Below are 51,937 nucleotides of genomic sequence, written 5' to 3' on the forward strand. Positions count from 1 at the left end.
TGTCCCCCATTGCCCCCATTGCCCCCCCATTGCCCCCATTGCCCCCCATTGCCCCCCATTGTCCCCATTGCCCCCATTGTCCCCATTGCCCCCATTGCCCCCATTGCCCCCATTGCCCCCCATTGTCCCCATTGCCCCCCATTGTCCCCATTGCCCCCATTGCCCCCCATTGTCCCCATTGCCCCCCATTGCCCCCATTGCCCCCATTGCCCCCCATTGTCCCCATTGCCCCCCATTGTCCCCATTGCCCCATTGCCCCCCCATTGTCCCCATTGCCCCCATTGCCCCCATTGCCCCCCATTGCCCCCACTGCCCCCCGTGTCCCCATTGCCCCCATTGCCCCCATTGTCCCCATTGCCCCCATTGCCCCCCATTGCCCCCATTGTCCCCATTGCCCCCATTGCCCCCATTGCCCCCATTGTCCCCCATTGTCCCCATTGCCCCCATTGCCCCCCATTGCCCCCCGTGTCCCCATTGCCCCCCGTGTCCCCATTGCCCCCCGTGTCCCCATTGCCCCCATTGCCCCCCAGCCCCGTCTCTCCCCCCGTCCCCATGGGTGTCCCTGTCCCCTTGTCCCTGTGACCCAGGTGGGGCCATGCTGGGGCCGGGGGCACCCTCAGGGCAGCAGCGCTGGGGCACAAAAGGGACATGGACCCAACGGTCACCCCCACACCCACACCCTATACCCCCCACCCCCCACCCCATACCCCACCCCCACACCCCACACCCCACACCCTATATCCCACATCCCACACCCCACACCCCATACCCCATATCCCTCACCCCATATCCCACACCCCACACCCCACACCCCCCCTCCCCCCGCTCCCCTCCCCCCCCACTTCCCTCTGTCCCCATTCATGTCCCGGGGGTGGCTCCGGTGCCAGCGGGAAGGGCCCCCCCCCCCCCCCCCCCCATCGCACCCAGCCGGGGGGGCGGGGTCCCCCCACAGCCAACGGGGGAGCCCAAGGGGACCCCCCCCCCACTGCCCCCCCTTAAACCCCCCTGTGCCCCCCCACTGCCCCCCTTAACCCCCCAGGTGCCCCCCCAGCGCCTCCGGACTCCTCCTCCGCGGCCTCCAGCCGCCAGGGGGCGCTGACGCCGCCGACGCCACCGCCCAGGGTCAAGATGGCGGCGCCCGCGGTTGTCCGGGCCTTGAGGGTAGGGACGGGAACGGGAACGGGAACGGGGCTCCAGAGACATGGGGGGCACGGGGTACTCGCTATGGGGGCACGGGATATGGGGGGCACCCGCTATGGGGGACAGTGGGGATGGGGGGCAGCCGCTATGGGGACATGGGGAGCACTCGCTATGGGGCACACGGGATATGGGGGCACCCGCTATGGCGGACAGTGGGGATGGGGGGGCAGCCGCTATGGGGGGCACGGGATGTGGGGGATATGGGGGGCACCCGCTATGGGGGACAGTGGGGATTGGGGGGCAGCCCCTATGGGGGATGCGGGACATGGGGGTCACCCGCTATGGGGGACAGTGGGGATAGGGGAGCACTCACTATGGGGGACACAGGATATGGGGGGCACTCGCTATGGGGGACATGGGGGGCACTCGCTATGGGGGACATAGGGAGCACTCGCTATGGGGGGACACGGGATATGGGGGGCACCAGGTACGGGAGGAACCAGGGGCAATGGGTAATGGGGGCCATGGGATGGGGAGGGCATTGTGGGCAGTGGGGTGCAGGCATGGGAGCTATGGGGGGCACCGGGGACGCAGAGGGGACCCAGGGATGGGGGCAATGGGGGGCAATGGGGACAATGGGGGCAATGGGGGGCAATGGGGACCCCTCACCCATTGTCACCCCACAGGCTCTGCCCCACATCCGCCCTGTCCCCGATGGCACCCGGCACCTGCACAGCACCCCCCCTGCCTCAAGGTAAAGCGGGTCCCCCCTGCCCCCCAGCTCTCTGTGCCCCCCTCCCCCAGCTCTCTATGGGGCACCCCATAGCGCTGCCCTCCCCCAGGCTCGTGCCGGGCGGGTGCGCGTGGGGGAAGGGGGACAAGGCAGTGACGTACGAGCAGGCCCATGGGCCCCACCACATCGGGCACCGCAAGGGGTGGCTCTCGCTGCACACCGGTGGGTCCCACACCGCGACGTGTGGGGCGCGGGGGGGTCACAGGCCTTGGGGTGCTGTGGGGACGGGTGGGGCGCGTGGGGACGGGACACTCGGGCACGGTGGGGATGGAGACGTGTGGGGCAGGAGGGTGCTGTGGAGATGGGCATGGGGCACCGTTGGGATGTGTGGGGCAGTGGGAATGGTGGGGAATGGGACGTGTGGGGCACGTGGGTACTTTGGGGACTCAGGTGTGGGGCTCAGGGGCATGGTGGGGACACGTGGGGCACGGAGGAATGTGGGGCCAGGACCCATGGGCATTGTGGGGATGGGGACGTGTGGGGCTCCTTGGTGTCCTGGGGATATGTGGGGGCAATGGGCACAATGGGGAATGGGATGTGTGGGGCACGAGGGTGCTGTGGCTATGGGTCATGGGGCACCATGGGGATGTGTGGGGCACGGTGGGGGATGGGACGTGTGGGGCACAAGGGTGCTGTGGAGATGGGTTATGGGGCGCCATGGGGATGTGTGGGGCATGGAGGGGAATGGGGTGTGTGGGTCATGAGGGTGCTGTGGGGCAGGGCTATGGGGCGCCATGGGGACGTGTGGGTCCACAAGGGTGCTGTGGAGATGGGCTATAGGGATGTGTGGGGCACAGTGGGGAATGGGGCATGTGGGTCATGAGGGTGCTGTGGGGCAGGGCCATGGGGACGTGTGGGTCACGAGGGTGCTGTCGGGATGGGCTATGGGGTGCCATGGGGATGTGTGGGGCATGGAGGGGAATGGGGTGTGTGGGGCATGAGGGTGCTGTGGGGGAGGGCTGTGGGGCGCCATGGGAATGTGTGGGTCACAAGGGTGCTGTGGGGATGGGTTATGGGGTGCCATGGGGACGTGTTGGTCATGAGGGTGCTGTGGAGGTGGGCTATGGGGATGTGTGGGTCACGAGGGTGCTGTGGGGCAGGGCCATGGGGCGCCATGGGGACGTGTGGGTCACGAGGGTGCTGTGGAGATGGGTTATGGGGATGTGTGGGGCACGGTGGGGAATGGGATGTGTGGGGCATGAGGGTGCTGTGGCCATGGGGCGCCATGGGGACGTGGGGGCACGGTGGGGAATGGGGCGTGTGGGTCGTGAGGGTGCTGTGGGGCAGGGCCATGGGGACGTGTGGGTCAGGAGGGTGCTGTGGGGCTGGGCTATGGGGTGCCATGGGGACGTGTTGGTCACGAGGGTGCTGTGGAGGTGGGCTATGGGATGTGTGGGTCAGGAGGGTGCTGTGGGGCTGGGCTGTGGGGCGCCATGGGGACGTGTGGGTCAGGAGGGTGCTGTGGGGCTGGGCTATGGGGCGCCATGGGGATGTGTGGGTCACTGTGGGGAATGGGGCGTGCGGGTCAGGGGTGCTGTGGGGCTGGGCTGTGGGGATGTGTGGGTCACGGTGGGAAATGGGATGTGTGGGTCAGGAGGGCGCCATGGGGACGTGTGGGTCACGGTGGGGAATGGGATGTGTGGGTCAGGAGGGTGCCGTGGGGATGTGTGGGGCACGAGGGTGCTGTGGGGCTGGGCTATGGGGCGCCATGGGGACGTGGGGCACGGTGGGGAATGGGGCGTGTGGGTCAGGAGGGTGCCGTGGGGCTGGGCTGTGGGGCGCCATGGGGACGTGTGGGTCACGGTGGGGAATGGGGCGCGCGGCTGACGGGGGGCGGCGCAGGGAACCTGTGCTCGGAGGGGGGCGCCGCCGAGCGCGCTCTCGAGGACGCCTTCGCGCGCCGCTTCCTGCGCGGGACCTTCCCGGGCGCGCTCCTGGCCCCGCCCCTGCTGCGCCGGCGCGGGCGCGCGCTCGTGGTGAGCGCGGTGGTGGCGCGCGCGCTCCCGGCGCCGCAGCTCCTGTTCCTGCAGGGCTGGGCCGAGGCGCTGCTGAGCGCCCTCTACCGGAGCCCCGTGCGCATCGAGCTCCTGGCCCTGCCCGCGCCGCCCGTCTACAAACACATCTGAGCCCCCCCCCCGCCCCACAGAGCCCCCACCCTGCACCACAGAGCCCCCCCCGCCCCACAGAGCCACCTCACCCTGCCCCACAGAGCCACCCGTCTACAAACACATCTGAGCCCCGCCCCCTGCCCCACAGAGCCCCCCCCCCGCCCCACAGAGCCCCCCCCTGCCCCACAGAGCCACCTCACCCTGCCCCACAGAGCCACCCATCTACAAACACATCTGAGCCCCCCCCCTGCCCCCACAGAGCCCCCACCCCTGCCCCACAGAGCCCTTACCCTGCCCCACAGAGCTCCCCACCCTGCCCCACAGAGCCCTCACCCCTGCCCCACAGAGCCACCTCACCCTGCCCCACACAGCCCTCCACCTGCTCCACAGAGCCCCCTCACCCCTGCCCCACAGAGCCCTCACCCTGCCCCACAGAGCCCCCACCCTGCCCCACAGAGCTCCCACCCTGCCCCACACAGCCCTCCACCTGCCCCACAGAGCCCCCCCCCCACGCCCCACAGAGCTCCCACCCTGCCCCCACAGAGCCACCCCTGCCCCACAGAGCTCTCACCCTGCCCACAGAGCACTGCCCCCTGCCCTACAGAGCCCCCTGCCCCACACATCCCTGTCCATCAGGGCTCTGCACACCCTCGGCCCCACAAGTGGCCCTGTGTGCCCCACATGTGCTTAACTTAAAGCCCGTGTCCCCCCACATGGCCTCGTGTCTCCCCCAGTGTCCTTGTGCCCCACAAGTGCCTGTGAGCCCCATGTGGCTCCTTAACCCTACAGAGCCCCCCTGCCCCACACATCCCTGTCCATCAGGGCCCTGCACACCCTCGGCCCCACAAGTGGCCCCATGTACCCACATGTTCTTAACTAAAAGCCTGTGTCTCCCACATGGCCTCGTGTCTCCCTCAGTGTCGTTGTGCCCCGTAAGTGCCTGTGGGCCCATGTGGCTCCTTAACCCCACAGAGCCCCTGTGCCCCACATGGCCTCGTGTCTCCTTCAGTGTCCTTGTGTCCCATAAGTGCTTGTGGGCCCCATGTGGTCCTTGACCCCACAGAGTCATGTGCCCCACACATCCCCATCCGTCAGTGCCCATGGGCCTCAATGGCGCTGTCCCCCCAGTGTCCATCTACCCCACACGAGCCTCATGGTGCCCCACAGCGCTGCCCCTGCAGTGTCCACGCGCCCCACACATCCCCTGGTGACGCTTGGGAACCCGTCCCAGTGACCACCCAGTGCTGAGCTCAGAAACCAGTTTAAATAGAGCTTGGGGAAGGGGGGCGAGGGCTCAGCCCTGCCTGGGGACGGGGACCTTGTCCTGCTCCTGCTCCTGCTCCTGCTCCCTGCTCTTCTCCCCAGAGCCGGGGCTGCCGGGCGTCAGCCCCACAGCCGGCACCACCGCGTCCCCCGTTGTGACCCCGGCGGGGTCCCCTGCGGGCTGGGTCCTGTGGGGAAAACGGGGGGACAATGAGGGGCAGCGGGTGTCAATGGGAGTCAATGGGTGTCAATGGGAGTCAGTGGGAGTCAATGGGCATCAATGGGTGTCAATGGGAGTCAGTGGGAGTCAATGGGCATCAATGGGTGTCAATGGGAGTCAATGGGTGTCAGTGGGAGTCAATGGGTGTCAATGGGCGTCAGTGGGTGTCAATGGGGGTCAATGGGCATCAATGGGCGTCAGTGGGAGTCAATGGGCATCAATGGGCGTCAATGGGTGTCAGTGGGAGTCAGTGGGAGTCAATGGGTGTCAGTGGGAGTCAGTGGGAGTCAATGGGAGTCAATGGGCATCAATGGGCGTCAATGGGTGTCAGTGGGAGTCAGTGGGAGTCAATGGGCGTCAATGGGCATCAATGGGCGTCAATGGGAGTCAATGGGAGTCACTGGGTGTCAATGGGAGTCATTGGGCATCAGTGGGAGTCAATGGGCGTCAATGGGCATAAATGGGTGTCAATGGGAGTCAATGGGTGTCAATGGGAGTCAATGGGCGTCAATGGGCATCAATGGGCATCAGTGGGAGTCAATGGGAGTCAATGGGCGTCAATGGGCATCAATGGGCATCAGTGGAGTCAATGGGAGTCATTGGGTGTCAATGGGAGTCATTGGGCATCAGTGGGTTTCAATGGGTGTCAGTGGGAGTCAATGGGCGTCATTGGACGTCATTGGGTGACAGTGGGAGTCAATGGGCATCAATGGCCGTCAAGGGGTTTCAGTGGGTGTCAGTGGGAGTCAATGGGAGTCAACAGGAGTCAATGGGAGTCAAGGGGAGTCACTGGGAGTCACTGGGTGCTGTGGTACCCATGTAGCTGAGCAGCACGGGCAGGAAGAGCAGCCCGTGCGCCAGCCCCAGCAGCGTGATGATGAGGTTGAGGCGGAAGAAGAAGACCTGGATGAGCTGGGCCTTGGCGAAGGCCAGCACCACGATGCCGGGCAGGTTGGTCAGGGCCACCCCGGCCACAACCTGCGGGGAACAGCGGGGTCACCAGGGCCCCTTGGGGTCCCCTGGGGTCCCGTGGGGGTCCCCGCGCGCCCCGGTCCCACCTTGCTGCCCATGGTGACGGTGGCATCGGCGGCGCGAGCCACGCGCCCGGCCTGGGGGCTGTGGGCGAAGGCGTAGGTGAGGTGGGACACGAACTCCACTGAGATACCCACGGCCTGCGGGGACACCAGAGACACCCATGGCACCCGTGGCCACCCAATGGCACCCATGGACACCCAATGGCACCCAGAGGCACCCAATGGCAACCACTGAGACATCCCAGAGACACCCATGGCACCCACAGACATCAATAGCACCCACTGTGACATCCCAGAGACACCCAATGGCACCCACTGTGACACCCCACAGACACCCAATGGTACCCACTGAGACACCCCAGAGACACCCATGGCACACACAGACACCCAATGGCACCTACTGTGACACACAACAGACACTCAATAGCACCCATGGACACCCAATGGCACCCCCAGACACCCAACAGCACCCACAGACACCCATGGCACCCACAGACACCCATGGCACCTACAGACACCCAATGGCACCCACAGACACCCAATGACACCCCAGACACCCATGGCACGGCCAGACACCAATGGCACCCACACACACCCATGGCACCCCCAGACACCCAATGGCACCCCCAGACACCCAATGGCATCCACAGACACCCACAGACATCTATGGCACCCACAGACACCCAATGGCACCCCCAGACACCCATGGCACCCCCAGACACCCAATGGAACCCACAGACACCCCCAGACACCCATGGCACCCCCAGACACCCATGGCACCCAGAGACACCAAATGGCACCCCCAGACACCCAATGGCACCCCCAGACCCCCACAGCACCAACAGACCCCCATGGCACCCCCAGACACCCAATGGCACCCATTGCCCCCCCGCACCGCCACCAGGTTGATGAGGGCCACGGCGTTGTAGGGGATGTCCCAGAGGGCCATGGCGCCGGCCGTGTCCACCAGGCTCATGGCGATGGTGAGGAGCGTGGCGGCGCTGGAGCGCAGGTCCGTGCCCAGCAGCACGAAGGACACGAGGAAGGTGGGCACCAGGCACAGCCCCAGCGTCACCAGGCCCTCGGCCACCACCGTCAGGTACTGCTCGTAGTACACGTGGGTCACCCTGCGGGACGGCTCCGGCTGCAGCCCCGGCCCCGGCCCCGGCAGGGCCCCCTTCCATGGGGCAGGGCGCCGCGACCCGGCCTTGAGCACTGCCAGGGATGGGGCAGCCACAGCTTCTCTGGGCACCCTGTGCCAGCGCCTCAGCACCCTCACAGGGAAGAGCTTCTGCCTAAGAGCTCAGCTCAGTCTCCCCTCGGGCAGGTTCAAGCCATCCCCTTGCCCTGCCCCTACAGCCCTTGCATCCCAAAGCCCCTCTCCAGCACCCTCGCGGGCACAGGGAGGAGCCCCGCGTGTCCCTGTCCCCATGTCCCATAGCCCCATGTCCTCATGTCCCAGTATCCGCATGTCCCCATATCCCCATATCCTATATTGCTATATCCCAATGTCCCCGTATCCCCATATTGCTTTGTCCCCACGGCCCCATATTCCCATATCCCCATATGCCATGTCCCATGTCCCCATATCACCCTATCCCCATGTCCATATTCCTGTACCCCATGTCCCTATATCTCCATATCCCCATGTCTAATATCCCATGTCCCCTATCCCCATACATTCATATCTGCCCCATGTCCCCATATGCCCATATCCCAATGTACCCATATCCCATGTCCCATATCCCCATGTCCCATATCCCCATATCCCATAGCCCCCATGTCCCATATCCCCATATCCCCATGTCCCCATATCCGCATATCCCAATGTACCCATATCCCATGTCCCATATCCCATAACCCCATATCCCAATGTACCCATATCCCATGTCCCATATCCCATAACCCCATGTCCCATATCCCAATGTACCCATATCCCATGTCCCATATCCTATAACCCCATATCCCAATGTACCCATATCCCATGTCCCATATCCCATAACCCCATGTCCCATATCCCAATGTACCCATATCCCATATCCCATAGCCCCATGTCCCCATATCCCCATATCCCAATGCACCCATATCCCATGTCCCCATATCCCCACATCCCCATGTCCCCATATCATATCCCCATATCCCCACATCCCCACATCCCCATGTCCCCATATCCCCATATCCCACATCGCCATATCCCACTTCCCCATGTCCCCACATCCCTTATCCATGTCCCCACACCCCCATGCCCCACATCCCTGTCCCCATATCCCCATATCCCACATCCCCATATCCCACATCCCCACTTCCCCATGTCCTCCCATCCCTTATCCATGTCCCCACACCCCCATGCCCCACATCCTTGTCCCCATGATGCTGAGGCCCCATCAACCGCGGCGCCCTCACCACCACCCCCGGGCCTGCCCCGCGCTGGGTGCTCACGCGTAGGGGAAGACGCGGAAGCCGGGCTGGGTGCCGGGCACGCGGCGCAGGGTGCGGGTGAGCTCCTCGGCCAGGGCGCGCGCCGCCCGCAGCGCTGCCGTGTACTCCTGCGCCGTGCGCAGCGGGCGCTGGTAGGCCATGAACCGCGTGGCTGTGGGGCAGGGGGGGGGTCAGCTCCGCACCCAGCGCCCCCCAGCCCGAGCCCCCCGCGCCCCGCGCTCACCCAGGATGGTGCCGTTGGCGTCCATGCTCACCGCGGTGTCGTAGGCACCCAGGCCGCTGCGGGGAGGGGATATGGGGTGAGTGGCGCTGGGGCACCCCATAGGGCCCCCCACACACACACACGCACTGTGTCCATACCCCTTGGCGCATTGCAGCGTGGGGCGGTCCTGCAGGAACCAGGGCAGGAAGCGCTGGAACTCCTCCGGGGTCGGGCGCCGCGTCGTGTTGAGGCACCGGCCACCGACACAGCTCGGGTCATCTGTGGGACCGGGGCACACAATGGGTGCTGTGGGGAACCCGGGGGGGGACACCCGAGGAGACACCGGTGGGTGAACAATGGGCACCATCGTGCACCCAACAGAAACGCAATGGCCACAAGGGTGAGCACCCGATGCGCACCCAATGGCCGCCGTGACATGCAGCCAACACGCACCCAGTGTGCACTCAATGGCCACCATGGTGAGCACCCATCACACACCCAATGGCCACCATGGAGGACACCCAAGATGGTCCTTATGGCCACCATGATGGGCAGCCAACATACACCCAATGGCCACCATGGTGAGCACCCAACACCTACCCAACAGGCATCACAGTGCCCACACAACATACACCCAATGGCCACCATGGTGGGCACCCAACACCTACCCAACAGGCATCACGGTGGCCACACAACATACACCCAATGGCCACCATGGTGGGCACCCAACACCTACCCAACAGGCATCACAGTGGCCGCACAACATACACCCAATGGCCACCATGGTTTGGACCATGCGCCCAATGGCCACCATTGTGGCCAGCCAATGCACAACCAAAGGCCATCATGACATACACCCGACAGCCACCCAGTGTACAACCAGTGGCCACCATGTTGCACACCCCAAGATAGACCCTATGGCCACCATGATAAGCAGCCAACATACACCCAATGGGCACCATGGTGGACACCCAACATACACCCAATGGGCACCATGGTGGACACCCAACATACACCCAATGGGCACCATGGTGAGTATTCAACACACATCCTATGGCCACCATGGTGTGGCCCATACGTACACCCAACAGCCACCACTGTGGGCACCCAACATGAACCTAATGGGCGCCATGGTGAACACCCAACATACACTCACTGGGCACCAAGGTGTGGACCGTATGTGCACACAACAGCCACTATGGTGGGAACACAATGTGTGCCCAATGGCCACCATGGCGTGGACTTTGTGTGCACCCAACAGCCACTGTGCCGGGCATGCAACATACACACAATGGCCAACACGGTGGGCACCCATTGTAGACCCAATGGCCACCATAGTAGGCACCCAATGTAGTCTGAATGGCCACCATGGTGAGCACCCAATGTAGACCAAGTGGGCACCATGGCGGGAACCCATTGAAGACCAAATGGCCACCATAGTAGGCACCCAATGTAGACCGAATGGCCACCATGGTGAGCACCCGATGTAGACCCAATGGCCACCATGGTGAACACTCAACATACATCCAATGGCCATCATGGTGTGGACTTTGTGTGCACCCAACAGCCACTGTGCTGGGCACGCCATTAACACAATGGCCACCATGGTGAGCACCCAATGTAGACCCAAAAGCCACCATGGTGAACACTCAACGTACATCCAATGGCCATCATGGTGTGCATCCAACATACACCCAAATGGGCACCATGGTGTGCATCCAACATACACCCAAATGGGCAGCACGGTGTGCATCCAACATACACCCAATGGCCATCATGGTAGGCATCCAACGTACAGCCAATGGGCACAATGGTGTGCATCCAACATACACCCAAATGGGCACCATGGTGGGCATCTAACATACACCCAAATGTGCACCATGGTGTGCATCCAACATGCACCCAAATGGGCACCACGGTGTGCGTCGAACATACACCCAATGGCCATCATGGTAGGCATCCAACGTACAGCCAATGGGCACCATGGTGTGCATCCAACATACACCCAAATGGGCACCATGGTGGGCATCCAACATATACCCAATGGCCATCATGGTAGGCATCCAACGTACAGCCAATGGGCACCATGGTGTGCATCCAACATACATCCAAATGGGCACCATGGTGTGCATCCAACATACACCCAAATGGGCACCATGGTGTGCATCCAACATACGGCCAATGGCAATCATGGTAGGAATCCGACATACAGCCAGTGGGCACCACAGTGTGCATCCAACATACACCCAAATGGGCACCATGGTGTGGACTTTGTGTGCACCCAACAGCCACTGTGCTGAGCATGCAACATACACACAATGGTCACCGTGATGAGCACCCATTGTAGACCCAATGGCCACCATAGCAGGCACTCAACGTAGACCAAATGGCCACCATGGTGAGCACCCGATGTAGACCCAATGGCCACCATGGTGAGCACTCGATGTAGACCCAACAGCCACCATGGTGAACACTCAACGTACATCCAATGGCCATCATGGTGTTCACTCAACATACACCCAATGGCCACCATGGCGTGGACTTTGTGTGCACCCAACAGCCACTGTACTGGGCACGCCATATACACACAATGGTCACCATGGTGGGCACCCATTGTAGACCCAACAGCCACCATGGTGAACACTCAACGTACGTCCAATGGCCACCATGGTGGGCACCCCATGCACACCCAATGCCCACCACGACCCCCACCCAACCGCCACCACAGTGGCCCCGGCTCCCCTCACCGCTGGTGGCGGGGCAGAACTGGCCGGTGGCGTTGCCGTAGCGGTGGACGCGGCAGCAGCGGCCGGTGGGGTTGAGCCAGTCGAGGAAGTCGTCGAGCCAGGAGGTGGCCGGGATGGCCAGGAAGGACCTGGGCAGGGGCCGTGCTCAGGAGCTGCAGGGGGGCCCCGCGCCGCCCCCCTGCCCGCAGCGCACTCACACGTTGGGGAAGCGCGTGGCCATCTCCACTGTGTGGGTCAGGGAGTCGCTGGCGCAGCCGGAGCTGGAGCAGATCCCGTTGGTGCCCTCTGGGGAGGAGAAGTTGTAGCCCTCGGTGGTGACGAAGAACACGGGGACCCCCACGGCCAGGTACTGGTTGAGGGCACTGAAGTACTGGAGCACGTAGGAGTCCTGGGGCACCCACTGAGGGTCAGATGGGTGCCAGCACCCACCGGGACACCCACCACAGCACCCACTGCGACAGCACCCACCATGACAGCACCCACCATGACACCAACCACAGCACCCACCGCAGCACCCACCGCAACAGCACCCACCATGACATCCAGCACAGCACCCACTGCAACAGCACCCACCATGACAGCACCCGCCATGACACCCAGCACAGTACCCACCGTGACAGCACCCACTGCAACAGCACCCACCATGGCACCCACCACAGCACCCACTGTGACAGCACCCACCATGCCACCCACCACGACACCCACCACAGCACCCAGCACAGCACACACTGCAACAGCACCCACCATGACAGCACCCACCACGACACCCAGTGGCTCTGGCACTCCTCAGTGGGGTCTCACTGCGCCTGCGTGGCCCCAGCCCCACGGGGACCATGCTGTGCCCACACCACCCCTGTGCTGGCTCTATACAGCCCCATCGAGGCCACCCCATCCCCACGGTGACCTTACGTGGGGGTGCGGTGTCCCCCCAGCAGCCCCACACAAACCCCCCCATGCCCATGGGCCGAGTCCCCACCTTGGGCATGGCGAGCTCCTGGTCCAGCCCCACGGGCACCTGCAGCATGAGGTAGAGCCCGGCGCAGGCGAGCAGGAGGAAGAGCAGCACCTGCAGCAGCAGCGCCCATCAGGGGACCCCCCCGCACCGCTGAACCCCCCAGTGCCCCCCCAGCACCCCTGGGTACCCCCGAGACACCCAAGGAACCCGCGAGGATCCTTGCCCCCCCCATAACACCCAAACCCCCATTGCCCCCCCTTCAAGGACCCCCCCCAGCCCCCCCTTGAACTCATTCCCCTCCTTGACCCCACCCCCCGTTGCCCCCCCTTGACCTCATCCCCCCCCCTTGTCCCCAGCTCCCCCCCTTGACCCCACCCCCCCGTTGCCCCCCCCTTGACCTCATCCCCCCTCCTTGTCCCCAGCTCCCCCTTGACCCCAGCCCCTGCCCTTGACCCCACGCCTCCACCCCCCTTGACCCCATCCCCCCCTTTGACCCCACCCCCCCTTGACCCCAGCTCCTCCCTTGACCCCACGCCCCCACCCCCCTTGACCCCATCCTCCCTTGACCCCACCCCCCCCTTGACCCCACCCCCCCTTGACCCCAGCCCCCCCCTTGTCCCCACCCCCCCTTTGACCCCCCCCCCCTTTGCCCCCCCTCCCCCCCTCACCACCGCTGGCCGCACTCTGGGGTGCAGCAGCCCCGGTCCCAGGCGCAGCAGCAGCGGCCGCAGCAGCCTCAGCGCCGGCCCCGCGGGGCCTTTGTCCACGCGGCAGCAGCAGCAGAGCTCGGGGCGCGAGGCCTGGGGGGGGAGGGGGAGCACGGACACGGGGTCACCCCCGGGAACCCCCAAACCCGCCCCTCCCCCCCTCCCGTCCCGGCCCCACCTCCTCGCGCCGGGCGTCGAGCGCCAGCAGCGCCACGAAGGCGGAGACCTGGAGCAGGAAATCGAAGGCGATGGCGAGGGCGGCAGTGAGGGAGAAGGTGCGGACGGCGGGCATGGAGGAGAGAGAGCCTGAACCGGGACAGCGGGAACCAGTGACACCGGCACCATGATACCAGGAACCAGTGACACCAGGACCCAGTGACACCAGGAACCAGTGACACCAGGAACCAGTGACACCAGGAACCAGTGACACCAGTACCAGTGACACCAGGAACCAGTGACACCAGGACCAGTGACACCAGGAACCAGTGACACCAGGAACCAGTGACACCAGGACCCAGTGACACCAGGAACCAGTGACACCAGGACCAGTGACACCAGGAACCAGTGACACCAGGAACCAGTGACACCAGGAACCAGTGACACCAGGACCAGTGACACCAGGAACCAGTGACACCAGGAACCAGTGACACCAGGACCAGTGACACCGGCACCAGTGACACCGGCACCAGTGACACCAGCACCAGTGACACCAGCACCAGTGACACCAGGAACCAGTGACACCAGGAACCAGTGACACCAGGACCAGTGACACCAGGAACCAGTGACACCAGGAACCAGTGACACCAGGAACCAGTGACACCAGGACCAGTGACACCAGGAACCAGTGACACCAGGAACCAGTGACACCAGGACCAGTGACACCGGCACCAGTGACACCGGCACCAGTGACACCAGCACCAGTGACACCAGCACCAGTGACACCAGGAACCAGTGACACCAGGAACCAGTGACACCAGGACCAGTGACACCAGGAACCAGTGACACCAGGAACCAGTGACACCAGGAACCAGTGACACCGGCACCAGTGACACCGGCACCAGTGACACCGGCACCAGTGACACCAGCACCAGTGACACCAGGAACCAGTGACACCAGGACCAGTGACACCGGCACCAGTGACACCGGCACCAGTGACACCAGCACCAGTGACACCAGCACCATGACACCAGCACCAGTGACACCAGGACCCAGTGACACCAGGACCCAGTGACACCAGGAACCAGTGACACCAGGAACCAGTGACACCAGGACCAGTGACACCAGGAACCAGTGACACCAGGAACCAGTGACACCAGGACCAGTGACACCGGCACCAGTGACACCGGCACCAGTGACACCGGCACCAGTGACACCAGCACCAGTGACACCAGGAACCAGTGACACCAGGAACCAGTGACACCAGGACCAGTGACACCGGCACCAGTGACACCGGCACCAGTGACACCAGCACCAGTGACACCAGCACCATGACACCAGCACCAGTGACACCAGGACCCAGTGACACCAGGACCCAGTGACACCAGGAACCAGTGACACCAGGAACCAGTGACACCAGGACCAGTGACACCAGCACCAGTGACACCAGCACCATGACACCAGCACCAGTGACACCAGGACCCAGTGACACCAGGACCCAGTGACACCAGGAACCAGTGACACCAGGAACCAGTGACACCAGGACCAGTGACACCAGCACCAGTGACACCAGCACCATGACACCAGCACCAGTGACACCAGGACCCAGTGACACCAGGACCAGTGACACCAGGAACCAGTGACACCAGGAACCAGTGACACCAGCACCAGTGACACCAGCACCAGTGACACCAGGACCCAGTGACACCAGGACCCAGTGACACCAGGAACCAGTGACACCAGCACCAGTGACACCAGCACCAGTGACACCAGGACCCAGTGACACCAGGACCCAGTGACACCAGGAACCAGTGACACCAGGAACCAGTGACACCAGGACCAGTGACACCAGCACCAGTGACACCAGTACCAGTGACACCGGCACCAGTGACACCAGCACCAGTGACACCAGTACCAGTGACACCGGCACCAGTGACACCAGGAACCAGTGACACCAGCACCAGTGACACCAGCACCAGTGACACCGGCACCAGTGACACCAGGAACCAGTGACACCAGCACCAGTGACACCAGCACCAGTGACACCAGCACCAGTGACACCGGCACCAGTGACACCAGGAACCAGTGACACCGGTACCAGCGACACCAGTACCAGTGACACCAGCACCAGTGACACCAGCACCAGTGACACCGGCACCAGTGACACCAGGCACCAGTGACACCGACACCAGTGACACCAGGAACCAGTGACACCAGGACCGGTGACACCAGGACCGGTGACACCGGCACCAGTGACACCGGTACCAGTGACACCAGTACCAGTGACACCAGCACCAGTGACACCGGCACCAGTGACACCAGGAACCAGTGACACCGACACCAGTGACACCAGGAACCAGTGACACCAGGACCGGTGACACCAGCACCAGTGACACCAGCACCATGACACCAGCACCAGTGACACCAGGACCCAGTGACACCAGGACCAGTGACACCAGGAACCAGTGACACCAGGAACCAGTGACACCAGCACCAGTGACACCAGCACCAGTGACACCAGGACCCAGTGACACCAGGACCCAGTGACACCAGGAACCAGTGACACCAGGAACCAGTGACACCAGCACCAGTGACACCAGCACCAGTGACACCAGGACCCAGTGACACCAGGAACCAGTGACACCAGGAACCAGTGACACCAGGACCAGTGACACCAGCACCAGTGACACCAGTACCAGTGACACCGGCACCAGTGACACCAGCACCAGTGACACCAGTACCAGTGACACCGGCACCAGTGACACCAGGAACCAGTGACACCAGCACCAGTGACACCAGCACCAGTGACACCGGCACCAGTGACACCAGGAACCAGTGACACCAGCACCAGTGACACCAGTACCAGTGACACCAGCACCAGTGACACCAGCACCAGTGACACCGGCACCAGTGACACCAGGAACCAGTGACACCAGTACCAGTGACACCAGCACCAGTGACACCAGCACCAGTGACACCGGCACCAGTGACACCAGGCACCAGTGACACCGACACCAGTGACACCAGGAACCAGTGACACCAGGACCAGTGACACCGGCACCAGTGACACCGGCACCAGTGACACCAGCACCAGTGACACCAGCACCAGTGACACCAGGAACCAGTGACACCAGGAACCAGTGACACCAGGACCAGTGACACCAGGAACCAGTGACACCAGGAACCAGTGACACCAGGAACCAGTGACACCGGCACCAGTGACACCGGCACCAGTGACACCGGCACCAGTGACACCAGCACCAGTGACACCAGGAACCAGTGACACCAGGACCAGTGACACCGGCACCAGTGACACCGGCACCAGTGACACCAGCACCAGTGACACCAGCACCATGACACCAGCACCAGTGACACCAGGACCCAGTGACACCAGGACCCAGTGACACCAGGAACCAGTGACACCAGGAACCAGTGACACCAGGACCAGTGACACCAGGAACCAGTGACACCAGGAACCAGTGACACCAGGACCAGTGACACCGGCACCAGTGACACCGGCACCAGTGACACCGGCACCAGTGACACCAGCACCAGTGACACCAGGAACCAGTGACACCAGGAACCAGTGACACCAGGACCAGTGACACCGGCACCAGTGACACCGGCACCAGTGACACCAGCACCAGTGACACCAGCACCATGACACCAGCACCAGTGACACCAGGACCCAGTGACACCAGGACCCAGTGACACCAGGAACCAGTGACACCAGGAACCAGTGACACCAGGACCAGTGACACCAGCACCAGTGACACCAGCACCATGACACCAGCACCAGTGACACCAGGACCCAGTGACACCAGGACCCAGTGACACCAGGAACCAGTGACACCAGGAACCAGTGACACCAGGACCAGTGACACCAGCACCAGTGACACCAGCACCATGACACCAGCACCAGTGACACCAGGACCCAGTGACACCAGGACCAGTGACACCAGGAACCAGTGACACCAGGAACCAGTGACACCAGCACCAGTGACACCAGCACCAGTGACACCAGGACCCAGTGACACCAGGACCCAGTGACACCAGGAACCAGTGACACCAGCACCAGTGACACCAGCACCAGTGACACCAGGACCCAGTGACACCAGGACCCAGTGACACCAGGAACCAGTGACACCAGGAACCAGTGACACCAGGACCAGTGACACCAGCACCAGTGACACCAGTACCAGTGACACCGGCACCAGTGACACCAGCACCAGTGACACCAGTACCAGTGACACCGGCACCAGTGACACCAGGAACCAGTGACACCAGCACCAGTGACACCAGCACCAGTGACACCGGCACCAGTGACACCAGGAACCAGTGACACCAGCACCAGTGACACCAGCACCAGTGACACCAGCACCAGTGACACCGGCACCAGTGACACCAGGAACCAGTGACACCGGTACCAGCGACACCAGTACCAGTGACACCAGCACCAGTGACACCAGCACCAGTGACACCGGCACCAGTGACACCAGGCACCAGTGACACCGACACCAGTGACACCAGGAACCAGTGACACCAGGACCGGTGACACCAGGACCGGTGACACCGGCACCAGTGACACCGGTACCAGTGACACCAGTACCAGTGACACCAGCACCAGTGACACCGGCACCAGTGACACCAGGAACCAGTGACAGCGACACCAGTGACACCAGGAACCAGTGACACCAGGACCGGTGACACCAGCACCAGTGACACCAGCACCATGACACCAGCACCAGTGACACCAGGACCCAGTGACACCAGGACCAGTGACACCAGGAACCAGTGACACCAGGAACCAGTGACACCAGCACCAGTGACACCAGCACCAGTGACACCAGGACCCAGTGACACCAGGACCCAGTGACACCAGGAACCAGTGACACCAGGAACCAGTGACACCAGCACCAGTGACACCAGCACCAGTGACACCAGGACCCAGTGACACCAGGAACCAGTGACACCAGGAACCAGTGACACCAGGACCAGTGACACCAGCACCAGTGACACCAGTACCAGTGACACCGGCACCAGTGACACCAGCACCAGTGACACCAGTACCAGTGACACCGGCACCAGTGACACCAGGAACCAGTGACACCAGCACCAGTGACACCAGCACCAGTGACACCGGCACCAGTGACACCAGGAACCAGTGACACCAGCACCAGTGACACCAGTACCAGTGACACCAGCACCAGTGACACCAGCACCAGTGACACCGGCACCAGTGACACCAGGAACCAGTGACACCAGTACCAGTGACACCAGCACCAGTGACACCAGCACCAGTGACACCGGCACCAGTGACACCAGGCACCAGTGACACCGACACCAGTGACACCAGGAACCAGTGACACCAGGACCGGTGACACCAGGACCGGTGACACCGGCACCAGTGACACCGGTACCAGTGACACCAGTACCAGTGACACCAGCACCAGTGACACCGGCACCAGTGACACCAGGAACCAGTGACACCGACACCAGTGACACCAGGAACCAGTGACACCAGGACCGGTGACACCAGGACCGGTGACACAAGGACCCAGTGACACCGGCACCAGTGACACCGGTACCAGTGACACCAGTACCAGTGACACCAGCACCAGTGACACCGGCACCAGTGACACCAGGAACCAGTGACACCGACACCAGTGACACCAGGAACCAGTGACACCAGCAGCAGTGACACCAGGACCAGTGACACCAGTACCAGTGACACCGGCACCAGTGACACCAGGAACCAGTGACACCAGCACCAGTGACACCAGCACCAGTGACACCGGCACCAGTGACACCAGGAACCAGTGACACCAGCACCAGTGACACCAGTACCAGTGACACCAGCACCAGTGACACCAGCACCAGTGACACCGGCACCAGTGACACCAGGAACCAGTGACACCAGTACCAGTGACACCAGCACCAGTGACACCAGCACCAGTGACACCGGCACCAGTGACACCAGGCACCAGTGACACCGACACCAGTGACACCAGGAACCAGTGACACCAGGACCGGTGACACCAGGACCGGTGACACCGGCACCAGTGACACCGGTACCAGTGACACCAGTACCAGTGACACCAGCACCAGTGACACCGGCACCAGTGACACCAGGAACCAGTGACACCGACACCAGTGACACCAGGAACCAGTGACACCAGGACCGGTGACACCAGGACCGGTGACACAAGGACCCAGTGACACCGGCACCAGTGACACCGGTACCAGTGACACCAGTACCAGTGACACCAGCACCAGTGACACCTGCACCAGTGACACCAGGAACCAGTGACACCGACACCAGTGACACCAGGAACCAGTGACACCAGCAGCAGTGACACCAGGACCAGTGACACCGGCACCAGTGACACCAGCACCAGTGACACCGGCACCAGTGACACCGGCACCAGTGACACCAGCACCAGTGACACCGGCACCAGTGACACCAGGACCCAGTGACACCAGGACCGGTGACACCAGGACCGGTGACACCAGGACCCAGTGACACCGGCACCAGTGACACCAGGACCAGTGACACCAGCACCATGACACCAGCACCAGTGACACCAATACCAGTGACACCAGCACCGGTGACATCAGGACCGGTGACACCAGCACCGGTGACATCAGGACCGGTGACACCAGCACCATGACACCAGGAACCAGTGACACCGGCACCAGTGACACCAGGAACCAGTGACACCGGCACCAGTGACACCAGGACCAGTGACATCAGGAACCAGTGACACCGGCACCATGATACCAGGAACGGTGACACCAGGAACCAGTGACACCAGGACCCAGTGACACCAATACCAGTGACACCAGGAACCAGTGACACCGGCACCAGTGACACCAGGAACCAGTGACACCAGGACCCAGTGACACCAGGAACCAGTGACACCAGCACCATGATACCAGGACCAGTGACATCAGGAACCAGTGACACCGGTACCAGTGACACCAGTACCAGTGACACCAGGAACCAGTGATACCGGCACCAGTGACACCAGGACCCAGTGACACCAGGACCGGTGACATCAGGACCCAGTGACACCAGGACCCAGTGACACCAATACCAGTGACACCAGCATCAGTGACACCAGGACCAGTGACACCAGGAACCAGTGACACCAGCACCATGACACCAGCACCAGTGACACCAGTACCAGTGACACCAGCACCAGTGACACCAGGACCCAGTGACACCAATACCAGTGACACCAGCACCAGTGACACCAGGACCAGTGACACCAGGAACCAGTGACACGAGCACCATGACACCAGCACCAGTGACACCAGTACCAGTGACACCAGCACCAGTGACACCAGGACCCAGTGACACCAATACCAGTGACACCAGCACCAGTGACACCAGGACCAGTGACACCAGGAACCAGTGACACCAGCACCATGACACCAGGACCAGTGACACCAGCACCAGTGACACCAGCACCAGTGACACCAGGACCAGTGACACCAGGAACCAGTGACACCAGCACCATGACACCAGGACCAGTGACACCAGCACCAGTGACACCAGGCACCAGTGACACCAGGACCGGTGACACAAGGACCCAGTGACACCGGTACCAGTGACACCAGTACCAGTGACACCAGCAGCAGTGACACCGGCACCAGTGACACCAGGACCAGTGACACCGGCACCAGTGACACCAGCACCAGTGACACCGGCACCAGTGACACCGGCACCAGTGACACCAGCACCAGTGACACCAGCACCAGTGACACCAGCACCAGTGACACCAGAAACCAGTGACACCAGGAACCAGTGACACCAGCACCAGTGACACCAGCACCAGTGTCCTGGTGCCCCAGCACCCTCAGCACCCACAGGCTCCCCTGCCTGATGGGGGTCCCCCATGTGCCCCCATGTCCCTGACCCCCCTGTGAGCACCGTGCCCCCGTCGCCCCGCGCCGCTCACCCAGCAGGAAGCAGATGAGCTCGGAGAGGCTGCACAGCACCGTGCTGGGGGCCACCTGCGCCAGCACCCGCCCGATGTGATCCTCCCGCCGCTCGCCCGGCTCCCGCGGCGACTGCTGCTGACACAGCGGGGACATAGGGACCCTGACCCACAGCGGACATGGGGACCCTGACCCACAGCAGGGACGTGGGGAACCCTGACCCACAGCAGGGACATGGGGAACCCTGACCCACAGCAGGGACATGGGGACCCTGACCCACAGCGGGGACATGGGGAACCCCGACCCACAGCGGGGACGTGGGGAACCCTGACCCACAGAGGGGACATGGGGAACCCCGACCCACAGTGGACATGGGGACCCTGACCCACAGCAGGGACGTGGGGAACCCTGACCCACAGCAGGGACATGGGGACCCTGACCCACAGCAGGGACATGGGGACCCTGACCCACAGCGGGGACATGGGGACCCTGACCCACAGCGGACATGGGGACCCTGACCCACAGCAGGGACGTGGGGAACCCTGACCCACAGCAGGGACATGGGGAACCCTGACCCACAGCAGGGACATGGGGACCCTGACCCACAGCAGGGACGTGGGGAACCCTGACCCACAGCGGGGACGTGGGGACCCTGACCCACAGCGGGGACGTGGGGAACCCTGACCCACAGAGGGGACGTGGGGACCCTGACCCACAGTGGGGACGTGGGGACCCTGACCCACAGAGGGGACGTGGGGAACCCTGACCCACAGCGGGGACATGGGGAACCCTGACCCACAGAGGGGACGTGGGGACCCTGACCCACACTGGGACCAAGGTGACCCCCAACCAACACCAGGACCACGGGGATGCCCACAGGACCTCCGTACCCACCGGTGCCCCCATGCTCCATGGGGACCCTGTCCCCAAGGGGCCCCGCTGACCCCGCCCCACGGCACCCCCCGTGCCCCACACCTGGTACTCCTGCACGAAGATGAAGATGTTGTCGGCGCCCACAGCGAGGATGAGGAAGGGCACGACCTCGAGGATGATGAGGGACGAGGGCAGCCCCAGCAGCGCCAGCAGCCCCATGGCGGAGAACACGGCGCCGATGACCACGGCGATGCCGCCCAGTGCCAGCGTCACCTTCGACTCCACCTGCGACGGGGGACGCTCAGCACCCAACGGGGCACCCACAGGCGCCGCCGCCACCCCGAGCCCTCCCCGCACCCACCAGCACGCGGCGCCAGGCCGTGTACTCGCCCAGCGCCAGCGCGATGTAGGCGAACACCACGGCGTAGCTGATGGCGAAGATGGGGACGTCCTCGCCCGTGGTGCGGTTGATCTCGTCCTCCAGCGAGCGCTGAGGGGAAGGAGGTGGGTGAGGGGGGGAGCCAGGCACCCATGGGTGCTGCCGGGGCCCCCGGCGGGGCTCACCTCGGCCATGAAGGCGACGGAGAGGTTGTGGCCGTGGGTGCGCTGGAAGTCCCGGACCACCTGGAGGAAGCGGCTCTCCCAGCTCAGCACCCACTCGTGCCGCGGGTCCTCGCGCGGGAAGTTGTTGAGCGAGTAGGTGACGATGAGCGCCTCGGCCTCCGTGTACTCCGAGCCTGGGGACAGCCGCGCGTGGGAGACAGCCAGAGGGTGACAGCACATAGGGGGACGTGACACCCGGCCCACCAATGGGTGACATCCCATCAATAGGTGATGTGACACCCGTACCATCAATGGGTGGCATCCCTCCAGTGAGTGACATCCCACCAATGGGTGACATCCCATCAATGGGTGATGTGACACCCGTCCCACCAATGGGTGACGTCCCACCAATGGGTGTCATCCCACCAATGGGTGACGTCCCACCAATGGGTGACGTCCCACAAACGGGTGACATGACACCCATCCCACCAATGGGTGATGTCCCACCAATGGGTGTCATCCCACCAATGGTTGACGTGACAACTGGCCCACCAATGGGTGACATCCCACCAATGGGTGACGTCCCACCAATGGGTGTCATCCCACCAATGGGTGACGTCCCACAAACGGGTGACATGACACCCGTCCCACCAATGGGTGACGTCCCACCAATGGGTGACATCCCACCAATGGGTGACGTGACACCCGTCCCACCAGCGGGTGACATCCCACCATTGGGTGATGTGACACCTGGCCCACCAATGGGTGACATCCCTCCAACAAGTGACATCCCATCAATGGATGACATCACATCCATGGGTGATGTGACACCCATCCCACCAATGGGTGACGTGACACCTGTACAACCAATGGGTGGCATCCCACCAATGGGTGACATCGCTCCAACAAGTGACATCCCATCAATGGGTGACATCCCATCAATGGGTGATGTGACACCCATCCCACCAATGGGTGACGTGACACCCGTCCAACCAATGGGTGGCATCCCACCAATGGGTGACATCCCACATCCCATCAATGGGTGATGTGACAGCCGTCCCACCAATGGGCGGTGTCCCACCAATGGGTGACGTGACACTGGGTGACGTGCTACCCATCCCACTGGGTGACATCGCATCGGGGGTACGACACCCATCGCATCAGGTGACACCCAACAGGCTGACATCCCCCTGGGTGACGTGAGATCCATCGCGGGTGGGTGACATCCCATGGGGTGCCATGACACCGGATGGTGCCACCCACCCCAGCCGGTGACGGGAGGCACCCACCCCACGGGGTGCCGTTCCCTTGGGCACCGTGACACCCAGCCCACGGGGTCACATCAACCCGGGTGCCATTGCGCCGTTGAACAACACGACGCCAACCCCACGGGGTGCTGTGACCGCCCCACCGCGGGCCCCATCCTGCTCACCGCTGTAGCCACCCAAGGCGATGTAGGGGAACACGGGGCCGCCGTAGTCAGCCGTGCAGCTCAGCTCCAGCGCCGTGATGTCCTTGAAGGACAGCGGGGAGCTGCGGGGCGCAGACACCGGCACCGTCACCGCGCCGCCCGCCCGCACCCATCCCCGCGCCGCCGGCGCCGCGGCACCCACTTGACGCAGTAGATGAGGTGGTCGCGCCAGTCCACGGTGCCGGTGTCTTTGCCGTGGGGCTGCGTGGCCACCATGGCCAGGCGGGTGCCGTTGTTCTGGAAGTACTGGGTGACGCTGTTGACGCAACAGTCGGCGGGCGCAGGGCTGCCGGGGTTCAGCGGCGCGTAGCACACGTCCTGCAGCCTCACCGGCCTTGCCGAGCCCGGCGCCGGCGCCGTGGCGGCCGCCAACCGCTCCTGCAGCTCCAGCAGCGCCCGCAGCACCTCCATGGAGAGCACGGCGCTGAAGTTCTTGGCGCCGAACAGCACCGAGTCGTAGCGGGAGCCGTTGCGCCGCGGCGCCGTCACGATCACCTGGTTGGTGCGGAGGAAGGGCCCGAAGTGTTGGTCGTAAAAGGCCTTCTCCTGCCGCGCGCGGCTGCCCGGCGCCGACCACAGCTCCACGGGGTCGGTGGTGAGGCGCAGGGTGCGGAACCCGGCCGACAGCCCCGCCACCAGCCCCGCGGCCACCACCAGCACCGGCAGCGGGTGCGCGGCCACCAGCACCCCCCACCAGCGGAACGCCCGCACCAGCGCCCGGTGCCAGGCGTCGCCCCATCGCGCCGAGCAGCCGCAGGCGCTGGCCGGGGCCGGCTGCAGCGTGATGCCCTGCTTGGAGCCGCGGTGCCGGCGGCACAGGGCGAGGAGGAAGAGGAGGGCGAGGAGGGCGAAGAGCAGCGCGCACAGCACCAGGGCGCCGTCGGCGGCACCGATGCGGAAGGGGGGCGCGGGGCCGGCCGGGGGGGTGATGGTGGGGCAGGACTCGGCGCAGTCCTGGCAGGAGCACGCCTGCTCCTCGGCGCTGAGGGCCTGGCTGCAGCTCCAGGCCTGCGCGTGCAGCGGCTGCAGGGCCTCGCCGGGGTCGGTGCCGTCGGGCACGAGGTGGAAGTCGATCTGCAGCGGCGCCAGCCCGTTGCTCTTGTCCCCTTGGAAGTCGAGCCAGCGCTGCGCGGTGCAGAGCTGCGCGCCATACAGCCCGCACATGGTGTCCAGCGCGAAGCCGCCGGTGGCCGGGAGCCGGACGCCGTGGCACGAGGCGAAGGCGGCGTCGGCGAACTCCTGCCGGTAGAAGCACTGGTACTCGACGACGGCGAACCGGGCCGTGCCCTGCACCGGCACCGCGCGCGTGACGTTGACGAAGAGGCTCTGGTCGGGGCTGCAGATGTTGTGGCAGTGGATGTTGGCGAAGTTGCGGGCGCAGGCGGGGCAGCGGGCGAGCACGGTGCCGGACAGCGCCACGCTGAGCTGCAGCGCCAGGAGCTGCGCCAGGCTGCAGCACACCCGCGGCGCCCCGGCCGCGCCGAGCACCAGGTCTGGGCACACGGAGCTCAGCAGCTCCAGGAGCGCGCCCGTGGCCTCCCGCGCCGCCGTGTTGGACACGCAGGGCACCTGGGAGGCCACCAGGGACACGTTCACCTCCGGGTTGTAGCCGCATTCGCCGTAGAAGGCGCAGACACCGGCGCTGTGGGTGGGGGTCCACGATGGGGCCACCTGCGGGGGCCGGAGCCATGGGGTGGGTTGGGGTGAAGGGAGCCTAAAGCTCCTCCAGCTCCAACCCCTGCCACGGGCAGGGACACCTTCCACTGGAGCAGCTTGCTCCAAGCCCCTGTGTCCAACCTGGCCTTGAGCACTGCCAGGGATGGGGCAGCCACAGCTTCTCTGGGCACCCTGTGCCAGCGCCTCAGCACCCTCACAGGGAAGAGCTTCTGCCTAAGAGCTCAGCTCGGGCAGGTTCAAGCCATCCCCTTGCCCTGCCCCTACAGCCCTTATATCCCAAAGCCCCTCTCCAGCACCCTTGCGGGCACAGGGAGGAGCCCCGCACTGCTGCACCCACAGCTCGGCTGTCACCAGGGTCAGCATCAGGTCCCGGTGTAGTGTGTGCCTTGTGCCCCTGTCCCCATATCCCATACCCCACGTCCTCATGTCCCAATATCCACGTCCCCATATCCCGTATTTCTATATCCCAATGTCCCCATATCCCCATGTCCCATATGCCTGTATCCCATGTCCCTATATCTCCATATCCCCATGTCCCATACCCCATGTCCTCATGTCCCCATATCCCGTATTTCTCTATCCCAATGTCCCCATATCCCCATGTCCCATATGCCTGTATCCCATGTCCCTATATCTCCATATCCCCATGTCCCATACCCCATGTCTCTCACCCCCCCCACACTGGTGCTCACGGTCCCCATCCCCGCTCACCCAGGCCCGGGCACTCACCAGCGCCAGCAGCGCCGCCAGCACCGCCATGGCCAGCACGGTGGCCCCCGGCATCGTGGGCACAAGGTGCTGCCGGTGCCACCCGGTCCCTGTGAGCCCCTGTCCCGGGGTGGTTGCCCGGTGCCATCGGTGCAGTCTGGCCTGACCGGCGCCAAAGCCAATCAGGCCTCGGCAGAGCAGTAAAGCCCTTGTGATCATTAACCCCGATCGATAACGGTGCCAGGGAGGTGCCCCCCCGGCACGGCACCGGCGCCACAGCACTGCCGGGCACCGGGATGGGGCTCACGGGTGAGGGGGATCCCAGCACCGGGATGCGGGATGGGGCAAAACCAGCCACAGGGGCTGGTACCAACCCGGGGATGACGGTGCCACCGTGCCGGGACGGGCTCACCCTGGAGCTGGGCCCCATTAAGGAGGTGTCTTGGTGGGTGACACAACACAGGGCACCCTTCCCACGGCGCCAGCCCCACACACACCCGGTTCCCAGGCTCCTGGCAACACCAGGACACCCCAAACCCGGGGTTCCCCCCCCACCCCGTGTCCTTGCCCTGTTTATGGCTGTGATAAGGGGGGGCTGATAACGTCGGGGCACCTTTGCCCGGCGAGCTCCCCTGCGTCACCAACCGTCCCTGTCACCACGCAGCGCCTCGGGGCTATGGGCACCTTTATTGGGCACAAGCAATGGGGTGCAGGGGGAGCCCCCGAGGGGGGGGGTGCCGGGGGGGCTCAGGACGGTGCCGCAGCACCGGGACGCTTGCTCCGGCGCCGCGTGTACTTGAAGTTCTGCAGTGGGTTCCCGGAGCCGCGGGACTGGAGGGGGGGGGAGAAGAAAAGCACCATGAGGACCCCCCCATAGCAGAGGGTGCATCGGGGGGGGGTCCCCATCGCTCCCACTCACCGCTGCACCCCCCCTTCGGGAGGCCCCTGTGCGGGGCGGGCGCTGCCACTTGCGCTTCTTGAGGCTGGGTTTGACGACCCCGCGGAGGCTGGGGGGCACTGGGGGCAGACAGAGCGGTGAGGGGGGGTCTGGGGGCAGCCCCCTGTGTCCCCCCCCCACGGAGCGGGGCCGTACCCAGGTAGTCGGGCACGTTGCGGAGGTGCGGCTGCACGATGGCCGGGTGCAGGGGTTTGTCGTGGCGCAGGACGTGCAGGTCCCGGGGGTTGTCCTCGAAATACGCCTGGGGGGGGCACACACGGAGAGAGAATTGGGGGTACTGGGGGTGGGCAGCGCCCCTGGACCCCCCCCCCAGCCCCGAGGGGGGGTCGTTGTTACCTTGAGCTTCTCAGAGTTGAGGAGCTCGTCCTTGATCTCCCGCAGCCGCGCTTCCTTCACCGCCTGCTTGGTGACCGAGCGCATGGCGTCCTGGGGGGGGGGGTCAGAGGTTGGCACCCCTAAACTGGTGCCACCGGACACCCCCCCCCCCAGGTCCCTCACGTACCCGGCAGCGGTAGCGCAGCCCCTCGATCTCCTCCATGCAGAACTTGTAGGGCTGCAGCATGGACTCACCGTTGTCTGTGCGTACGGGGTGGGGGGGAGGCACACACAGGGTCACCCCCTGCTTGTCCTGACACCCCCCCCCCCCCTCAACCCCCCACAACGGGCCATGGGGACGCCCCCACCTCCTGCCAGCGCGTCCTCGATGCGGGCCAGGCTCTCCTCCTCCTCGGGCAGCGCCAGTGTCAGCGCCGTGCCGGGGTTGTCCGCCCGGGCTGTCCTGCAGCACAGAGGGGACGCGGTGGTGGGGACCCCCCCCAACCCGTGTGTCCCTGTGCCCCCCACCCCCCCCCCGCCCCACAGACCGGCCCACGCGGTGGATGTAGGACTCGACCGTGTCGGGCACATCGAAGTTGATGACAGCGGCCACGTTCTGGAAGTCGATGCCGCGCGAGACGCTGAACTCGGGGTCCTTGCCCTTGCTGGGGGGGGGACACAGGACATGAGGTGTTGGGAACCCCCCCATGGGCACAGGGACAATGGGACAGGGGGACCCCAAAGCTGCAGGGACAGGGCAAAGAGCCCCCCCCCAAAAGGAAGGGGATGTGCCTCAAGGGACCCCCCAGGGCAGCAGCAGCCCCATGGCTCCGGGTGACGTCCCCGGCCCCAATGGGTGCAGCAGCAGGACATGGCCCCACTGACCCCTGCTGCCATGGGGACACCCCCAGTGCCACGGGGACACCTCCAGTGCCACGGGGACACCCTCAGTGCCACGGGGACACCCTCAGTGCCACGGGGACACCTCCAGTGCCACGGGGACACCCTCAGTGCCACGGGGACACCTCCAGTGCCACAGGGACACCTCCAGTGCCACGGGGACACCTCCAGTGCCACAGAGACACCCCCAGTGCCACGGGGACACCCTCAGTGCCATGGGGACACCCCCAGTGCCACGGGGACACCCCCAGTGCCATGGGGACACCCTGGTGCAATGGGGACACCCTCGGTGCCATGGGGAAACCTCCGGTGCCATGGGGACACCCTCAGTGCCACGGGGACACCCCGGTGACACAGAGCCCCCCCCACCCCATGCTCACCCCTGCACCGGCCCCCGGCGCTTCCTGCGCCGTGGCTGCTCTGGCTGCGGCTCTGGCTGCGGCTCCGGCACCGGCGCCTCCTCGTCCGTGGCCACGATGTAGTCGTAGATGCCGCGGTTGAACTGGGCGATGATGTGACACCTGCGCCATGGGGGGGTTCAGCACCCAACTTGGGGTGACCCCCCCCCCATCAGCACCCACAACATGCTGGGGCCCGCTCCAAGGTGCCCTTCACCCCATGGGACCCCCCTTTCCATGGGACGTGGACCATTTCCATGAGCACCCCTTGTCCCCAAGGAGCACCCTAAGGCCTCGCCTCGGCTCGCACCCCCCTCAGCACTGCCCCATCTCCCTGGGACACCCCATTTTCCCCTTCACCCTCCTCAATGGACACCCCAAACCCTTCTGGCACGTCCCAACGGGTGTCCTTCCCTATTGCCACGGGACACCCTCGAGCACCCCTTGGCCCCAGGGTGCTCCATCCTCCTTCACGAGCATCTCACTGTCCCCTTCACCCCCCTGGAACCTCCCCCGGGGGTGTCCTTCACCCTATGGCCATTCCCCCCAGCACCTCAAGAGCATCCGATGGCCATGGGGGACCCCCTCGGGCACCTCTTGTCCCCGAGGAGCACCCCAGCTCCTGCCAGCCCTGCCCTGGGGCTCACCGGGAGCGCGCCGGCAGCTCGGGGTTGAGGGCGCAGGCGCCGATGCCGAACTGCTCGAGGAGCAGCTTGAGGCGGTAGCAGCGGGGCAGGGAGGACACGAAGAGCAGGGCCCGGCCGCGCAGCACCCGCAGCCGCAGCAGCGCCACCAACACCAGCACCTTGTCCTCGGCCGTGCCGCAGCGCAGCACCAACTGCTGCAGCTGAGCCGGGCCTGGCAGCGGGGCCTGCGCCGGGCACAGCCGCACCTGCACCCGGGAACCGTGGGGCCGCCGTGACCCCAACGGGCTCTGGGCTGGGGGCAGCACCTCTGTGCCCACAGACCTGCTGCTGCCCCCAAACCTGACCCTGCAGCCCCAAAAACTGCCCCTGCCCCCCCCCCGAACCTGCCCCTGCCCCCCCGAACCTGACCCTGACCCCCCAAACCTGCCCCTGCCCCCCCCAAACCTGCCCCTGACCCCCCAAACCTGCCCCTGCCCCCCCCGAACCTGACCCTGCCCCCCCCAAACCTGCCCCTGCCCCCCCCGAACCTGCCCCTGACCCCCCAAACCTGCCCCCTGCCCCCCCCCCGAACCTGCCCCTGCCCCCCCCTTGAACCTGCCCCTGCAGCCCCAAACCCCGCCCCTGCCCCCCCCGAACCTGACCCTGCCCCCCCCGAACCTGACCCTGCCCCCCCAAACCCGCCCCTGCCCCCCCAAACCCGCCCCTGCAGCCCCAAACCCGCCCCTGCAGCCCCAAAACCAGCCCCCTGCCCCCCCAAACCCGCTCCTGCCCACCCCCAAACCCGCTCCTGCCCCACCCCAAACCTGCCCCTGCCCATCCCAAATCTGACCCTCTGCCCCCAACCTGCCCCTACCCCCCCCAAACCTTCCCTGGACCCCCCAAACTTCCCACTGGATGCCCCAAAGCCACCTCTGATCCCCCCCCCCCCCCCCCCCCCCCCGACACCTCAAATCTCCCTTCTGACCCGCCAAACCTGCTCTCGGACCCCCAGATCCTCCCCTGGACCCTCCAAACACCCCCCCAGACACCCCAGAGCTGTCCCTGGAGCCCCCAAACCTCTCCAGACCCCTAAAACCAGCCCAAAGACCCCCCCAAAACTCCCCCCTTGCCCTCACCGGGTTGTGCAGCCTCCTTGAGCGCCTCCACGTCGGGGTCTGGAGACGGTGGGCCGACATCAGCAGCGCCTGAGAGATCTTGGGGAGGTGGCTGGGGGGGGCACAGGGGGGTCAGCGCCAGCCCTTACCCCATGGGGACCCCCGCATCCCAGCCCTTGAACCCCGCTGTGCCCCCCAAAACCTTGGGCCCCAACCCCTGACTGTGCCCCCCCCGCTCTCCTGCCCAAGCCCCATCGCACCCCCCCCGACCCCCAGCCACAGCAGTGCCCCCCCAGGCCCTGTGAGTGCCCCCCATGGCCCCCAGCCCCTCACCAGAGCAGGGCCTTGATGTCCTCGAGGCAGCCGAAGCCCAGGAGCAGGTCGGCCTCATCCAGCACCAGCAGCTCCAGCGAGTGCCGCAGCACCAGGCTGCGGGCAGTGACCTGCGCCAGCACCCGCCCCGGCGTCCCCACCAGCACGTCCGGCTGTGCCGCCACCACGGGCCTGAGACAGCGTGGCACCATGGGGATGTGGGGCTGGGGGGGGTATAGGGGGGCTGGGGGTTGGACAATGGGGTCTGTGGGGTGACATGGGGACACCACGGGGTGACACGGGGACACTGGGGGATGACACAGGGACACCAGGGAGTGAAATGGTGACACTGGGGGGGTGACACGGTGACAACCGAGGGCGCTGGGGGATGACGGGGTGACACCAAGGGGTGACTGAGTGGCACTGGGGTTGGACACAGTGACAACAAGGGGTGACCCGATGGCAATGGGGGGTGACACGGGGACACCTAGGGGTGACCCGATGGCAATGGGGGGTGACACAGGGACACCTAGGGGTGACCCCATGACAATGGGGGGTGACATGGGGACACCTAGGGGTGACCCGATGGCAATGGGGGGTGACACGGGGACACCAAGGGTGACCCCATGACAATGGGGGGTGACATGGGGACACCTAGGGGTGACCCGATGGCAATGGGGGGTGACACGGGGACACCAAGGGGTGACCCGATGGCAATGGGGGGTGACACGGGGACACCAAGGGTGATGTGATGACAATGGGGGGTGACATGGGGACACCTAGGGGTGACCCGATGGCAATGGGGGGTGACACAGGGACACCAAGGGGTGACCCGATGGCAATGGGGGGTGACACGGGGACACCAAGGGGTGACCCGATGGCAATGGGGGGTGACACGGGGACACCAAGGGGTGACCCGATGGCAATGGGGGGTGACACGGGGACACCAAGGGTGACCCGATGGCAATGGGGGGTGACACGGGGACAACAAGGGTAACCCCATGACAATGGGGGGGTGACACGGGGACACCTAGGGGTGACCCGATGGCAATGGGGGGTGACACAGGGACACCAAGGGTGATGTGATGACAATGGGGGGTGACACCAAGGGGGAGCCGGGCACTCACCGCAGCGCCGCAGGGTCCCCGTCCCCCAGCTCGGCCACGCGCAGATCGGTGGCAGCCGCCAAGCGGCGCAGGCAGCGCAGCACCTGCAGGGCCAGCTCCCGGGAGGGCACCAGCACCAGCGCCCGCACGGCCTGGGGCAGAGCCTGGGGAGCCTGGGCACGGGGACACGGGGAGACCAGAGTGAGGGACAGGGAGAGAAAGCGTGAGACAGTGAGAGACAGGGAGGGACAGGGAGAGACAGTGAGAGACAGTGAGAGACAGTGAGAGACAGTGAGGGACAGGGAGGGACAGGGAGAGACAGTGAGGGACAGTGAGAGACAGTGAGAGACAGTGAGGGACAGGGAGGGACAGGGAGAGACAGTGAGAGACAGTGAGGGACAGTGAGGGACAGTGAGGGACAGGGAGGGACAGGGAGAGACAGTGAGAGACAGTGAGAGACAGTGAGAGACAGTGAGAGACAGTGAGGGACAGGGAGGGACAGGGAGAGACAGTGAGAGACAGTGAGGGACAGTGAGGGACAGTGAGGGACAGGGAGGGACAGGGAGAGACAGTGAGAGACAGTGAGGGACAGGGAGAGACAGTGAGAGACAGTGAGGGACAGGGAGAGACAGTGAGGGACAGGGAGAGACAGTGAGGGACAGTGAGAGACAGTGAGAGACAGTGAGAGACAGTGAGGGACAGGGAGAGACAGGGAGGGACAGGGAGAGACAGTGAGGGACAGGGAGAGACAGGGAGAGACAGTGAGAGACAGTGAGGGACAGTGAGAGACAGTGAGGGACAGGGAGAGACAGTGAGGGACAGGGAGAGACAGTGAGGGACAGTGAGAGACAGGGAGAGACAGGGAGAGACAGTGAGGGACAGGGAGAGACAGGGAGGGACAGTGAGGGACAGTGAGGGACAGTGAGGGACAGTGAGAGACAGTGAGGGACAGGGAGAGACAGTGAGGGACAGTGAGAGACAGGGAGAGACAGGGAGAGACAGTGAGAGACAGTGAGGGACAGTGAGAGACAGTGAGAGACAGTGAGGGACAGGGAGAGACAGTGAGAGACAGTGAGGGACAGTGAGGGACAGGGAGAGACAGTGAGGGACAGTGAGAGACAGGGAGAGACAGGGAGAGACAGGGAGGGACAGTGAGGGACAGTGAGAGACAGGGAGAGACAGTGAGAGACAGTGAGAGACAGTGAGGGACAGTGAGGGACAGGGAGAGACAGTGAGAGACAGGGAGAGACAGTGAGAGACAGTGAGAGACAGTGAGAGACAGTGAGAGACAGTGAGGGACAGTGAGGGACAGTGAGGGACAGTGAGAGACAGTGAGGGACAGTGAGAGACAGTGAGGGACAGTGAGAGACAGGGAGAGACAGTGAGAGACAGTGAGAGACAGTGAGGGACAGTGAGGGACAGGGAGAGACAGTGAGAGACAGGGAGAGACAGTGAGAGACAGTGAGGGACAGGGAGGGACAGGGAGAGACAGTGAGAGACAGTGAGAGACAGTGAGGGACAGGGAGGGACAGGGAGAGACAGGGAGAGACAGTGAGGGACAGTGAGAGACAGTGAGGGACAGGGAGGGACAGGGAGAGACAGTGAGAGACAGTGAGAGACAGTGAGAGACAGTGAGAGACAGTGAGGGACAGTGAGGGACAGTGAGGGACAGGGAGGGACAGGGAGAGACAGCGAGGGACAGGGAGAGACAGGGAGAGACAGGGAGAGACAGTGAGGGACAGGGAGGGACAGGGAGAGACAGTGAGAGACAGTGAGGGACAGTGAGGGACAGTGAGGGACAGGGAGGGACAGGGAGAGACAGTGAGAGACAGTGAGAGACAGTGAGAGACAGTGAGAGACAGTGAGGGACAGGGAGGGACAGGGAGAGACAGTGAGAGACAGTGAGGGACAGTGAGGGACAGTGAGGGACAGGGAGGGACAGGGAGAGACAGTGAGAGACAGTGAGAGACAGTGAGAGACAGTGAGAGACAGTGAGGGACAGGGAGAGACAGGGAGGGACAGGGAGAGACAGTGAGGGACAGGGAGAGACAGGGAGAGACAGTGAGAGACAGTGAGGGACAGTGAGAGACAGTGAGGGACAGGGAGAGACAGTGAGGGACAGGGAGAGACAGTGAGGGACAGGGAGAGACAGTGAGGGACAGTGAGAGACAGGGAGAGACAGTGAGAGACAGTGAGGGACAGGGAGAGACAGTGAGGGACAGGGAGAGACAGTGAGGGACAGTGAGAGACAGGGAGAGACAGTGAGGGACAGTGAGGGACAGGGAGAGACAGTGAGAGACAGTGAGGGACAGTGAGGGACAGTGAGAGACAGTGAGGGACAGTGAGAGACAGTGAGAGACAGGGAGAGACAGGGAGAGACAGGGAGAGACAGTGAGGGACAGTGAGGGACAGGGAGGGACAGTGAGGGACAGGGAGAGACAGTGAGGGACAGTGAGAGACAGGGAGAGACAGGGAGAGACAGTGAGGGACAGGGAGAGACAGGGAGGGACAGTGAGGGACAGTGAGGGACAGTGAGGGACAGTGAGAGACAGTGAGGGACAGTGAGAGACAGGGAGAGACAGGGAGAGACAGTGAGAGACAGTGAGGGACAGTGAGAGACAGTGAGAGACAGTGAGGGACAGGGAGAGACAGTGAGAGACAGTGAGGGACAGTGAGGGACAGGGAGAGACAGTGAGGGACAGTGAGAGACAGTGAGAGACAGTGAGAGACAGGGAGGGACAGTGAGGGACAGTGAGAGACAGTGAGGGACAGTGAGAGACAGTGAGGGACAGTGAGAGACAGTGAGAGACAGTGAGGGACAGTGAGAGACAGTGAGGGACAGTGAGGGACAGTGAGGGACAGTGAGAGACAGTGAGGGACAGTGAGAGACAGTGAGGGACAGTGAGGGACAGGGAGAGACAGTGAGAGACAGGGAGAGACAGTGAGAGACAGTGAGAGACAGTGAGAGACAGTGAGAGACAGTGAGAGACAGTGAGAGACAGTGAGGGACAGTGAGGGACAGTGAGGGACAGTGAGAGACAGTGAGAGACAGTGAGGGACAGTGAGGGACAGTGAGGGACAGGGAGAGACAGTGAGAGACAGTGAGGGACAGTGAGGGACAGTGAGGGACAGTGAGGGACAGGGAGAGACAGTGAGAGACAGTGAGGGACAGTGAGGGACAGGGAGAGACAGTGAGAGACAGGGAGAGACAGTGAGGGACAGTGAGGGACAGGGAGAGACAGTGAGAGACAGTGAGAGACAGTGAGAGACAGTGAGGGACAGTGAGGGACAGGGAGAGACAGTGAGGGACAGTGAGGGACAGTGAGAGACAGTGAGAGACAGTGAGAGACAGTGAGGGACAGTGAGGGACAGGGAGAGACAGTGAGGGACAGTGAGGGACAGGGAGAGACAGTGAGAGACAGTGAGGGACAGTGAGAGACAGTGAGGGACAGTGAGGGACAGGGAGAGACAGTGAGAGACAGTGAGGGACAGTGAGGGACAGGGAGAGACAGTGAGAGACAGTGAGGGACAGTGAGAGACAGTGAGAGACAGTGAGAGACAGTGAGGGACAGGGAGAGACAGTGAGAGACAGTGAGGGACAGTGAGGGACAGGGAGAGACAGTGAGGGACAGTGAGGGACAGTGAGGGACAGGGAGAGACAGTGAGAGACAGTGAGGGACAGTGAGAGACAGGAGAGACAGTGAGAGACAGTGAGGGACAGGGAGAGACAGTGAGAGACAGTGAGGGACAGGGAGAGACAGTGAGAGACAGTGAGAGACAGTGAGGGACAGTGAGGGACAGGGAGAGACAGTGAGGGACAGTGAGAGACAGGGAGAGACAGTGAGGGACAGGGAGAGACAGTGAGGGACAGTGAGGGACAGGGAGAGACAGTGAGAGACAGTGAGGGACAGGGAGAGACAGTGAGGGACAGGGAGAGACAGTGAGGGACAGTGAGAGACAGTGAGGGACAGTGAGAGACAGTGAGGGACAGGGAGAGACAGTGAGGGACAGTGAGAGACAGTGAGGGACAGTGAGAGACAGTGAGGGACAGGGAGAGACAGTGAGGGACAGGGAGAGACAGTGAGAGACAGTGAGGGACAGTGAGGGACAGTGAGAGACAGTGAGGGACAGGGAGAGACAGTGAGGGACAGTGAGAGACAGTGAGAGACAGTGAGGGACAGGGAGAGACAGGGAGAGACAGTGAGGGACAGTGAGGGACAGTGAGAGACAGTGAGGGACAGGGAGAGACAGTGAGGGACAGTGAGAGACAGTGAGAGACAGTGAGGGACAGGGAGAGACAGTGAGGGACAGGGAGAGACAGTGAGGGACAGGGAGAGACAGTGAGGGACAGTGAGAGACAGTGAGAGACAGTGAGGGACAGGGAGAGACAGTGAGAGACAGTGAGGGACAGGGAGAGACAGTGAGAGACAGTGAGGGACAGTGAGGGACAGTGAGAGACAGTGAGGGACAGGGAGAGACAGTGAGAGACAGTGAGAGACAGTGAGGGACAGGGAGAGACAGTGAGAGACAGTGAGAGACAGGGAGAGACAGTGAGGGACAGGGAGAGACAGTGAGAGACAGGGAGAGACAGTGAGGGACAGTGAGAGACAGTGAGAGACAGTGAGGGACAGTGAGAGACAGTGAGGGACAGTGAGAGACAGTGAGGGACAGTGAGGGACAGGGAGAGACAGGGAGAGACAGTGAGAGACAGAGAGAGACAGTGAGAGACAGGGAGAGACAGTGAGGGACAGTGAGGGACAGTGAGGGACAGGGAGAGACAGTGAGGGACAGGGAGAGACAGTGAGGGACAGTGAGGGACAGTGAGAGACAGTGAGGGACAGTGAGGGACAGTGAGGGACAGGGAGAGACAGTGAGGGACAGTGAGGGACAGGGAGAGACAGTGAGAGACAGTGAGGGACAGGGAGAGACAGTGAGGGACAGGGAGAGACAGTGAGAGACAGTGAGGGACAGTGAGGGACAGTGAGAGAGAGTGAGGGACAGGGAGAGACAGTGAGGGACAGTGAGAGACAGTGAGAGACAGTGAGGGACAGGGAGAGACAGTGAGGGACAGGGAGAGACAGTGAGAGACAGTGAGGGACAGTGAGGGACAGTGAGAGACAGTGAGGGACAGGGAGAGACAGTGAGGGACAGGGAGAGACAGTGAGAGACAGTGAGGGACAGTGAGGGACAGTGAGAGACAGTGAGGGACAGGGAGAGACAGTGAGAGACAGTGAGAGACAGGGAGAGACAGTGAGGGACAGGGAGAGACAGTGAGGGACAGGGAGAGACAGTGAGAGACAGTGAGGGACAGTGAGAGACAGTGAGGGACAGTGAGAGACAGTGAGGGACAGTGAGGGACAGGGAGAGACAGGGAGAGACAGTGAGAGACAGAGAGAGACAGTGAGAGACAGGGAGAGACAGTGAGGGACAGTGAGGGACAGTGAGGGACAGGGAGAGACAGTGAGGGACAGTGAGGGACAGGGAGAGACAGTGAGGGACAGTGAGAGACAGGGAGAGACAGGGAGAGACAGTGAGGGACAGGGAGAGACAGGGAGGGACAGTGAGGGACAGTGAGGGACAGTGAGGGACAGGGAGAGACAGTGAGAGACAGTGAGGGACAGTGAGGGACAGTGAGGGACAGTGAGGGACAGGGAGAGACAGTGAGAGACAGTGAGAGACAGTGAGGGACAGTGAGGGACAGGGAGAGACAGTGAGAGACAGTGAGGGACAGTGAGGGACAGGGAGAGACAGTGAGGGACAGTGAGGGACAGTGAGGGACAGTGAGGGACAGGGAGAGACAGTGAGAGACAGTGAGGGACAGTGAGAGACAGTGAGAGACAGTGAGAGACAGTGAGGGACAGTGAGGGACAGTGAGGGACAGGGAGAGACAGTGAGGGACAGTGAGAGACAGGGAGAGACAGTGAGGGACAGTGAGGGACAGTGAGGGACAGGGAGAGACAGTGAGGGACAGTGAGGGACAGTGAGGGACAGTGAGGGACAGGGAGAGACAGTGAGGGACAGTGAGGGACAGTGAGGGACAGTGAGAGACAGTGAGGGACAGTGAGGGACAGGGAGAGACAGGGAGAGACAGTGAGAGACAGGGAGAGACAGTGAGAGACAGGGAGAGACAGTGAGGGACAGTGAGGGACAGTGAGGGACAGGGAGAGACAGTGAGGGACAGTGAGGGACAGTGAGAGACAGTGAGGGACAGCGAGGGACAGTGAGGGACAGTGAGGGACAGGGAGAGACAGTGAGGGACAGTGAGGGACAGTGAGAGACAGTGAGGGACAGTGAGAGACAGTGAGGGACAGGGAGAGACAGGGAGAGACAGTGAGAGACAGTGAGAGACAGGGAGAGACAGGGAGAGACAGTGAGGGACAGTGAGAGACAGTGAGGGACAGGGAGAGACAGTGAGGGACAGTGAGGGACAGTGAGAGACAGTGAGAGACAGGGAGAGACAGTGAGGGACAGTGAGAGACAGTGAGAGACAGTGAGGGACAGGGAGAGACAGTGAGGGACAGTGAGAGACAGTGAGAGACAGTGAGAGACAGTGAGGGACAGTGAGAGACAGTGAGAGACAGTGAGAGACAGTGAGGGACAGGGAGAGACAGGGAGAGACAGTGAGAGACAGTGAGAGACAGTGAGAGACAGGGAGAGACAGTGAGGGACAGGGAGAGACAGTGAGGGACAGTGAGGGACAGTGAGGGACAGTGAGAGACAGTGAGGGACAGTGAGAGACAGTGAGGGACAGTGAGAGACAGTGAGGGACAGGGAGAGACAGGGAGAGACAGGGAGAGACAGTGAGGGACAGTGAGGGACAGGGAGGGACAGGGAGGGACAGGGAGGGACAGGGAGAGACAGTGAGGGACAGGGAGAGACAGGGAGAGACAGGGAGAGACAGTGAGAGACAGTGAGGGACAGTGAGGGACAGGGAGGGACAGGGAGGGACAGGGAGAGACAGTGAGGGACAGTGAGAGACAGGGAGAGACAGGGAGAGACAGTGAGGGACAGGGAGAGACAGGGAGGGACAGTGAGGGACAGTGAGAGACAGTGAGAGACAGTGAGGGACAGTGAGAGACAGGGAGAGACAGGGAGAGACAGTGAGGGACAGTGAGGGACAGGGAGAGACAGTGAGAGACAGTGAGGGACAGTGAGGGACAGGGAGAGACAGTGAGGGACAGGGAGAGACAGTGAGGGACAGGGAGAGACAGGGAGGGACAGTGAGGGACAGGGAGAGACAGTGAGGGACAGTGAGAGACAGGGAGAGACAGGGAGAGACAGTGAGGGACAGGGAGAGACAGGGAGGGACAGTGAGGGACAGTGAGAGACAGTGAGGGACAGTGAGAGACAGTGAGGGACAGTGAGAGACAGTGAGAGACAGTGAGGGACAGTGAGGGACAGTGAGGGACAGTGAGAGACAGTGAGGGACAGTGAGGGACAGTGAGAGACAGTGAGGGACAGTGAGAGACAGTGAGGGACAGTGAGGGACAGTGAGGGACAGTGAGAGACAGTGAGAGACAGTGAGGGACAGTGAGAGACAGTGAGGGACAGTGAGGGACAGTGAGGGACAGGGAGAGACAGTGAGAGACAGGGAGAGACAGTGAGGGACAGTGAGAGACAGTGAGGGACAGGGAGAGACAGGGAGAGACAGTGAGGGACAGTGAGAGACAGTAAGGGACAGTGAGGGACAGGGAGAGACAGTGAGGGACAGTGAGGGACAGGGAGAGACAGTGAGGGACAGTGAGAGACAGTAAGGGACAGTGAGGGACAGGGAGAGACAGTGAGGGACAGTGAGGGACAGTGAGGGACAGTGAGAGACAGTGAGAGACAGTGAGGGACAGTGAGAGACAGTGAGGGACAGTGAGGGACAGTGAGGGACAGGGAGAGACAGTGAGAGACAGGGAGAGACAGTGAGGGACAGTGAGAGACAGTGAGGGACAGGGAGAGACAGGGAGAGACAGTGAGGGACAGTGAGAGACAGTGAGAGACAGTGAGGGACAGTGAGGGACAGGGAGAGACAGTGAGGGACAGGGAGAGACAGGGAGAGACAGTGAGAGACAGGGAGAGACAGGGAGGGACAGTGAGAGACAGTGAGGGACAGTGAGAGACAGTGAGGGACAGGGAGAGACAGGGAGAGACAGGGAGAGACAGTGAGAGACAGTGAGGGACAGTGAGAGACAGGGAGAGACAGGGAGAGACAGGGAGGGACAGTGAGAGACAGGGAGAGACAGGGAGAGACAGTGAGGGACAGTGAGGGACAGGGAGAGACAGTGAGAGACAGTGAGGGACAGTGAGGGACAGGGAGAGACAGTGAGGGACAGTGAGAGACAGGGAGAGACAGTGAGAGACAGTGAGGGACAAGGAGACACAATGTGATACAGTGTGAAACAGTGCAACACAGTGGGAAACAGTGTGATACAGTGCGACACAGTGGGACACGGGGGGGGGGACAGTGAGACACAGTGGGACACAGTGGGACACAGTGAGACACAGAGTGAGACACAGTGGGATACAGTGCGATACAGTGTGACACAGTGCAACAGTGCGATACAGTGAGACAGTGCGACACAGTGCGATACAGTGCGACAGTGCGATACAGTGCGACACAGTGCAACAGTGCGACACAGTGCGATACAGTGCGACACAGTGCAACAGTGCGACACAGTGCGACACAGTGCAACAGTGCGACACAGTGCGATACAGTGCGACACAGTGCAACAGTGCGACACAGTGCGACACAGTGCAACAGTGCGACACAGTGCGATACAGTGCGACACAGTGCAACAGTGCGACACAGTGCGACACAGTGCGACACAGACCAGTGAGACACAGTGGGATACAGTGAGACACAATGAGACACAGTGAGACACAGTGCGACACAGTGGGAAACAGTGGGACACAGTGAAACACAGTGTGACTCAGTGGGACACAGTGGGACATAGTGCGACACAGTGGGACACAGTGAAATACAGTGTGACTCAGTGGCACACAGTGAGACAGAGTGCAACACAGTGGGACACAGTGGGGCACAGTGCGACCCAGACACAGTGGGGCACAGTGTCACCAGACCATGGAGCCCCGTACCCCCCGTTTCCCCCCCCAGAGCCCACCCCTCCCCTGTACCCCCAGAGCCCCGGTGCCCTCCGGAGCTCTCTTGCCCGCGGCGCCCCCCCCCGCCCCGCTCCCCGCTCACCTCCCTGCCCCGCAGGAGCAGCTGCAGCACGGGCAGGCCGTAGGCTCCGGTCTTGCCGGAGCCGGTCCTGGCGCGCACCAGCAGGTCCCGGCCCTCCAGCGCCAGCGGAATGGCCTCGGCCTGGATGGACGTGGGGGAGCCCCAGCCCAGCTCCGCCACCGCCTGCGGGGCCGGCCCGGGGGTGACCGAGCTGCGCCCGCGCCCCGGGGCTCAGCCCCTGAAGGACCCCGGCACCGAACCTCCCCTGCCCCGCAGACCCTCCCGGTGCCCCGAACCCCGCTGTCCCCCCCCACTCCCCTCAGCAATGACCCCAAGGCTTCAGTGCACCCCAAGCCCTGGCTGTGACCCCCATGTACTGCCCCGAACCCCGCTTTACCCCATATCCCCCCCCAAGCCCTGGCTGTGCCCCCCATGTACTGCCCGGGCAGTGCCCCACAGCCCCTGTACCCCATATCCGCCCCCAGGCCCTGGTTGTTACCCCCCATGTACTGCCCCGCACCCCGCTGTACCCCATATCCCCCCCATCGCCTCATGTCCCGCCCCCAGGCACCCCAAACGCTCTCAATGGGCTCCTCTCCCCCCAGAGCACCCCACTGCCCCATTCGCCCCCCCCCAGGACCCCCGGTGACCAACGGACCGCACGGTACCGGCCCTTTGCGGCCTCCCTCACCCCCAGGGACCCCCGAGCCCCCTCCCCACCGTGGCTCCCCCCACCCCGGTGCCGGTCCCGCTCCCTCCGCACCCGCAGGAGCCGCGGGTCCAGCCCCATGTGCTCGAACCGCGCCGCCGGCCCCTCCGCCGCCGCCATGCTGGGCTCCCGCTCACCACGGACACCGTGCGGCGCGCCCAGAGCGGCTCAGGCCGCCGCGCCGCCCCCTGGCGGTGGAGGACTGAGCACCCCCCCGCATATTAAAACCGCACCAATGGACCCCAAAACCGCTTTATTTCCCCCAAAAACGGCAGCGCGGACCCCCCCCCCCCCCCCCCCCCGCTGTGGGAGCCCCCCCGGGGGGTGCTGGGGGGCTCTACACCAGCTTCTTGGCCTCGAAGAAGCTCTTGAGATGCCTCATCTGCCAGATGCCGGTGAGGATGAGGATGATGGTCTGGGCGATGGACCACCACAGCACGCGCTGGTTCGTGCTCTCGCTCGTCATGCGGAAGCGCTCCTCCCGGTACTGAGCACGGGAATAAAGCGTGGGGTGGGCTCACGGGAGGGGGAAAGCGGGGTGTCCTGTACCCCGTCCCCCCCCGACCCCGCACCCCGCTCCTCACCCGCTGGTAGTTCTGCTCCTTCTGGATCTGCTCGACCTGGTCGAGGAGCTGCCGGGCGCGGAGCTGCAGCTCCGTCAGCTTGTCCTTGGCGGCGATCTCGGGGTAGTTGTTGGTGTGCTCCCCCACCTGGATGTCGAGGTGCACCCGCTGCGGGGCGCAGGGGGTCAGGGCGCGCCGGTGCCACCGGTACCCCTGCCTCGGGGTGTCCCCGGTACCCCCGCTTCGCGGTGTCCCCATGCCCGGTCCCCACTCACCAGCTTGCCGCCGGCGAACAGGGCCATGCGGGTGGAGTTGGAGTGGAGGCAGATCTGGTGCTCCCCCGGTGTGTGCGACGTGAAGGTGAAGCGGCCCTCGGAGCCGTACTGCCGCGACAGCACCACCTGCACCGCGACACCGCACCCGCTGCCGAGGCACCCGCAGGGAACCCTTGGCCTGGCTTGGAAGGGACCCCAGGGACCCCCCACCCAGCACAGTGGGCACCCCAGGGACCCCTACGCAGGCACAAAGGCACCCCAACGCAGCAGGCACCCCAACGGTGGGCACCCGAGCACCCCAAGAACCACCCACCTTCCTTTGCAAGCACCGCAGGGACCCCCTGCTCAGGCACAAAGGAACCCCAACCCAGCAGGCACCCCAACGGTGGGCACCCAAGCACCCCCCACCTTCCTTTACAAGCACCCCAAGGACCCCCTGCCCTCGTTCAAAAGCACCCCAGGGACATCCCCCCATGGGTACCCATGCACCCCAAGGGGCCCCTGCCCTGGTCGATGGGTGCTCCGTGCACCCCAAGCACAATCTGCCTTCTTCTACCAGCACCCAGGGGACCCCCTGTGCAGGACCAAAGGCACCCCGGGGACACCCCCCCCTCCCTCCACGCACCACAGGGACCCCCGCAGCCCCATGGGTGCCCCATGCACACCCCCCAGGCACTCACTTTGCCGTCGGGGTCCTTCACCTCCACGTGCATGCCCAGCCCCGGCGTGGAGGGCAGGAACGACTCGGACTGCTTGTCCCAGAGCTGCGTCCGGTAATTCCCTGCGGAGAGCGGGGCATCGGACCGGGACTGGGACCGGCGCCATCCCCCGGGGATGGGGAACCACCCCCCCCCCGGCTCCGGGCCCCCCCGCCCGCACCGATGACCATGGTCTCGTCCGGGATCTCCTCGATGAAGCAGCGCTTCTCGGTCTCTCCGATGTGGAAGTACAGCCCCTGCCCGCCCGCCGCCAGCAGCACAGCCACCACCGCGGCCCGCAGCGCCCCGCCGCCCGCCATGGCCCGCGCCGCTCGCACTGCGCATGCGCAGGACCCTCCCCATTGACACATCCGCGTTCCGGTGGCGCAGCGAGGAGGGCGCTGCTCCTCCAGCGATGAGGTTGAGGGTTCGAGACCCCCGTGCGCCGGCTCCGACGGGAGCGGTGACCCCCGGTTGTGTCCGTCGCCCCCCGTGTGCCCCGTCCCCGCTGTGTGTTTGTCCCGCGTCCCCCCCCCCCGTTCCGAGCCGTGCCGAGCCCGCAGCGGGGCGGAACCAGCGCTTCCCCCTCCGCCAGCGGTGAGGCAACAGCTCCGCCGCCTCCTCCTTCCTTCCGCGCCCCATGGGTGAGCGCGGACCCCCGGGAGCGGGAGGCGGCGGCGGCGGGGCCCTGGCGCGCAAACCCGCGCTCGCCCTCGCCCTCCTCCTCCTCCTCCTCCTCCTCTGTCTCCGCGCAGAGCCCGAAGCCGCCGCGCCCGCCCCGCGGCCCCGCGCAGTGCTCCGGTACCGGTGAGTGGCGCTGCGGGCGCGGGGCCGCGCGGGGCGGAGCGGGGGGGGGCAGCGGTGTCCGCGCTGTCCCCGCAGGATGCGCGACGTGGACCACAAGAGCCTTTACCTGCGCGACGGGCGGCTCGTGGCCGGGCACCTGCAGGGCGCCAACGCGGCGCGGGAAGGTGAGGGGGGGCCCTGCGGATTGGGGGGCGCGGACACCGATGGGGACCCCCCCTCGGGGCGCGCCCTGACGCGGGGGGGGGGCCCCAGAGGAGGTGTTTTGGGTGCCCAACCGCGCCTTCGCGCCCGCCCGGCTGCCCCTCGTCATGGGCATCCAGAACGGGTCCCGGTGCCTCGCCAGCGCCCCCGGGCCCCGGCCCAGCCTGAGCCTGCAGGTCAGCCACCGCCAGCGGGGGGGCACCAACGGGGTGGGGAATCAATGGGGGCAGCACCGGGGGTATCGATGGGGACACCGTGGGGGCACCAATGGGATGGGGGCATCCATGGGGATGGGGGCATCATTAATACCAGGGGGATGGGGACATCAGTGGGGACATCATTGGGGATGGGGATATCGATGGGGACACCATGGGGGCACCAATGGGATGGGGGCATCCATGGGGATGGGGGCATCATTAATACCAGGGGGATGGGGACATCAGTGGGGACATCATTGGGGATGGGGATATCGATGGGGACACCATGGGGGCACCAATGGGATGGGGGCATCCATGGGGATGGGGGGCATCATGGGGATACCAAGGGGATGGGAACATCAATGGGGACACCACTGGGGATGGGGATATCGATGGGGACACCAATGGGATTGGGGCATCCATGGGGATGGGGGCATCATGGGGATACCACAGGAATGGGGACATCAGTGGGGACATCTTTTGGGATGGGGATATCGATGGGGACACCATGGGGGCACCAATGGGATGGGGGCATCCATGGGGATGGGCAGCATCATGGGGATACCAAGGGGATGGGGACTTCAGTGGGGACATCATTGGGGATGGGGATATCGATGGGGACACCATGGGGGCACCAACGGGATGGGGGCATCCATGGGGATGGGGATATCTTGGGGATACCACGGGGATGGGGACATCAGTGGGGATGGGGACACCGATGGGATGGGGACATCAATTAGGACATCATTGGGGATGGGGATATGGTGGGGACACCAAGGGGTGGGGGCATCCATGGGGATGGGGACATCTTGGGGATAACACGGGGATGGGGACACCAATGGGATAGGGGCATCAATGGGGACACCACTGAGATGGAGACACCAGCAGGGATGAGGATATCAATGGGGACACCAGTGAGCATGGGGACACCACGGGGACGGGGACATCAGTGGGGACACCAAAGGGATGGGGACACCGAGGGCGATGGAGATGGGGACACCAATGGGATGGGTACACCAGTGGGCATGGAGACACCACAGGGACGGGGACATCAATGGGGACACCAAAGGGATGGGGATATCAATGGGGATAGGGACACAAAGAGATGGTAACACCATGGGGACACCGCTGGAGCACGGGGACGTCATTGGGCATGGGGACATCGATGGCGACGTCATTGAGGATGGGGATATCGATGGGGACCCCATGGAGGCACCAATGGGATGGGGGCGTCCATGGGGATGAGGACACCAGTGGGAATGGGGACATCATGGGGACCCCTTGGGGAAGGGACACCACGGGGCCCCCAAAGGGAGGAGGACACAGTGGGGAGGGGGACAACAGGGGGAAGAGGATACCAAAGAGATGGGGGCACCACGGGGACACTGTGGGGATGGGGACATCGATGGGTACAGCAAAGAAATGGGGACTTGAAAGGGATGGGGACGCCCTGGGGAGGGGACACCACGGGGCTGGGGCGACCGCAGCCCCCGCTCTCGCGGTCCCCCTTTCCCCGTTGCCGCTGCCCGGTCCCATCCCGGTCCCACCCCGGTCCCATCCCGGTCCCATCCCGGTCCCGTCCCGGTCCCACCCCGGTCCCATCCCGGTCCCGTCCCGGTCCCACCCCGGTCCCATCCCGGTCCCATCCCGGTCCCACCCCGGTCCCACCCCGGTCCCATCCCGGTCCCACCCCGGTTCCATCCCGGTCCCATCCCGGTCCCACCCCGGTCCCGTCCCGGTCCCATCCCGGTCCCATCCCGGTCCCATCCCGGTCCCACCCCGGTCCCATCCCGGTCCCATCCCGGTCCCACCCCGGTCCCACCCGGTCCCATCCCGGTCCCATCCCGGTCCCACCCCGGTCCCATCCCGGTCCCATCCCGGTCCCACCCCGGTTCCATCCCGGTCCCGTGCCGGTGCCGCCGCAGGACGCCGACATTCGGGAGCTGCCCCGCGCCGGGGCGGCCTCGGCCGCCTTCACCTTCTTCCGCTCGTACCGGGCCGGGCTCTGGCGCTTCGAGTCGGCCGCGAACCCCGGCTGGTTCCTGTGCACCTCGGCGCGGGGCCACCAGCCCCTGGGGCTCTCCCGGTGCCACGATGCCAGCACCCGCCTCGACTTCTACTTCAGCGCCGCCGAGTGCCCGGAGCCCGGCACCGGGGACCGGGACCCCCCCGTTGGGGACCGGGACCTCCCCCCCGCTGACCCCCGGTGACGCCCGGGGCCAATAAAGCTGCCGAGGGCACCGGTCCCGTGTCGGGGGCTCCGCGTCCCGGGCTCGGGCGGCTCCTTCCCGGAGCGGGGGACGCTGGAGACGCTCCAGCCCCGGCGTGTCCCGACCGGCACCGGGAGACGGGAACGGGGATCACGGGGATGGGGTGGGGACGGCGGAGGGACGTGGGAACAGGGGGACAGGGAGACGGGGGTGTGGGGACAGGGGGGAGACACGGGGACATTGCAGGGACGGGGCGTGGGGACAGGGGACACAGGGGTGTCTGGAGGCAGCTCTATGGGGACACGGGGATATAGGGGGGCACGGGAACATGCGGGCATCGCAGGGACAGGGGGATGGGGCGCACGGGGACACGGTGCCCCCGGCCCGGTGGCAGTGGAGGGGACACAGGAGAGCCGAGGGGACCCCGGGACACGGCGGGACACGGGCACCGGATGAGGTTTCACCATCCCCGGCCCTGCCCAAAGCGGTACCGCCCAAGGCCAGGGCCGGGCTCTGCTCCCCCGCTCTATAAGAGCCGGAGCCACATCCCGGGACACGCTCGGGAACGCGGGGAATCATCGGGAACCGCCCGATCGGGAACGAGCCGGGTCCTGCCCGGCAGCGGCTGCAGCGCGTTCACTCTGGAGCCGACTGAGAGCAGCGGCCGGTGAGGGGGGACGGGACGGGGACGGGATGGGGATGGGATGGGGACGGGATGGGGAGGGGATGGGGAGGGGATGGGGACGGGATGGGGACGGGATGGGGACGGGATGGGGAGGGGATGGGGACGGGATGGGGACGGGATGGGGACGGGATGGGGACGGGATGGGGACGGGATGGGGACGGGATGGGGACGGGATGGGGATGGGATGGGGATGGGATGGGGAGGGGATGCACTTGGGATGGGGATGGGATGGGGATGGGATGGATTTGGGATGGGGATGGGATGGGATGGGGACGGGATGTGGATGGCACGGGGACGGGCTGGTCCCATCCCTCCCCCGGGATGTGGCACCCGCGGGCGCCCGCCCTCACCCCAACCTGTCCCTGTCCTCCCCGGGCAGCAGCGGGGCCGAGGGGCCCCGGGGACCCCAGGAGGGGTCCTGGCCCCTGCAGCACCCGATGGGGGTCTCGGCGGAGCCGGGCGCGGGCCCCGGAGCCGCGCCGGAGTCTGTCATCGACCCCGACATGGAGGCCTTGTTCGATGAGTTCCTGGGGAAAGGTAGCGCCGGGGGCGCAGGGACACGGACCCACGGTGCCCGTCGCCGTGTCCCTGCGTCCCCGTGTTCCATGCGATGTCCCCTTATCCCTGTGTGTCCCCTTCCCGTGCCCCCACGTCCCACATCCCCCAGTATCCATCACACCTGTGTCTCACATCCCCATTCCCGTGTCCCTGTGACACCCCCGTCCCCACATCCCTGTGACACCCCCATGTCCCCGTGCGCCCGTGACACCCCCATGTCCCCCCGTCCCTCACACCCGTGCCCCCCCTCCCCACGTTCCAGTGATGCCCTCCTGCACCCACGATGTCCCCTGCCCCCCCCATGCCCCTGACACCCCCCCGTGCCCCCCCCCGCTCCCCGCAGAGCTCTCGCCGGAGCTGACGGGGCCCTCGGCGGCACCGCCGCTGCCCCGGGGCCGGCCCCACCACTTCGTGCTGCGGGACACGGAGCAGCGCGGGCTCTGCCTGCGCGGGGGGCGCCTGGTGCCCACCCCCCTGCAGGGAGCCAGCGCCGACCAGGAAGGTGCGTGCCGGGGGTGGGGGTGTGGGGGGGGCCGTGCCCGCTGCCCCCCCGGCCCACGCGGCCCCTCCGTGTCCCGCAGAGATCTTCAGTGCGGTGCCCAACCCGCACCTGGAGCGCCGGCGCTGCCCCCTCATCGTGGGCATCCGGGGGGGCAGCCAGGCCCTGTCCTGCACCCCCGGCCCCGAGCCCCGCCTGCAGCTCGTGGTGAGGGGGGGGCGCAGCCGGGGGGGGGCACCTTGCTATGGGTCAGCCCAAGAGGGGAATCCCAAGGTTGAGGCACCCATAGGGGGAGCACCCGCATGTGAAGGCGCCCATATGGGGAGCATCCCAAGGTGGGGGCACCCATAGGTGGAGCACCCCAAGTTTGAGGCACCCATAGGTGGAGCACTCATAAGTGAGGACACCCATAGGGGGCGCACCCCAAGGTGAGGGCACCCATAGGTGGAGCACCCTAAGGTGAGGGCACCCACAGAGGGAGCACCCCAAGGTTGAGTCACCCATAGGTGGAGCACCCTAAGGTGAGGGCACCCACAGAGGGAGCACCCCAAGGTTGAGTCACCCATAGGTGGAGCACCCTAAGGTGAGGGCACCCACAGAGGGAGCACCCCAAGGTTGAGTCACCCATAGGTGGAGCACCCACTTTAAGGTGAGGGCACCCACAGGGGGGCACCCCAAGGTGAGGGCACCCCTAGGGGTCAGCAGAATCTTGCTCAAGTTGGGGGCACCCTGGGCTGGGGGGGGGGGGGGGTGGCCTAGAGCTGGGTCCTCCCTGTCCGGGGACCCCCGATCAGGCTCAGCCCAAAGCCGCCGCACCCCTGACCCCCCCCCCCCCGCACGGTGCCCCCGGAGGAGCGGTCCCGGGGGGGTCCCCGCGGCCGTGCCCCAGCGCTGCCCCCCCGCAGGACGCGGCGCTGCTGGAGCTGTTCTCGCTCCTGCACCTTCTACAAGAGCTTCGGGGGCTCCACGCACAGCTTCGAGGCGGCCGCGTGCCCCGGGGCCTTCCTCAGCACCGCGGGGGGGCAGGAGCTGGGCCTGGCCCCCCCCCACGGCGCCACCGGCTTCTACCTGCACCGCAGGTGACCCCCGGCGGGGGCAATAAAGAGATGGAACCGGCCCGGAGCGTGGGGGGGGCGGGACCAGGAGGATGGGGGCGGGGCCACGCGGGGCGGGGCCGGGAGGGGGCGGGGCCAGCTGCAGACACGCCCCGCGCCGCGCGCCGGCGGTGCCGGTAAGGGGGGGGTGAGGGAGGGATCCGGAGACCCCCGAGACCGGGGGGAGCCCCCGTGACCTCTGGGTGCCCCAAGGACCCTGGGGTCACCCCGCGCCCCCCGGGGTCACCCCCCAGGAGCCCCCCCCCAATCCCCGCGGGGGGTCCCCATTGACCTCCCCCCCCCCACACCCCGAGGCCCCTTCGCAGCCTTTGGGGTCCCCCCCCCCCTCCTTTGGGGTCCCCCCCCCTCCTTTGGGACCCCCCCTCCCTTTCCCCGTTCCCCTTCTCCCGCTGGTGGCTTCTCCGGTGCCTGCTCTGGGGTTGTGCCGCGCTGCGCCCGACGCGGAAGCGATGTGTGGGGCGCGCTGTGGGGCGCTGCCCCCAGCCGGGTTCCTGCCCCGGGGGCCCCGGCGGTTGCTTCCCCCCCCTCGGAGGTGCCCCCAGACCCCCCCCCGTGCCCCGGGCACTTCCTCCCCCTCCTTCCTCTTCCTCTTTCCTCCTCTGGTCCCTCCCCCCCCCCGTGTCCTCTTCCTCTTCCCTCTCCCCCTCTCCCTTCTTCCTCCTTCTCCCTCTTCCTCCTTCCTCCCTTCTCCTCCCCCCCGCAGCCCCCTCTCACCCCTCTCCCCCCCCACACCCAGAAGCCGCAGCGCTGGCACCGGCCATGGGGCTGCCAGGGACCCCCAACACCCCCAACACCACCAGCACCAACAGCAGCACCAACACCATCAGCACCACCAGCACCAGTGACCCCAGCACCAGCAGCCCCGGTAACCCCAGCTCCAGGGTCCTGGCTGCTCAGGACGCCATCGTCTTCTCAGGGGTGGGTGCGGAAGGGGTGACCCCCCCCAGCACAGACACCAGGCTCTCGCCCAAGCCCGTGCCCATGGATGAGAACATCTCCCACGAGCACCAAGGCCCTGGATCCACATCCGGGAGCCGCTTCCCCGTGTCCATGGGCGGGAGCATCTCAGCCGTGCCCAGGGATGAAAACATCGCCCACAAGTACCAAGCCCGCGGACCCACATCCAGGAGCATCTCCCACGTGCCCACGGATGAGGACATCTCCCCGGGTCCATGGCCGTGGGTGGGAGCGTCCCGCAGGAGCACCACGGCCACATCCCCATGGACCGGAGCATCTCCCCCGTGTCCCTGCCCTGGGATGAGACCATCCCGTGGGAGCGGGAGCCAATCGATGACCCCAGGTGGCCCAAGACGACGTGCACAGAGGAGACCAAGACATCCACGTCCATGCCCCGGGGTGGGAGCATCCCGCAGGAGCGTGTGGCCAAGGATGGGGGCATCTCCCCCGTGTCCATGCCCCAGGATGGGGGCATCTCCTCCACGTCCATGCCCGTGGGTGCCAGCTCCTCGCTCCAGCACCGGGAGCCCGATGGCAGTGATGAGGAGGATGATGCTGATGAAGGCACCGACAGCGGCTCA

At 64.7% G+C, this 51,937-nt stretch overlaps 6 protein-coding genes across 6 annotated transcripts; 3 read left to right on the forward strand and 3 right to left on the reverse strand.

Annotated features, from left to right (window-relative positions):
* Window positions 1–1,095: 1,095 nt before the first annotated feature.
* Window positions 1,096–4,059, forward strand: MRPS24 (mitochondrial ribosomal protein S24). Its single transcript, XM_061443124.1, has 4 exons — window positions 1,096–1,161; window positions 1,827–1,894; window positions 1,983–2,095; window positions 3,776–4,059. The coding sequence occupies exons 1-4, from the start codon at window positions 1,129–1,131 to the stop codon at window positions 4,057–4,059; spliced, it is 498 nt and encodes a 165-aa protein (XP_061299108.1). The 5' UTR covers window positions 1,096–1,128.
* A 1,365-nt stretch (window positions 4,060–5,424) lies between these two features.
* Window positions 5,425–27,055, reverse strand: NPC1L1 (NPC1 like intracellular cholesterol transporter 1). The gene is made up of 19 exons (XM_061443125.1): window positions 26,955–27,055; window positions 24,738–26,309; window positions 24,557–24,657; window positions 23,146–23,318; window positions 22,943–23,071; window positions 22,684–22,866; window positions 21,729–21,843; window positions 13,787–13,914; window positions 13,570–13,701; window positions 12,923–13,012; window positions 12,144–12,334; window positions 11,947–12,074; window positions 9,358–9,478; window positions 9,221–9,276; window positions 8,998–9,148; window positions 7,454–7,685; window positions 6,583–6,696; window positions 6,340–6,502; window positions 5,425–5,492 (listed from the first exon to the last, which is right to left on the reverse strand). Exons 1-19 carry the CDS (start codon window positions 27,053–27,055, stop codon window positions 5,425–5,427), a joined length of 3,948 nt encoding a protein of 1,315 aa, XP_061299109.1.
* A 633-nt stretch (window positions 27,056–27,688) lies between these two features.
* DDX56 (DEAD-box helicase 56) lies at window positions 27,689–42,725 on the reverse strand. Its single transcript, XM_061443123.1, has 14 exons — window positions 42,646–42,725; window positions 41,904–42,065; window positions 32,732–32,883; window positions 31,626–31,796; window positions 31,314–31,404; window positions 30,199–30,443; window positions 29,534–29,674; window positions 28,802–28,918; window positions 28,622–28,716; window positions 28,441–28,514; window positions 28,275–28,364; window positions 28,074–28,179; window positions 27,900–27,997; window positions 27,689–27,811 (listed from the first exon to the last, which is right to left on the reverse strand). The coding sequence occupies exons 1-14, from the start codon at window positions 42,709–42,711 to the stop codon at window positions 27,728–27,730; spliced, it is 1,692 nt and encodes a 563-aa protein (XP_061299107.1). The 5' UTR covers window positions 42,712–42,725; the 3' UTR covers window positions 27,689–27,727.
* A 104-nt stretch (window positions 42,726–42,829) lies between these two features.
* On the reverse strand, window positions 42,830–44,471 carry TMED4 (transmembrane p24 trafficking protein 4). Its single transcript, XM_061443127.1, has 5 exons — window positions 44,309–44,471; window positions 44,110–44,210; window positions 43,430–43,555; window positions 43,176–43,322; window positions 42,830–43,078 (listed from the first exon to the last, which is right to left on the reverse strand). Exons 1-5 carry the CDS (start codon window positions 44,445–44,447, stop codon window positions 42,929–42,931), a joined length of 663 nt encoding a protein of 220 aa, XP_061299111.1. The 5' UTR covers window positions 44,448–44,471; the 3' UTR covers window positions 42,830–42,928.
* Window positions 44,472–44,767: 296 nt separating this feature from the next.
* Window positions 44,768–47,542, forward strand: LOC133263374 (interleukin-1 family member 10-like). Its single transcript, XM_061443121.1, has 4 exons — window positions 44,768–44,934; window positions 45,010–45,098; window positions 45,187–45,311; window positions 47,258–47,542. Exons 1-4 carry the CDS (start codon window positions 44,768–44,770, stop codon window positions 47,540–47,542), a joined length of 666 nt encoding a protein of 221 aa, XP_061299105.1.
* A 473-nt stretch (window positions 47,543–48,015) lies between these two features.
* On the forward strand, window positions 48,016–50,367 carry LOC133263375 (interleukin-36 receptor antagonist protein-like). The gene is made up of 5 exons (XM_061443122.1): window positions 48,016–48,209; window positions 48,607–48,764; window positions 49,129–49,287; window positions 49,367–49,491; window positions 50,236–50,367. Exons 2-5 carry the CDS (start codon window positions 48,665–48,667, stop codon window positions 50,365–50,367), a joined length of 516 nt encoding a protein of 171 aa, XP_061299106.1. The 5' UTR covers window positions 48,016–48,209; window positions 48,607–48,664.
* Window positions 50,368–51,937: the final 1,570 nt, after the last annotated feature.

Source organism: Pezoporus flaviventris, unplaced genomic scaffold, assembly GCF_033815535.1.
Source record: "Pezoporus flaviventris isolate CSIRO_AGI_PZ_B2104156 unplaced genomic scaffold, CSIRO_AGI_Pfla_v1 ptg000293l, whole genome shotgun sequence".
Lineage (NCBI taxonomy): Eukaryota > Metazoa > Chordata > Aves > Psittaciformes > Psittacidae > Pezoporus > Pezoporus flaviventris.

What these genes read in the sequence shown, in the direction of transcription:
- MRPS24 (XM_061443124.1), top strand. Translation starts at nt 1,129, where the DNA reads ATGGCGGCGCCCGCGGTTGTCCGGGCCTTGAGG. An exon ending in AGCACCCCCCCTGCCTCAAG is followed by an intron (nt 1,895 to 1,982) that starts GTAAAGCGGGTC and finishes GCCCTCCCCCAG; the next exon opens with GCTCGTGCCGGGCGGGTGCG. An exon ending in GTGGCTCTCGCTGCACACCG is followed by an intron (nt 2,096 to 3,775) that starts GTGGGTCCCACA and finishes GGGGCGGCGCAG; the next exon opens with GGAACCTGTGCTCGGAGGGG.
- NPC1L1 (XM_061443125.1), bottom strand. Translation starts at nt 27,055, where the DNA reads ATGCCGGGGGCCACCGTGCTGGCCATGGCGGTGCTGGCGGCGCTGCTG. An exon ending in GATGGGGACCGTGAGCACCA is followed by an intron (nt 26,310 to 26,954) that starts GTGTGGGGGGGG and finishes GAGGAGCTTTAG; the next exon opens with GCTCCCTTCACCCCAACCCA. An exon ending in CCAGAGTGCGGCCAGCGGTG is followed by an intron (nt 13,013 to 13,569) that starts GTGAGGGGGGGA and finishes CTGCTGCTGCAG; the next exon opens with GTGCTGCTCTTCCTCCTGCT.
- DDX56 (XM_061443123.1), bottom strand. Translation starts at nt 42,711, where the DNA reads ATGGCGGCGGCGGAGGGGCCGGCGGCGCGGTTCGAGCACATGGGGCTG. An exon ending in CGCCGGGGGCCGGTGCAGGG is followed by an intron (nt 28,919 to 29,533) that starts GTGAGCATGGGG and finishes TCCCCCCCCCAG; the next exon opens with CAAGGGCAAGGACCCCGAGT. An exon ending in TACATCCACCGCGTGGGCCG is followed by an intron (nt 28,717 to 28,801) that starts GTCTGTGGGGCG and finishes TCTGTGCTGCAG; the next exon opens with GACAGCCCGGGCGGACAACC.
- TMED4 (XM_061443127.1), bottom strand. Translation starts at nt 44,447, where the DNA reads ATGGCGGGCGGCGGGGCGCTGCGGGCCGCGGTGGTGGCTGTGCTGCTG. An exon ending in TGAAGGACCCCGACGGCAAA is followed by an intron (nt 43,556 to 44,109) that starts GTGAGTGCCTGG and finishes GTCGCGGTGCAG; the next exon opens with GTGGTGCTGTCGCGGCAGTA. An exon ending in AGGAGCAGAACTACCAGCGG is followed by an intron (nt 43,079 to 43,175) that starts GTGAGGAGCGGG and finishes TCCCGTGCTCAG; the next exon opens with TACCGGGAGGAGCGCTTCCG.
- LOC133263374 (XM_061443121.1), top strand. Translation starts at nt 44,768, where the DNA reads ATGGGTGAGCGCGGACCCCCGGGAGCGGGAGGCGGCGGCGGCGGGGCC. An exon ending in CGCCAACGCGGCGCGGGAAG is followed by an intron (nt 45,099 to 45,186) that starts GTGAGGGGGGGC and finishes GGGGGGCCCCAG; the next exon opens with AGGAGGTGTTTTGGGTGCCC. An exon ending in GGCCCAGCCTGAGCCTGCAG is followed by an intron (nt 45,312 to 47,257) that starts GTCAGCCACCGC and finishes GTGCCGCCGCAG; the next exon opens with GACGCCGACATTCGGGAGCT.
- LOC133263375 (XM_061443122.1), top strand. Translation starts at nt 48,665, where the DNA reads ATGGGGGTCTCGGCGGAGCCGGGCGCGGGCCCCGGAGCCGCGCCGGAG. An exon ending in CGATGAGTTCCTGGGGAAAG is followed by an intron (nt 48,765 to 49,128) that starts GTAGCGCCGGGG and finishes CGCTCCCCGCAG; the next exon opens with AGCTCTCGCCGGAGCTGACG. An exon ending in AGCCAGCGCCGACCAGGAAG is followed by an intron (nt 49,288 to 49,366) that starts GTGCGTGCCGGG and finishes CGTGTCCCGCAG; the next exon opens with AGATCTTCAGTGCGGTGCCC.